Below are 72089 nucleotides of genomic sequence, written 5' to 3' on the forward strand. Positions count from 1 at the left end.
CCATTTCAAGGTCAGGGACCAGAGCTGTGGTGTTTGCCAGTAGTACACACACAGGACTTCCTTTCCCTTACCACTCTGGCCAATCTCAGCCCAGCACATACCCTTTCCTTTTCGTCATGACATAGAGCTGGAGAAAGTGCGCTGGACTGAAAAGACTGACACTGTGCTGGGTGTGATATACATATACTACACTAGTATACATGGCATGTAAAAGGATGATATTCTTTTTGCTTTGTACTATGTGAGCAAAAAGAAACAGACAGCAGGAGGATCACAGCACAGAAGGGATTACATTACAAAGCAGCCCTGGTCTAAGCGTTGAACTGCTGGTATTAATGTGTATGACTAAAGTGTGTGTGTGTGGGAGGATCGCATTCTGATTTAGTACACAATAAGAACACAAGTATTTGCACAATGGAGAGTTGCCCAGAGAGATGAGAAAGAAGCCTTGGACACAGCACAGACCCTCTGGAGGAGGCAGACAGGCTCAGCTTGCCTATACACAGTCCATGCTGTTCACATTCCATGCACACTGTTGCTCCAATCACACCAGGTACAATTTCCCTTCTTTCTCTGTATCCCAGCAATTGGATCCCCACTGATCTGCTACTTATTTACAGGACAGAGGATAAAGTATGATCTTCGAATATTTTGCTACTTTTGCACAATAAAAAAAAAAAATGCATTTGGGTGTTGTTGCCTTCCAAGACCCATAAGAACTTGTGTTTCCCTGCTGATGAAGAGGTTGTAGGTCTATTATACCCATTATATTTTAAATTATTTTCACCATGCAGGGTATAAAAACTTTAATATTTTTTAACGTTGTGGTCCCTATGAATTCAAAGATTTTAATTAGGTGTATTTTTTTCTACTTTATACCATGACATTTTTTAAATAAAATTAACAAGATTTACCTTTAGAACAATTTTTTTATACTATTTATTAGTTCTAGAAGATTACCTTAACATGCAGTTGTTTGATCACTTACATGATACACTAAACTACTTATGTATTGCGATATAAAACTGATAGGTCAGTGTTTACTAATCAGGGTTTCTTCCGCTGTTGCAAAACTACAACTCCAAGCATGAAGTTGTAGTGCTCCAACAGTTAGAGGCATCCTGTTTGGAAAACCCCGCGTTAGGCCCTGTTTTTGACATTGTGGCATAAGGACCCTAAATGGCCTCCTGTGTAGGTAGGTATTAGTGGGTCAAGAATATGAAGGCTTATGGGTGATCCTTAGGGGGCACCAATGGATGACATACTGCTTTAGCAGATAGAAACTTGAATGGTAAATATTTTGCATAAATAAATCAAATTAAAGGGGTACTCCGCCCATAGACATCTTATCCCCTGGGGATAAGATGTCAGATCGCCGCGGTCCCTCTGCTGGGGAGCCCCGGGATCCCCGCTGCAGCACCCCGCTATCATTACAGCACAGAGCGAGTTCGCTCTGCACGAAATGACGGGCAATACAGGGGCCAGAGCATAGTTACGTCACGGCTCCGCCCCTTGTGATGTCACAGCCCGCCCCTTTCAATACAAGTCTATATACGCCCCCCTGCCATAGACTTGCATTAAGGGGACGGGCCGTGATGTCACGAGGGGCGGAGCAATGACGTCACGCTGCTCCGTCCCCTGTATCGCCCGTCATTACGCACAGAGCGAACTCGCTCTGCGCTGTAATGATAGTGGGGTGCCGCAGCGGTGATCCTGGGGCTCCCCAGCAGCGGGACTGCAGGGACCTGACATCTTATCCCCTATCCTTTGGATAAGGGATAAGATGTCTAGGGGCGGAGTACCCCTTTAAATAAATAAACAAATAAATGAATAAAGGCTGTTTGAGACCGCCAAAATGTAGCTGCATGTAACACGATGAATAAAGCCACCCTCTGAGTCATCTGAAGGAATGGAGTGCTGCTGATTTTTTTGTTTAAATATATATACATATACATATATATATATATATATATATATATATATATATATATATATATATGTATTGTGATGACTCGCTCTTGCAGTTAGGTGCGGTTGCAGTATAGAGGCAAGGAGACAGCGCTTTTCAACTTAAAGTTCAGTGATTTATTCACACACAGCACACTGCAAACAGTCTTTAAACGTAGAACAAAGGAAAACGTAACAAAAGTACATCTGTAATCCTTAGGTGTTTGTTCACACCTGAGTTCACGCGATGTGGCGTCAGGCAAGTCTTTTCCAGGCCTCCAGCTAGGCTGTCCAGCAGCTTCCACTCTTGGAGCTACCACAGGGAAGAACTCCACACACAGCTTTCTCTGGCACTGTGAGCTGCAACTAGCAAATCCCCCTCAGCTGGTGAGGCAGCCTAGCTTTAAGGCCAACAAAAGCCGGCCAGGATTGTGAGGAATGGCCCCCACCCTACACTTGGTCATTCCCAGTAAGAGCCGTCCCGGATTGGCCTTCCAGCCATACTACGACCACGGTATCAGTCAGCATCGTAGTACAGATGCTGGAAAATTACCAGCTCTTACCTCACCAAGGCCAGGAACCTTGGTGACACATATCCCCCATCAACCACCATACCTTTCACCTTCTCACAATATATATATAAATTTTTTAGATTATATATTGAAGACATATAACGTGTATATATATATATATATATATATATATATATATATATATATATTGTAAGGATTTCCCTCTGGGGTTAGCTCTGGGATCGTCCTTGACACAGCCACAGGACACAGGGCCGGATTAACGTAGGGGTGGATGGAGCGGCAGCTCCAGGCCCCTGCGTTAAAATAGGCCTGGCGGCCCGCACAAACGGCCGCACAGACCTAGGGCTGCAACATGCTGGGACCGGTGCTGGGACGGTCCCTGCATGTGCATAACCGGACCCTTCAACTGCGGGCCCCATCGTTCCCCCTGCGACTGGGCCAGAAGGTGAAGGATCCGGGACGCCAGCAGATACGGGACACCTGTCCTGAATCTCCGAGCGAACGCAGCTTTTAACACTGAGTGCACCTTTAAGACGCACACAGCGTTGAGCGTGCGCTCGGTGCGGCAGCTGACGTTACAGGAAGGAGCCAACGGCTCCGTCCTGTCACTCCAGCCCGGGCTTCCTGTGCGGCAACGGCTCTGCGGAGGCTGTCAGCACAGTAGAGAAGTGGTGAGAACAAGAGCTTCAGGGGAACGAGACAGAGGTGTGTGTTTTTTTTGTTTTTGTTTTTTGCTGGGGGCATTATTATGTGAGGGGGCATTATGTGAGGGGGCATTACTTATATGGGGGCAAAGTGACGAAGGCATTACTTATATGGGCGCAAAGTGAGGGGGCATTACTTATATGGGGGCAAAGTAATAATAAGTAATGCCCCCCTAACTTTGCCCCAATAAGTAATGTCCCCTCACATGCCTCCCATACATAATAATGCCCCTCAGATGACCTCCATATATGGGGGCATTACTATATAAGGGGGCATATGTGTGTGAGGGGGCATATGTATGTGAGGGGGCATATCAGCTTCTCACGCATGAAGGTGCTAGAGAAAAAAGGAAAAAGAAAATCAGGAGGGGGCATTGTGAGGGGGCATTAATGTGTGAGGGGGCATTAATGTGTGAGGGGGCATTAATATGTGAGGGGGCATTAATATGTGAGGAGGCCATGTGAGGGGGCATTCATATGTGAGGGGGCATTAATATGTGAGGGGGCCATGTGAGGGGGCATTAATATGTGAGGGGGCCATGTGAGGGGGCATTAATATGTGAGGGGGCCATGTGAGGGGGCATTAATATGTGAGGGGGCATTATTATATGTGGGGGCCATGTGAGGGGGCATTATTATGTGTGGGGGCATTATTATGTGTGAGGGGCATTAATGTGTGAGGGGGCATTAATGTGTGAGGGGGCCATGTGAGGGGGCATTAATATGTGAGGGGGGCCATGTGAGGGGGCATTAAAATGTGAGGGGGCATTAATATGTGAGGGGGCATTAATGTGTGAAGGGGCCCATGTGAGGGGGCATTAATATGTGTGGGGGGCCATGTGAGGGGGCATTAATGTGTGAAGGGGCCCATGTGAGGGGGCATTAATATGTGTGGGGGGCCATGTGAGGGGGCATTAATATGTGTGGGGGCCATGTGAGGGGGCATTAATATGTGTGGGGGCCATGTGAGGGGGCATTACTATATATGGGGCAATGTGAGAGGGCATTACTATATATGGCGGGGGGAGTCATGTGAGGGGGCATTACTATAAATGGGGGCAATGTGAGGGGCATTACTATATATGGGGGCAATGTGAGGGGGCATTACTATATATGGGGGGTCATGTGAGGGGGCATTACTATATATGGGGGCAATGTGAGGGGGCATTATAATCTATGGGGGTAATGTAAGTAGGCATTATTATATATGGGGCATGTGAGGGGGCATTACTTATATGGGGACCATATGAGGGGACATTATTATATATGGGGGCAATGTGAGAGGTCATTACTATATATGAGGGCAATGTACAGGGGTATTATATTATATGGGGGCAATGAGAGGGGGCATTATAATTAGTGTTGCTCACGAATATTCGCAATGCGAATTTTATATATTCGTAATTACGAATATTCGTTTTTGTTTTTTTTCACAGTACACATCACAGTGATCATCCCTCTCTGCTTCCAGCTTGTGTGGTGTAAAGAAGGCTCTAATACAACTGTGTGAGACTGGCGTGCGAATTTTCGCATATGCGAATTTTCGCTTATGCTAATTTTTGTATATGCTAATTATCGCATATGATAATTTTCACATACGCGAATTTTCGCATATGCAAAAATAAAACGCGAATATTACGAATATGCGAATTTAGCGAATATATGACGAATATTTGTCCATATATTTGCGAATTCGAAATATGGCCTATGCCGCTCAACACTAATTATAATGTATGAGGACAATGTTGGGGCCTAATACTATACAGGGGCACAGAAGGGACTACTATCTGGGGCAGTGTAATACATATAGGGGGTTTGTATAGAGGTGAGGACTTTGCTGTAGCGAGAATCCTAAAATATTTGTCTGGCAGATTCGGTGAAGACGAGTTGTGATCGGGAGAAATCTTCATGATGACCCAGGACAGAAGAAAGAGAAAAGTGAACGACTCCGATCAGAGAAGACGCCCCTGTGAGTATATAACTATAATAACCTATATGGTCTGCAGACCCTGTGAGTATATAACTATAATAACCTATATGGTCTGCAGACCCTGTGAGTATATAACTATAATAACCTATATGGTCTGCAGCCCCTGTGAGTATATAACTATAATAACCTATATGGTCTGCAGACCCTGTGAGTATATAACTATAATAACCTATATGGTCTGCAGCCCCTGTGAGTATATAACTATAATAACCTATATGGTCTGCAGACCCTGTGAGTATATAACTATAATAACCTATATGGTCTGCAGACCCTGTGAGTATATAACTATAATAACCTATATGGTCTGCAGACCCTGTGTACAGCTCAAATCTATTCCTGTGTAGGGGTTATTGATCTTTTGTATAGTGGTTTTTATTCAATAACAATATAGGAGTATTAGTCAGTCGTAATGGTAGTGGTCATGGTGTGGTAGACTTATATGTCCCTTGTATTGTGGTGTTATTAGTGACACTGGTCTGTGTATAGGCCGCATCACATTTTCTATGTTCACGAGGCAGTGAACGTCTGTATACAACCTGTCACGTTGCCATGATTACTGAGTGTTTATGACCTAACCCCTCCTCCGCCATTGTTTTTAATTCTCTTGTAGATACGTATTTAATCATGATTATAGTTTCACTATGATCGGTTTGGTGATATGTAAATGTAATAACACTAAACACATTGTATTTCATTGCACGCATATATCCATACAATGGTCCCTCAAAGTTACAATAATAATAGGTTTCGGGACGACCATTGTATGTTGAAACCATCGTATGTTGAGACCAGAACTCTATGGAAACCTGGTAATTGGTTCTGAAGCCTCAAAATGTCATCTGAAAATAGGAAAAAGTGAGAATTAAATAAAAATAAGTAGATAACTAATATAGATAAAGAAAATCCTTACATATAACAGTAAGAAAGATCTGCTGGGAGCTGTAATCACTGTCTATTTCAGTGTTTTCCAACCAGGGTGCCTCCAGCTGTTGCAAAACTACAACTCCCAGCATGCCCGGACAGCCTTTGTACTGTACAGGACCCTGAAGAAGCTCCTGTCCTCTACATAGACCAGTGTTTCCCAACGAAGGTGCCTCCAGCTGTTGCAAAACTACAACTCCCAGCATGCCCGGACAGCCTGCTGTCCGGGCATGCTGGGAGTTGTAGTTTTGCAACAGCTGGAGGCACCTTCGTTGGGAAACACTGGTCTATGTAGAGGACAGGAGCTTCTTCAGGGTCCTGTACAGTACACGCAATGTCCTAAAAAAGTAAAATGGAGCCGCCCTTACTTGGTGTGCAAAGGAGAAGCTAACCCTGGTACAGGTAAAGTGCACAGAACATGTAATACCTCCCTGTACTGTAGGGGGCGCTACCAGACACCAGTCAGTGCATGCACTTCAGTAACACAGGGGTTTTACCAGTGAAATGCTCATTCTGATTGGTCAGTTCTTCTGGCCATTGACACATTTAACAGATCTGGTCTGTCCGTACATTGTATGTTGAGTCTGGTTTCAAGTTACAATGGTCCAGAAAAGACCATTGTATGGTGAAACTATTGTATGTTGAGGCCATTGTAAGTTGAGGGATCACTGTATGTGTATTTTTTTTTTTTTACACTGGATCATTATTATTATTTTTTTAACCTTTTCACTTTGATTTGCTATAATTACCCTGTAATTGATTTTGTGTGTGTTCACACATAAATACCAGTACTCTGGTCACTTTGGTATGCTTGATAAAGACTGTGCAGACAGTCGAAACGTTGCTTGCCACATATGAGGAAATAAACTACACTGCTTTTCACCTTATTTTGGAGGCTGTGGGACGCTTTCTATTTGTGTCGATTACTGCCGCCAGCGACCATGGCTGCGATTGGGCCCACTTGCACCCACATCACCTTGACGCTGTTCGGATGTGCTGCTCTACCTTGCTTCTACTTAGCTATCTGGCTATCTACCTAGTTAGCTAACAATCCAACTAGCAAGCTACTTACCTGGCTACCTACCTATGTCATATGTGTCGCACATAATGTAAGTAAATGGAGTTGCACTGCAACCCACAAATGGCCGCCACCCAGCTGTTGGGTCACGGACACTTGTAGGCCCATCAAAATCCTCAGCACCAGGCCCATGATGCTCTTAATCCGGCCCTGACAGGACACGTTTCTACTTCAATCAGCAGGCAAACAACAGTTCTTTATGCAAGTCTGGCTCCTCGCCAGCTTTATAAGATAGGTTGCAGGATAAATAAAAACATAACACAGGAACAAACAAAATCCTAGACCGTCCAGTCACTAACTAGACAACCCAGCATACCCTGACTGTCAACTGGTAAGCTACTCTCCACCAACTTAAAACACAAGTTTCCTGCAACCTTTTACTCACTGTTCACACACAGCGTTTGCAGACTCTTGCTGTGTGTACTAAGACTCCTTGTCTTGTCCACTTCACTGTTGGGTCCCTCACAGCTCCTGGCTGTGGACCCCTGCCTCCCCCACCACAGCCACCTTGCTGTCTTCTGGGGCGAGCCCAGACTATTATTCTTCCTTTCCTTTTTTCTGCTGGCCTCATTAGTTAGGCACCTGATGAGCATCTCTGCTCACCTAGGATAAAGGACTGGGAAAAACACCCTTTCATTGCCCTCAAACCTTCCTCAATGCCAAAATATATATATATATACACACATATATCACCTTGATATGTCGTCTTGCTCTGTATTTCATCCCTGTAACACATCCGAATCCCCAGCATTAGAAATGAATGGGCTCAGAGGAATGCCTTGTGGAGGCCCGGCCTCTCTTCACAGGCTTCATTCATCGAGGTGCTATGAAACACGATGGTGAAACACTCACGGCTCTGTGAGACTTCAAAGCCAAGGTCAGGAGAAGCGGAGACAAGTGAGGTGCTAGTGTACGCGCGGCCTCGAGCCCTTTGCGTGGCATGCAGATTTTATGGCGATATAAACAAAGGCCAGATTGAAAATATGGTAACTAGTATTTGAACAGTATAAAACAGGGGGGAAATCTCCAAAGCAACATGGGTAATATATACTACAGTAACACAGTGGAAATACAGCAGCTTAGTGTATGGAGAAATATTGCTGCATTTTCTTTATGGAGGCAAATATGTTAAAGCTTGATTTATGGTACATATACTGCATCTCCCATAAGTGACTCCACCCCTCACATTATATATACAGTATCTCCCATAAGTGACTCCACCCCTCACATTATATATACAGTATATCTCATAAGTGATTCCACCCCTCACATTATATATACAGTATCTCCCATCAGTGAGTCCACCCCTCACATTATATATACAGCATCTCCCATAAGTGACTCCACCCCTCACATTATATATACAGTATATCCCATAAGTGACTCCACCCCTCACATTATATATACAGTATCTCCCATAAGTGAGTCCACCCCTCACATTATATATACAGTATATCCCATAAGTGAGTCCACCCCTCACATTATATATACAGTATCTCCCATAAGTGAGTCCACCCCTCACATTATATATACAGTATCTCCCATAAGTGAGTCCACCCCTCACATTATATATACAGTATCTCCCATAAGTGAGTCCACACCTCACATTATATATACAGTATATCCCATAAGTGACTCCACCCCTCATTATATATACAGTATCTCCCATAAGTGACTCCACCCCTCACATTATATATACAGTATCTCCCATAAGTGAGTCCACCCCTCATTATATATACAGTATCTCCCATAAGTGACTCCACCCCTCATTATATATACAGTATCTTCCATAAGTGATTCCACCCCTCACATTATATATACAGTATCTCCCATAAGTGAGTCCACCCCTCACATTATATATACAGTATCTCCCATAAGTGAGTCCACCCCTCACATTATATATACAGTATCTCCCATAAGTGAGTCCACCCCTCACATTATATATACTGCATCTCCCATAAGTGACTCCACCCCTCACATTATATATACAGTATCTCCCATAAGTGAGTCCACCCCTCACATTATATATACAGTATCTCCCATAAGTGAGTCCACCCCTCACATTATATATACTGCATCTCCCATAAGTGACTCCACCCCTCACATTATATATACTGCATCTCCCATAAGTGAGTCCACCCCTCACATTATATATACAGTATCTTCCATAAGTGATTCCACCCCTCACACTATATATACAGTATATCCCATAAGTGAGTCCACCCCTCACATTATATATACAGTATCTTCCATAAGTGATTCCACCCCTCACATTATATATACAGTATATCCCATAAGTGAGTCCACCCCTCACATTATATATACAGTATATCCCATAAGTGAGTCCACCCCTCACATTATATATACAGTATCTCCCATAAGTGAGTCCACCCCTCACATTATATACAGTATCTCCCATAAGGGAGTCCACCCCTCACATTATATACAGTATCTCCCATAAGTGAGTCCACCCCTCACATTATATATACAGTATCTCCCATCAGTGATTCCACCCCTCACAGTATATATACAGTATCTCCCATAAGTGAGTCCACCCCTCACATTATATACAGTATCTCCCATAAGTGAGTCCACCCCTCACATTATATATACAGTATCTCCCATAAGTGAGTCCACCCCTCACATTATATATACAGTATCTCCCATAAGTGAGCCCACCCCTCACATTATATATACTGCATCTCCCATAAGTGAGTCCACCCCTCACATTATATATACAGTATCTCCCATAAGTGAGTCCTCCCCTCACATTATATATACAGTATCTCCCATAAGTGAGCCCACCCCTCACATTATATATACAGTATCTCCCATCAGTGAGTCCACCCCTCACATTATATACAGTATCTCCCATAAGTGAGTCCACCCCTCACATTATATATACAGTATATCCCATAAGTGACTCCACCCCTCACATTATATACAGTATCTCCCATAAGTGAGTCCACCCCTCACATTATATATACAGTATATCCCATAAGTGAGTCCACCCCTCACATTATATATACTGCATCTCCCATAAGTGACTCCACCCCTCACATTATATATACTGCATCTCCCATAAGTGAGTCCACCCCTCACATTATATATACAGTATCTCCCATAAGTGAGTCCACCCCTCACATTATATATACAGTATCTTCCATAAGTGATTCCACCCCTCACATTATATATACAGTATATCCCATAAGTGAGTCCACCCCTCACATTATATATACAGTATATCCCATAAGTGAGTCCACCCCTCACATTATATATACAGTATCTCCCATAAGTGAGTCCACCCCTCACATTATATATACAGTATATCCCATAAGTGAGTCCACCCCTCACATTATATATACAGTATCTCCCATAAGTGATTCCACCCCTCACATTATATATACAGTATATCCCATAAGTGACTCCACCCCTCACATTATATACAGTATCTCCCATAAGTGACTCCACCCCTCACATTATATATACAGTATATCCCATAAGTGAGTCCACCCCTCACATTATATATACAGTATCTCCCATAAGTGAGTCCACCCCTCACATTATATATACAGTATCTTCCATAAGTGACTCCACCCCTCACATTATATATACAGTATCTCCCATAAGTGACTCCACCCCTCACATTATATATACAGTATATCCCATAAGTGACTCCACCCCTCACATTATATATACAGTATCTCCCATAAGTGACTCCACCCCTCACATTATATATACAGTATCTCCCATAAGTGACCCCACCCCTCACATTATATATACAGTATTTCATATAAGTGAGTCCACCCCTCACATTATATATACAGTATCTCCTATCATTGAGTCCACCCCTCACATTATATATACAGTATCTCCCATAAGTGAGTCCACCCCTCACATTATATATACAGTATCTCCCATAAGTGAGTCCACCCCTCACATTATATACAGTATCTCACATAAGTGAGTCCACCCCTCACATTATATATACAGTATCTCCCATAAGTGAGTCCACTCCTCACATTATATATACAGTATATCCCATAAGTGAGTCCACACCTCACATTATATACAGTATCTCCCATAAGTGAGTCCACCCCTCACATTATATACAGTATCTCCCATAAGTGAGTCCACCCCTCACATTATATACAGTATCTCCCATAAGTGACTCCACCCCTCACATTATATATACAGTATCTCCCATAAGTGACTCCACCCCTCACATTATATATACAGTATCTCCCATAAGTGAGTCCACCCCTCACATTATATATACAGTATCTTCCATAAGTGATTCCACCCCTCACACTATATATACAGTATATCCCATAAGTGAGTCCACCCCTCACATTATATATACAGTATCTTCCATAAGTGATTCCACCCCTCACATTATATATACAGTATATCCCATAAGTGAGTCCACCCCTCACATTATATATACAGTATATCCCATAAGTGAGTCCACCCCTCACATTATATATACAGTATCTCCCATAAGTGAGTCCACCCCTCACATTATATACAGTATCTCCCATAAGGGAGTCCACCCCTCACATTATATACAGTATCTCCCATAAGTGAGTCCACCCCTCACATTATATATACAGTATCTCCCATCAGTGATTCCACCCCTCACAGTATATATACAGTATCTCCCATAAGTGAGTCCACCCCTCACATTATATACAGTATCTCCCATAAGTGAGTCCACCCCTCACATTATATATACAGTATCTCCCATAAGTGAGTCCACCCCTCACATTATATATACAGTATCTCCCATAAGTGAGCCCACCCCTCACATTATATATACTGCATCTCCCATAAGTGAGTCCACCCCTCACATTATATATACAGTATCTCCCATAAGTGAGTCCTCCCCTCACATTATATATACAGTATCTCCCATAAGTGAGCCCACCCCTCACATTATATATACAGTATCTCCCATCAGTGAGTCCACCCCTCACATTATATACAGTATCTCCCATAAGTGAGTCCACCCCTCACATTATATATACAGTATATCCCATAAGTGACTCCACCCCTCACATTATATACAGTATCTCCCATAAGTGAGTCCACCCCTCACATTATATATACAGTATATCCCATAAGTGAGTCCACCCCTCACATTATATATACTGCATCTCCCATAAGTGACTCCACCCCTCACATTATATATACTGCATCTCCCATAAGTGAGTCCACCCCTCACATTATATATACAGTATCTCCCATAAGTGAGTCCACCCCTCACATTATATATACAGTATCTTCCATAAGTGATTCCACCCCTCACATTATATATACAGTATATCCCATAAGTGAGTCCACCCCTCACATTATATATACAGTATATCCCATAAGTGAGTCCACCCCTCACATTATATATACAGTATCTCCCATAAGTGAGTCCACCCCTCACATTATATATACAGTATATCCCATAAGTGAGTCCACCCCTCACATTATATATACAGTATCTCCCATAAGTGATTCCACCCCTCACATTATATATACAGTATATCCCATAAGTGACTCCACCCCTCACATTATATACAGTATCTCCCATAAGTGACTCCACCCCTCACATTATATATACAGTATATCCCATAAGTGAGTCCACCCCTCACATTATATATACAGTATCTCCCATAAGTGAGTCCACCCCTCACATTATATATACAGTATCTTCCATAAGTGACTCCACCCCTCACATTATATATACAGTATCTCCCATAAGTGACTCCACCCCTCACATTATATATACAGTATATCCCATAAGTGACTCCACCCCTCACATTATATATACAGTATCTCCCATAAGTGACTCCACCCCTCACATTATATATACAGTATCTCCCATAAGTGACTCCACCCCTCACATTATATATACAGTATATCTCATAAGTGATTCCACCCCTCACATTATATATACAGTATCTCCCATCAGTGAGTCCACCCCTCACATTATATATACAGCATCTCCCATAAGTGACTCCACCCCTCACATTATATATACAGTATATCCCATAAGTGACTCCACCCCTCACATTATATATACAGTATCTCCCATAAGTGAGTCCACCCCTCACATTATATATACAGTATATCCCATAAGTGAGTCCACCCCTCACATTATATATACAGTATCTCCCATAAGTGAGTCCACCCCTCACATTATATATACAGTATCTCCCATAAGTGAGTCCACCCCTCACATTATATATACAGTATCTCCCATAAGTGAGTCCACACCTCACATTATATATACAGTATATCCCATAAGTGACTCCACCCCTCATTATATATACAGTATCTCCCATAAGTGACTCCACCCCTCACATTATATATACAGTATCTCCCATAAGTGAGTCCACCCCTCATTATATATACAGTATCTCCCATAAGTGACTCCACCCCTCATTATATATACAGTATCTTCCATAAGTGATTCCACCCCTCACATTATATATACAGTATCTCCCATAAGTGAGTCCACCCCTCACATTATATATACAGTATCTCCCATAAGTGAGTCCACCCCTCACATTATATATACAGTATCTCCCATAAGTGAGTCCACCCCTCACATTATATATACTGCATCTCCCATAAGTGACTCCACCCCTCACATTATATATACAGTATCTCCCATAAGTGAGTCCACCCCTCACATTATATATACAGTATCTCCCATAAGTGAGTCCACCCCTCACATTATATATACTGCATCTCCCATAAGTGACTCCACCCCTCACATTATATATACTGCATCTCCCATAAGTGAGTCCACCCCTCACATTATATATACAGTATCTTCCATAAGTGATTCCACCCCTCACACTATATATACAGTATATCCCATAAGTGAGTCCACCCCTCACATTATATATACAGTATCTTCCATAAGTGATTCCACCCCTCACATTATATATACAGTATATCCCATAAGTGAGTCCACCCCTCACATTATATATACAGTATATCCCATAAGTGAGTCCACCCCTCACATTATATATACAGTATCTCCCATAAGTGAGTCCACCCCTCACATTATATACAGTATCTCCCATAAGGGAGTCCACCCCTCACATTATATACAGTATCTCCCATAAGTGAGTCCACCCCTCACATTATATATACAGTATCTCCCATCAGTGATTCCACCCCTCACAGTATATATACAGTATCTCCCATAAGTGAGTCCACCCCTCACATTATATACAGTATCTCCCATAAGTGAGTCCACCCCTCACATTATATATACAGTATCTCCCATAAGTGAGTCCACCCCTCACATTATATATACAGTATCTCCCATAAGTGAGCCCACCCCTCACATTATATATACTGCATCTCCCATAAGTGAGTCCACCCCTCACATTATATATACAGTATCTCCCATAAGTGAGTCCTCCCCTCACATTATATATACAGTATCTCCCATAAGTGAGCCCACCCCTCACATTATATATACAGTATCTCCCATCAGTGAGTCCACCCCTCACATTATATACAGTATCTCCCATAAGTGAGTCCACCCCTCACATTATATATACAGTATATCCCATAAGTGACTCCACCCCTCACATTATATACAGTATCTCCCATAAGTGAGTCCACCCCTCACATTATATATACAGTATATCCCATAAGTGAGTCCACCCCTCACATTATATATACTGCATCTCCCATAAGTGACTCCACCCCTCACATTATATATACTGCATCTCCCATAAGTGAGTCCACCCCTCACATTATATATACAGTATCTCCCATAAGTGAGTCCACCCCTCACATTATATATACAGTATCTTCCATAAGTGATTCCACCCCTCACATTATATATACAGTATATCCCATAAGTGAGTCCACCCCTCACATTATATATACAGTATATCCCATAAGTGAGTCCACCCCTCACATTATATATACAGTATCTCCCATAAGTGAGTCCACCCCTCACATTATATATACAGTATATCCCATAAGTGAGTCCACCCCTCACATTATATATACAGTATCTCCCATAAGTGATTCCACCCCTCACATTATATATACAGTATATCCCATAAGTGACTCCACCCCTCACATTATATACAGTATCTCCCATAAGTGACTCCACCCCTCACATTATATATACAGTATATCCCATAAGTGAGTCCACCCCTCACATTATATATACAGTATCTCCCATAAGTGAGTCCACCCCTCACATTATATATACAGTATCTTCCATAAGTGACTCCACCCCTCACATTATATATACAGTATCTCCCATAAGTGACTCCACCCCTCACATTATATATACAGTATATCCCATAAGTGACTCCACCCCTCACATTATATATACAGTATCTCCCATAAGTGACTCCACCCCTCACATTATATATACAGTATCTCCCATAAGTGACCCCACCCCTCACATTATATATACAGTATTTCATATAAGTGAGTCCACCCCTCACATTATATATACAGTATCTCCTATCATTGAGTCCACCCCTCACATTATATATACAGTATCTCCCATAAGTGAGTCCACCCCTCACATTATATATACAGTATCTCCCATAAGTGAGTCCACCCCTCACATTATATACAGTATCTCACATAAGTGAGTCCACCCCTCACATTATATATACAGTATCTCCCATAAGTGAGTCCACTCCTCACATTATATATACAGTATATCCCATAAGTGAGTCCACACCTCACATTATATACAGTATCTCCCATAAGTGAGTCCACCCCTCACATTATATACAGTATCTCCCATAAGTGAGTCCACCCCTCACATTATATACAGTATCTCCCATAAGTGACTCCACCCCTCACATTATATATACAGTATCTCCCATAAGTGACTCCACCCCTCACATTATATATACAGTATCTCCCATAAGTGAGTCCACCCCTCACATTATATATACAGTATCTTCCATAAGTGATTCCACCCCTCACACTATATATACAGTATATCCCATAAGTGAGTCCACCCCTCACATTATATATACAGTATCTTCCATAAGTGATTCCACCCCTCACATTATATATACAGTATATCCCATAAGTGAGTCCACCCCTCACATTATATATACAGTATATCCCATAAGTGAGTCCACCCCTCACATTATATATACAGTATCTCCCATAAGTGAGTCCACCCCTCACATTATATACAGTATCTCCCATAAGGGAGTCCACCCCTCACATTATATACAGTATCTCCCATAAGTGAGTCCACCCCTCACATTATATATACAGTATCTCCCATCAGTGATTCCACCCCTCACAGTATATATACAGTATCTCCCATAAGTGAGTCCACCCCTCACATTATATACAGTATCTCCCATAAGTGAGTCCACCCCTCACATTATATATACAGTATCTCCCATAAGTGAGTCCACCCCTCACATTATATATACAGTATCTCCCATAAGTGAGCCCACCCCTCACATTATATATACTGCATCTCCCATAAGTGAGTCCACCCCTCACATTATATATACAGTATCTCCCATAAGTGAGTCCTCCCCTCACATTATATATACAGTATCTCCCATAAGTGAGCCCACCCCTCACATTATATATACAGTATCTCCCATCAGTGAGTCCACCCCTCACATTATATACAGTATCTCCCATAAGTGAGTCCACCCCTCACATTATATATACAGTATATCCCATAAGTGACTCCACCCCTCACATTATATACAGTATCTCCCATAAGTGAGTCCACCCCTCACATTATATATACAGTATATCCCATAAGTGAGTCCACCCCTCACATTATATATACTGCATCTCCCATAAGTGACTCCACCCCTCACATTATATATACTGCATCTCCCATAAGTGAGTCCACCCCTCACATTATATATACAGTATCTCCCATAAGTGAGTCCACCCCTCACATTATATATACAGTATCTTCCATAAGTGATTCCACCCCTCACATTATATATACAGTATATCCCATAAGTGAGTCCACCCCTCACATTATATATACAGTATATCCCATAAGTGAGTCCACCCCTCACATTATATATACAGTATCTCCCATAAGTGAGTCCACCCCTCACATTATATATACAGTATATCCCATAAGTGAGTCCACCCCTCACATTATATATACAGTATCTCCCATAAGTGATTCCACCCCTCACATTATATATACAGTATATCCCATAAGTGACTCCACCCCTCACATTATATACAGTATCTCCCATAAGTGACTCCACCCCTCACATTATATATACAGTATATCCCATAAGTGAGTCCACCCCTCACATTATATATACAGTATCTCCCATAAGTGAGTCCACCCCTCACATTATATATACAGTATCTTCCATAAGTGACTCCACCCCTCACATTATATATACAGTATCTCCCATAAGTGACTCCACCCCTCACATTATATATACAGTATATCCCATAAGTGACTCCACCCCTCACATTATATATACAGTATCTCCCATAAGTGACTCCACCCCTCACATTATATATACAGTATCTCCCATAAGTGACCCCACCCCTCACATTATATATACAGTATTTCATATAAGTGAGTCCACCCCTCACATTATATATACAGTATCTCCTATCATTGAGTCCACCCCTCACATTATATATACAGTATCTCCCATAAGTGAGTCCACCCCTCACATTATATATACAGTATCTCCCATAAGTGAGTCCACCCCTCACATTATATACAGTATCTCACATAAGTGAGTCCACCCCTCACATTATATATACAGTATATCCCATAAGTGAGTCCACCCCTCACATTATATATACAGTATCTCCCATAAGTGAGTCCACTCCTCACATTATATATACAGTATATCCCATAAGTGAGTCCACACCTCACATTATATACAGTATCTCCCATAAGTGAGTCCACCCCTCACATTATATACAGTATCTCCCATAAGTGAGTCCACCCCTCACATTATATACAGTATCTCCCATAAGTGACTCCACCCCTCACATTATATATACAGTATCTCCCATAAGTGACTCCACCCCTCACATTATATATACAGTATCTCCCATAAGTGAGTCCACCCCTCACATTATATATACAGTATATCCCATAAGTGACTCCACCCCTCACATTATATATACAGTATCTCCCATAAGTGACTCCACCCCTCACATTATATATACAGTATCTCCCATAAGTGAGTCCACCCCTCACATTATATATACAGTATCTCCCATAAGTGAGTCCACCCCTCATATTATATATACAGTATTTCATATAAGTGAGTCCACCCCTCACATTATATATACAGTATCTCCTATCATTGAGTCCACCCCTCACATTATATATACAGTATCTCCCATAAGTGAGTCCACCCCTCACATTATATATACAGTATCTCCCATAAGTGAGTCCACCCCTCACATTATATATACAGTATCTCCCATAAGTGAGTCCACCCCTCACATTATATACAGTATCTCACATAAGTGAGTCCACCCCTCACATTATATATACAGTATCTCCCATAAGTGAGTCCTCCCCTCACATTATATATACAGTATCTCCCATAAGTGAGTCCACCCCTCACATTATATACAGTATCTCACATAAGTGAGTCCACCCCTCACATTATATATACAGTATCTCCCATAAGTGAGTCCACACCTCACATTATATACAGTATCTCCCATAAGTGAGTCCACCCCTCACATTATATATACAGTATATCCCATAAGTGAGTCCACCCCTCACATTATATATACAGTATCTCCCATAAGTGAGTCCACCCCTCACATTATATATACAGTATCTCCCATAAGTGAGTCCACCCCTCACATTATATATACAGTATCTCCCATAAGTGACTCCACCCCTCACATTATATATACAGTATCTCCCATAAGTGAGTCCACACCTTACATTATATACAGTATCTCCCATAAGTGACTCCACCCCTCACATTATATATACAGTATCTCCCATAAGTGAGTCCACCCCTCACATTATATATACTGCATCTCCCATAAGTGACTCCACCCCTCACATTATATATACTGCATCTCCCATAAGTGAGTCCACCCCTCACATTATATATATAGTATATCCCATAAGTGAGTCCACCCCTCACATTATATATACAGTATCTTCCATAAGTGATTCCACCCCTCACACTATATATACAGTATATCCCATAAGTGAGTCCACCCCTCACATTATATATACAGTATCTTCCATAAGTGATTCCACCCCTCACATTATATATACAGTATATCCCATAAGTGAGTCCACCCCTCACATTATATATACAGTATATCCCATAAGTGAGTCCACCCCTCACATTATATATACAGTATCTCCCATAAGTGAGTCCACCCCTCACATTATATACAGTATCTCCCATAAGGGAGTCCACCCCTCACATTATATACAGTATCTCCCATAAGTGAGTCCACCCCTCACATTATATATACAGTATCTCCCATCAGTGATTCCACCCCTCACAGTATATATACAGTATCTCCCATAAGTGAGTCCACCCCTCACATTATATACAGTATCTCCCATAAGTGAGTCCACCCCTCACATTATATATACAGTATCTCCCATAAGTGAGTCCACCCCTCACATTATATATACAGTATCTCCCATAAGTGAGCCCACCCCTCACATTATATATACTGCATCTCCCATAAGTGAGTCCACCCCTCACATTATATATACAGTATCTCCCATAAGTGAGTCCTCCCCTCACATTATATATACAGTATCTCCCATAAGTGAGCCCACCCCTCACATTATATATACAGTATCTCCCATCAGTGAGTCCACCCCTCACATTATATACAGTATCTCCCATAAGTGAGTCCACCCCTCACATTATATATACAGTATATCCCATAAGTGACTCCACCCCTCACATTATATACAGTATCTCCCATAAGTGAGTCCACCCCTCACATTATATATACAGTATATCCCATAAGTGAGTCCACCCCTCACATTATATATACTGCATCTCCCATAAGTGACTCCACCCCTCACATTATATATACTGCATCTCCCATAAGTGAGTCCACCCCTCACATTATATATACAGTATCTCCCATAAGTGAGTCCACCCCTCACATTATATATACAGTATCTTCCATAAGTGATTCCACCCCTCACATTATATATACAGTATATCCCATAAGTGAGTCCACCCCTCACATTATATATACAGTATATCCCATAAGTGAGTCCACCCCTCACATTATATATACAGTATCTCCCATAAGTGAGTCCACCCCTCACATTATATATACAGTATATCCCATAAGTGAGTCCACCCCTCACATTATATATACAGTATCTCCCATAAGTGATTCCACCCCTCACATTATATATACAGTATATCCCATAAGTGACTCCACCCCTCACATTATATACAGTATCTCCCATAAGTGACTCCACCCCTCACATTATATATACAGTATATCCCATAAGTGAGTCCACCCCTCACATTATATATACAGTATCTCCCATAAGTGAGTCCACCCCTCACATTATATATACAGTATCTTCCATAAGTGACTCCACCCCTCACATTATATATACAGTATCTCCCATAAGTGACTCCACCCCTCACATTATATATACAGTATATCCCATAAGTGACTCCACCCCTCACATTATATATACAGTATCTCCCATAAGTGACTCCACCCCTCACATTATATATACAGTATCTCCCATAAGTGACCCCACCCCTCACATTATATATACAGTATTTCATATAAGTGAGTCCACCCCTCACATTATATATACAGTATCTCCTATCATTGAGTCCACCCCTCACATTATATATACAGTATCTCCCATAAGTGAGTCCACCCCTCACATTATATATACAGTATCTCCCATAAGTGAGTCCACCCCTCACATTATATACAGTATCTCACATAAGTGAGTCCACCCCTCACATTATATATACAGTATCTCCCATAAGTGAGTCCACTCCTCACATTATATATACAGTATATCCCATAAGTGAGTCCACACCTCACATTATATACAGTATCTCCCATAAGTGAGTCCACCCCTCACATTATATACAGTATCTCCCATAAGTGAGTCCACCCCTCACATTATATACAGTATCTCCCATAAGTGACTCCACCCCTCACATTATATATACAGTATCTCCCATAAGTGAGTCCACCCCTCACATTATATATACAGTATATCCCATAAGTGACTCCACCCCTCACATTATATATACAGTATCTCCCATAAGTGACTCCACCCCTCACATTATATATACAGTATCTCCCATAAGTGAGTCCACCCCTCACATTATATATACAGTATCTCCCATAAGTGAGTCCACCCCTCATATTATATATACAGTATTTCATATAAGTGAGTCCACCCCTCACATTATATATACAGTATCTCCTATCATTGAGTCCACCCCTCACATTATATATACAGTATCTCCCATAAGTGAGTCCACCCCTCACATTATATATACAGTATCTCCCATAAGTGAGTCCACCCCTCACATTATATATACAGTATCTCCCATAAGTGAGTCCACCCCTCACATTATATACAGTATCTCACATAAGTGAGTCCACCCCTCACATTATATATACAGTATCTCCCATAAGTGAGTCCTCCCCTCACATTATATATACAGTATCTCCCATAAGTGAGTCCACCCCTCACATTATATACAGTATCTCACATAAGTGAGTCCACCCCTCACATTATATATACAGTATCTCCCATAAGTGAGTCCACACCTCACATTATATACAGTATCTCCCATAAGTGAGTCCACCCCTCACATTATATATACAGTATATCCCATAAGTGAGTCCACCCCTCACATTATATATACAGTATCTCCCATAAGTGAGTCCACCCCTCACATTATATATACAGTATCTCCCATAAGTGAGTCCACCCCTCACATTATATATACAGTATCTCCCATAAGTGAGTCCACCCCTCACATTATATATACAGTATCTCCCATAAGTGACTCCACCCCTCACATTATATATATAGTATATCCCATAAGTGACTCCACCCCTCACATTATATATACAGTATCTCCCATAAGTGAGTCCACACCTTACATTATATACAGTATCTCCCATAAGTGACTCCACCCCTCACATTATATATACAGTATCTCCCATAAGTGAGTCCACCCCTCACATTATATATACAGTATCTCCCATAAGTGACTCCACCCCTCACATTATATATACAGTATCTCCCATAAGTGAGTCCACCCCTCACATTATATATATACAGTATCTCCCATAAGTGAGTCCACCCCTCACATTATATATACAGTATTTCATATAAGTGAGTCCACCCCTCACATTATATATACAGTATCTCTCATAAGTGAGTCCACCCCTCACATTATATATACAGTATCTCCCATAAGTGAGTCCACCCCTCACATTATATATACAGTATCTCCCATAAGTGAGTCCACCCCTCACATTATATATACAGTATCTCCCATAAGTGAGTCCACCCCTCACATTATATATACAGTATATCCCATAAGTGAGTCCACACCTCACATTATATACAGTATCTCCCATAAGTGAGTCCACCCCTCACATTATATACAGTATCTCCCATAAGTGAGTCCACCCCTCACATTATATACAGTATCTCCCATAAGTGACTCCACCCCTCACATTATATATACAGTATCTCCCATAAGTGACTCCACCCCTCACATTATATATACAGTATATCCCATAAGTGACTCCACCCCTCACATTATATATACAGTATCTCCCATAAGTGACTCCACCCCTCACATTATATATACAGTATCTCCCATAAGTGAGTCCACCCCTCACATTATATATACAGTATCTCCCATAAGTGAGTCCACCCCTCATATTATATATACAGTATTTCATATAAGTGAGTCCACCCCTCACATTATATATACAGTATCTCCTATCATTGAGTCCACCCCTCACATTATATATACAGTATCTCCCATAAGTGAGTCCACCCCTCACATTATATATACAGTATCTCCCATAAGTGAGTCCACCCCTCACATTATATATACAGTATCTCCCATAAGTGAGTCCACCCCTCACATTATATACAGTATCTCACATAAGTGAGTCCACCCCTCACATTATATATACAGTATTTCCATAAGTGAGTCCTCCCCTCACATTATATATACAGTATCTCCCATAAGTGAGTCCACACCTCACATTATATACAGTATCTCCCATAAGTGAGTCCACCCCTCACATTATATATACAGTATATCCCATAAGTGAGTCCACCCCTCACATTATATATACAGTATCTCCCATAAGTGAGTCCACCCCTCACATTATATATACAGTATCTCCCATAAGTGAGTCCACCCCTCACATTATATATACAGTATATCCCATAAGTGAGTCCACCCCTCACATTATATACAGTATCTCCCATAAGTGAGTCCACCCCTCACATTATATATACAGTATCTCCCATAAGTGAGTCCACCCCTCACATTATATATACAGTATCTCCCATAAGTGAGTCCACCCCTCACATTATATATACAGTATATCCCATAAGTGAGTCCACCCCTCACATTATATACAGTATCTCCCATAAGTGAGTCCACCCCTCACATTATATACAGTATCTCCCATAAGTGACTCCACCCCTCACATTATATATACAGTATCTCCCATAAGTGAGTCCACCCCTCACATTATATATACAGTATCTCCCATAAGTGAGTCCACCCCTCACATTATATATACAGTATCTCCCATAAGTGACTCCACCCCTCACATTATATATACAGTATCTCCCATAAGTGAGTCCACACCTCACATTATATACAGTATCTCCCATAAGTGAGTCCACCCCTCACATTATATATACAGTATCTCCCATAAGTGACTCCACCCCTCACATTATATATACAGTATCTCCCATAAGTGAGTCCACCCCTCACATTATATATATACAGTATCTCCCATAAGTGACTCCACCCCTCACATTATAAATACAGTATCTCCCATAAGTGAGTCCACCCCTCACATTATATATAGAGTATATACCGTAAGTGAGTCCACCCCTCACATTATATTAACAGTATCTCCCATAAGTTACTCCACCCCTCACATTATATATACAGTATCTCCCATAAGTGACTCCACCCCTCACATTATATATACAGTATCTCCCATAAGTGACTCCACCCCTCACATTATATATACAGTATCTCCCATAAGTGAGTCCACCCCTCACATTATATACAGTATATCCCATAAGTGAGCCCACTCCTCACATTATATACAGTATCTCCCATAAGTGACTCCACCCTCACATTATATATACAGTATCTCCCATAAGTGACTCCACCCCTCACATTATATATACAGTATCTCCCATAAGTGAGTCCACCCCTCACATTATATATACAGTATCTCCCATAAGTGACTCCACCCCTCACATTATATATACAGTATCTCCCATAAGTGACTCCACCCTTCACATTATATATACAGTATCTCCCATAAGTGAGTCCACCCCTCACATTATATACAGTATATCCCATAAGTGAGTCCACCCCTCACATTATATATAGTATCTCCCATAAGTGAGTCCACCCTTCACATTATATATACAGTATATCCCATAAGTGAGTCCACACCTCACATTATATACAGTATCTCCCATAAGTGACTCCACCCCTCACATTATATACAGTATCTCCCATAAGTGAGTCCACCCCTCACATTATATATACAGTATCTCCCATAAGTGAGTCCACCCCTCACATTATATATACAGTATCTCCCATAAGTGAGTCCACCCCTCACATTATATATACAGTATCTCCCATAAGTGAGTCCACCCTTCACATTATATATACAGTATATCCCATAAGTGAGTCCACCCCTCACATTATATATACAGTATCTCCAATAAGTGACTCCACCCATCACATTATATATACAGTATCTCCCATAAGTGAGTCCACCCCTCACATTATATATACAGTATCTCCCATAAGTGAGTCCATCCCTCACATTATATATACAGTATCTCCCATAAGTGAGTCCACCCCTCACATTATATATACAGTATATCCCATAAGTGAGTGCACCCCTCACATTATATATATATAGTATCTCCCATAAGTGAGTCCACCCCTCACATTATATATACAGTATCTCCCATCAGTGAGTCCACCCCTCACATTATATATACAGTATCTCCCATAAGTGAGTCCACCCCTCACATTATATATATAGTATATCCCATAAGTGACTCCACCCCTCACATTATATATACAGTATATCCCATAAGTGAGTCCACCCCTCACATTATATATATAGTATCTCTCATAAGTGAGTCCACCCCTCACATTATATATACAGTATATCCCATAAGTGAGTCCACCCCTCACATTATATATACAGTATCTCCCATAAGTGAGTCCACCCCTCACATTATATATACAGTATCTCCCATAAGTGAGTCCACCCCTCACATTATATACAGTATATCCCATAAGTGAGTCCACCCCTCACATTATATATACAGTATCTCCCATAAGTGAGTCCACCCCTCACATTATATACAGTATATCCCATAAGTGAGTCCACCCTTCACATTATATATACAGTATCTCCCATAAGTGACTCCACCCCTCACATTATATATATAGTGTCTCCCATAAGTGAGTCCACACCTCACATTATATACAGTATCTCCCATAAGTGACTCCACCCCTCACATTATATACAGTATCTCCCATAAGTGAGTCCACCCCTCACATTATATATACAGTATCTCCCATAAGTGAGTCCACCCCTCACATTATATATACAGTATCTCCCATAAGTGAGTCCACCCCTCACATTATATACAGTATCTCCCATAAGTGAGTCCACCCTTCACATTATATATACAGTATCTCCCATAAGTGACTCCACCCCTCACATTATATATATAGTGTCTCCCATAAGTGAGTCCACACTCCACATTATATACAGTATCTCCCATAAGTGACTCCACCCCTCACATTATATACAGTATCTCCCATAAGTGAGTCCACCCCTCACATTATATATACAGTATCTCCCATAAGTGAGTCCACCCCTCACATTATATATACAGTATCTCCCATAAGTGACTCCACCCCTCACATTATATACAGTATCTCCCATAAGTGAGTCCACCCCTCACATTATATATACAGTATCTACCATAAGTGAGTCCACCCTTCACATTATATATACAGTATATCCCATAAGTGAGTCCACCCCTCACATTATATATACAGTATCTCCAATAAGTGACTCCACCCCTCACATTATATATACAGTATATCCCATAAGTGAATCCATCCCTCACATTATATATACAGTATCTCCCATAAGTGAGTCCACCCCTCACATTATATATAGTATATCCCATAAGTGACTCCACCCCTCACATTATATATACAGTATATCCCATAAGTGAGTCCACCCCTCACATTATATATATAGTATCTCTCATAAGTGAGTCCACCCCTCACATTATATATACAGTATCTCCCATAAGTGAGTCCACCCCTCACATTATATATACAGTATATCCCATAAGTGAGTCCACCCCTCACATTATATATACAGTATCTCCCATAAGCAACTCCACCCCTCACATTATATATACAGCATCTCCCATAAGTGAGACCACCCCTCACATTATATATACAGTATCTACCATAAGTGACTCCACCCCTCACATTATATATACAGTATATCCCGTAAGTGAGTCCACCCCTCACATTATATATACAGTATCTCCCATAAGTGAGTCCACCCCTCACATTATATATACAGTATCTCCCATAAGTGAGTCCATCCCTCACATTATATATACAGTATATCCCATAAGTGAGTCCACCCCTCACATTATATATACAGTATCTCCCATAAGTGACTCCACCCCTCACATTATATATACAGTATCTCCCATAAGTGACTCCACCCCTCACATTATATATATACAGTATATCCCATAAGTGACTCCACTCCTCACATTATATATACAGTATCTACCATAAGTGACTCCACCCCTCACATTATATATACAGTATATCCCATAAGTGAGTCCACCCCTCACATTATATATACAGTATATCCCATAAGTGACTCCACCCCTCACATTATATATAGTATCTCCCATAAGTGACTCCACCCCTCACATTATATATAGTATCTCCCATAAGTGAGTCCACCCCTCACATTATATATACAGTATCTCCCATAAGTGACTCCACCCCTCACATTATATATACAGTATCTCCCATAAGTGAGTCCACCCCTCACATTATATATACAGTATCTCCCATAAGTGAGTCCACCCCTCACATTATATATACAGTATCTCCCATAAGTGAGTCCACCCCTCACATTATATATACAGTATATCCCATAAGTGAGTCCATCCCTCACATTATATACAGAATCTCCCATAAGTGAGTCCACCCCTCGCATTATATATACAGTATATCCCATAAGTGAGTCCACCCCTCACATTATATATACAGTATATCCCATAAGTGAGTCCACCCCTCACATTATATACAGTATCTCCAATAAGTGACTCCACCCTCACATTATATATACAGTATCTCCCATAAGTGACTCCACCCCTCACATTATATATACAGTATATCCCATAAGTGACTCCACTCCTCACATTATATATACAGTATCTACCATAAGTGACTCCACCCCTCACAGTATATGTACAGTATCTCCCATAAGTGACTCCACCCCTCACATTATATATACAGTATCTCCCATAAGTGAGTCCACTCCTCACATTATATATACAGTATATCCCATAAGTGAGTCCACCCCTCACATTATATATACAGTATCTCCCATAAGTGAGTCCACCCCTCACATTATATACAGTATCTCCCATAAGTGAGTCCACCCCTCACATTATATATACAGTATCTCCCATAAGTGAGTCCACCCTTCACATTATATATACAGTATATCCCATAAGTGAGTCCACCCCTCACATTATATATACAGTATATCCCATAAGTGAGTCCACCCCTCACATTATATATACAGTATCTTCCATAAGTGAGTCCACCCCTCACATTATATATACAGTATCTCCAATAAGTGACTCCACCCATCACATTATATATACAGTATCTCCCATAAGTGAGTCCACCCTTCACATTATATATACAGTATATCCCATAAGTTAGTCCATCCCTCACATTATATATACAGTATCTCCCATAAGTGAGTCCTCTCCTCACATTATATATACAGTATATCCCATAAGTGAGTCCATCCCTCACATTATATATACAGTATCTCCCATAAGTGAGTCCTCTCCTCACATTATATATACAGTATCTCCCATAAGTGAGTCCACCCCTCACATTATATATAGTATCTCCCATAAGTGAGTCCACCCCTCACATTATATATACAGTATCTCCAATAAGTGACTCCACCCATCACATTATATATACAGTATCTCCCATAAGTGAGTCCACCCTTCACATTATATACACAGTATATCCCATAAGTGAGTCCACCCCTCACATTATATATACAGTATCTCCCATAAGTGAGTCCACCCCTCACATTATATATACAGTATCACCCATAAGTGAGTCCACCCCTCACATTATATATACAGTATCTCCCATAAGTGAGTCCACCCCTCACATTATATATACAGTATCTCCCATAAGTGAGTCCACCCCTCACATTATATACAGTATATCCCATAAGTGAGTCCACCCCTCACATTATATATACAGTATCTCCCATAAGTGAGTCCACCCCTCACATTATATATACAGTATCTCCCATAAGTGAGTCCACCCCTCACAATGTATATACAGTATCTCCCATAAGTGAGTCCACCCCTCACATTATATACAGTATATCCCATAAGTGAGTCCACCCCTCACATTATATATACAGTATCTCCCATAAGTGAGTCCACCCCTCACATTATATATACAGTATCTTCCATAAGTGACTCCACCCCTCACATTATATATACAGTATCTCCCATAAGTGACTCCACCCCTCACATTATATATACAGTATATCCCATAAGTGACTCCACCCCTCACATTATATATACAGTATCTCCCATAAGTGACTCCACCCCTCACATTATATATACAGTATCTCCCATAAGTGACTCCACCCCTCACATTATATACAGTATCTCCCATAAGTGACTCCACCCCTCACATTATATATACAGTATTTCATATAAGTGAGTCCACCCCTCACATTATATATACAGTATCTCCCATAAGTGAGTCCACCCCTCACATTATATATACAGTATCTCCCATAAGTGAGTCCACCCCTCACATTATATACAGTATCTCACATAAGTGAGTCCACCCCTCACATTATATATACAGTATCTCCCATAAGTGAGTCCACTCCTCACATTATATATACAGTATATCCCATAAGTGAGTCCACACCTCACATTATATACAGTATCTCCCATAAGTGAGTCCACCCCTCACATTATATACAGTATCTCCCATAAGTGAGTCCACCCCTCACATTATATACAGTATCTCCCATAAGTGACTCCACCCCTCACATTATATATACAGTATCTCCCATAAGTGACTCCACCCCTCACATTATATATACAGTATATCCCATAAGTGACTCCACCCCTCACATTATATATACAGTATCTCCCATAAGTGACTCCACCCCTCACATTATATATACAGTATCTCCCATAAGTGAGTCCACCCCTCACATTATATATACAGTATCTCCCATAAGTGAGTCCACCCCTCATATTATATATACAGTATTTCATATAAGTGAGTCCACCCCTCACATTATATATACAGTATCTCCTATCATTGAGTCCACCCCTCACATTATATATACAGTATCTCCCATAAGTGAGTCCACCCCTCACATTATATATACAGTATCTCCAGTGGCGTTGCGACCCGGGTGCGGGGGGGTGCGGCCCGCACCGGGTGACACCAACCTAATGGGGTGACACCAAGACGCTCCGCAGCACCCCCCCTCCCCAGCTACACAGACACACCCCCCCCCCCCATCTGTGCCCGACCGGCCTCCCATCCGTCAGCAAGCCCCACCCCCCCCCTGCGCTGTCTGTGCGGTGCGCCCGTCCGTCATCACCCCCCCCCCCCTCTTTCACCTGCACTGTGCGCCCGTCCGTCATCACACCCCCCCCCCCCACACCTTCACCAGCACTGTGCCCGTCCTCCGCTCCCACGTCTGCGCCGGCTTGACGTCACACCGCATGGCCGCGCGGGAGGACGTGAGTTACGTCACTCGTACGGCGCCCGGTGAGAAGGAGTGCTGCGCTGGATGGGTGAGTGTGTATGTCTGTCTCTCTGTCTGCTTGTGTGTGTGAGATTGTGTGTGTGTGTGTGAGACTGTGTGTGTGACTGTGTGTATATGTGACTCTGTGTGTGTGTGTGTGTGTGTGTCTGTCTCTCTGACTGTGTGTGTGTGTGTGTTTGTGTTTGTCTCTGTGTTGTATGTGTTTTTTTTTTTTGTGTGTGTGTGTGTGTCTCTCTGACTGTGTGTGTGTGTGTGTGTGTGTGTGTCTCTCTGACTGTGTGTGTGTGTGTGTGTGTGTCTGTCTCTCTGACTGTGTGTGTGTGTGTGTGTTTGTGTTTGTCTCTGTGTTGTATGTGTTTTTTTTTTTTGTGTGTGTGTGTGTGTGTGTGTGTGTGTGTGTGTGTGGGGGGGGGGGGGGGGGGTGTATAACCAGCGATCTATTGTGGGGAGACTTTGACCCATTGTGGGGAACCTGCAAGGGAACCTGCGGCCTAATGTGGGGAAACTACTACCAGATGTGCTTTTGGCTAGTCTGTGCTACCTAATATGGGGAATCTGTGCTACCTTATGTGGGGAGTCTATGCTACCTTATGTGGGGAGTCTATGCTACCTTATGTGGGGAGTCTATGCTACCTAATGTGGTGAAATTGCTACCTAATGTGGGGAATCTGTGCTACCTAATGTGGGGAAATTGCTACCTAATGTGGGGTAACTGGTACATACCTAATGTGGGGGAACTGGTACCAAATGTGGGGAATCTATGCTGCCTAATGTGGGGAAACTGCGACCGACCTAATGTGGGGGCACTGCTGCCTACCTAATGCTCCCCCCCCTGGCAGTAGCACCCTCATCATCCACCAGCAACACCCCCCCCCCCCCCCAGCAGCACCTCCATCAGCAGATCCTAATGGTGGATGATGGAGGTGCTCCTGCCAGGAGGATGATCCTGCGGATGGATGATGGGGGTGATACTGCCAGGGGGGATGGCCAGTAGCACCCTCATCATCCTCCAGCAACACCCCACCCAGTAGTAGCACCCCCATCATCCATTAGCAACACCACCAATACCCCCCTCCCGTGGTAATAGCATCAGCTAACGGATGTTGAGGGGTGTTACTGCGGTTGTGGTATTATATTCAGAGGGTGCACTGTATGGCAACGTTATATTCAGAGGGCGCAGTTTGTGGTAGTATTATATTCAGAGGGCACAGTTTGTGGTAGTATTATATTCAGAGGGCGCAGTTTGTGGTAGTATTATATTCAGAGGGCGCAGTTTGTGGTAGTGTTATATTCAGAGGGCGCAGTTTGTGGTAATATTATATTTAGAGGGCGCAGTTTGTGGTAGTATTATATTCAGAGGGCGCAGTTTGTGGTAGTATTATTAGAGATGAGTGAACTTACAGTAAATTCGATTCGTCACAAACTTCTCGGCTTGGCAGTTGATGACTTTTCCTGCGTAAATTAGTTTAGCTTTCAGGTGCTCCGGTGGGCTGAAAAAGGTGGATACATTCCTAGGAAAGAGTCTTCTAGGAATGTATCCACCTTTTCCAGCCCACGGGAGCACCTGAAAGCTGAACTAATTTATGCAGGAAAAGTCATCAACTGCTGAGCAGAGAAGTTTGTGATGAGTTGAATTTACTGTAAGTTCGCTCATCTCTAAGTATTATATTCAGAGGGTACAGTATGTGGCGGTATTATATTCAGGGGTACAGTATGTGGCAGATTTATATTCAGGGGTACAGTATGTGGCAGATTTATATTCAGGGGTACAGTATGTGGCAGATTTATATTCAGGGGTACAGTATGTGGCAGATTTATATTCAGAGGGTACAGTATGTGGCAGATTTATATTCAGAGGGTACAGTATGTGGCAGATTTATATTCAGAGGGTACAGTATGTGGCAGATTTATATTCAGAGGGTACAGTATGTGGCAGATTTATATTCAGAGGGTACAGTATGTGGCAGATTTATATTCAGAGGGTACAGTATGTGGCGGTATTATATTCAGGGGTACAGTATGTGGCGGATTTATATTCAGAGGGTACAGTATGTGGCGGATTTATATTCAGAGGGTACAGTATGTGGCGGATTTATATTCAGAGGGTACAGTATGTGGCAGATTTATATTCAGAGGGCGCAGTTTGTGGTAGTATTATATTCAGATGGCGCAGTTTGTGGTAGTATTATATTCAGAGGGTACAGTATGTGGTAGTATTATATTCAGTAGGTACAGTATGTGGCAGATTTATATTCAGAGGGTACAGTATGTGTTGGTATAATATTCAGAATGTACAGTGTGTGGTAGCTTTATATTCAGTGGGTATGGTGTATGGAAGGTTTATAATCAAAGAGTATAGTGTATAGTAGTATTATATTTAGAGGATACAGTGTCTGGCAGGTTTATAATAATAATTGTTTTCATATAGAGGATGAGAATGCGCTGACATAGTGAGGAGACGTCTGGGCGTCACATTCTGCAGAGAGAAGTTTTAGCTGGAACAAGTCCTGGCGGTATGTACCATCTGAATTAGATAAGGGAAGACTATAGAGAAGACGTCACCTGTAATCACTGATATCATTGTGTATTCTCCTCACTATAGAGAAGACGTCACCTGTAGTCACTGATATCATTGTGTATTCTCCTCACTATAGAGAAGACGTCACCTGTAGTCACTGATATCATTGTACATTCTCCTCTCTATGTCCTATCAGAGCTGTAGTCACTTGTCAGTTCTACAGTTAGGTCAGTGAAACTACAACTCCCAGCATAACCTCACCACTGCTCAAAGGGGTACTCTACTGGAAAACATTTTTTTTAATCAGCTGGTGCTACAAAGTTAAACAGATTTGTAAATTACTTCTATTTAAAAATCTTAATCCTTCCAGTACTTATTAGCTGCTGTATAAGCGATTCACAGGAAGTTATTTTCTTTTTTAATTTCTTTTCTGTCTGACCACAGTGCTCTGTGCTGACACCTCTGGACAGTTCGACATGGACAGCTCCTGACATGGACAGAGGTGTTAGCAAATAGCACTGTGGTCAGGCTGGAAAGAACTACACAACTTCCTGTGGAGCATACACCAGCTTATAAGTACTGTAAGTATTAAGATTTTAAATAGAAGTAATTTAAAAATCTGTTTAACTTTCTGGCACCAGTTGATATAGAAGTAAATGTTTTCCAGTGGAGTACCCCTTTAAGTAATTCTGGGAGCTGTATATTTCAATGGTGAAAACTTCTTTAACACTTTCCCATTCTGTGGCAAACTGGTATATCTGAATATTATACTGGAATTTCTCACAATGCGCTACAACAGGGGTGTCTGTCACAACAGGCTAAAAACTTACTGGGGGGGAGGGGGGTACGTATGGGGGTGACACCATTTTCTACCGCACCGGGTGACACCAACTCTAGCAACGCCACTGAGTATCTCCCATAAGTGAGTCCACCCCTCACATTATATATACAGTATCTCACATAAGTGAGTCCACCCCTCACATTATATATACAGTATCTCCCATAAGTGAGTCCTCCCCTCAACATTATATATACAGTATCTCCCATAAGTGAGTCCACACCTCACATTATATACAGTATCTCCCATAAGTGAGTCCACCCCTCACATTATATATACAGTATCTCCCATAAGTGAGTCCTCCCCTCACATTATATATACAGTATCTCCCATAAGTGAGTCCACACCTCACATTATATACAGTATCTCCCATAAGTGAGTCCACCCCTCACATTATATATACAGTATATCCCATAAGTGAGTCCACCCCTCACATTATATATACAGTATCTCCCATAAGTGAGTCCACCCCTCACATTATATATACAGTATCTCCATAAGTGAGTCCACCCCTCACATTATATATACAGTATCTCCCATAAGTGACTCCACCCCTCACATTATATATACAGTATCTCCCATAAGTGAGTCCACACCTCACATTATATACAGTATCTCCCATAAGTGAGTCCACCCCTCACATTATATATACAGTATCTCCCATAAGTGAGTCCACACCCTCACATTATATATACTGCATCTCCCATAAGTGACTCCACCCCTCACATTATATATACTGCATCTCCCATAAGTGAGTCCACCCCTCACATTATATATATAGTATATCCCATAAGTGAGTCCACCCCTCACATTATATATACAGTATCTTCCATAAGTGATTCCACCCCCTCACACTATATATACAGTATATCCCATAAGTGAGTCCACCCCTCACATTATATATACAGTATCTTCCATAAGTGATTCCACCCCCTCACATTATATATACAGTATATCCCATAAGTGAGTCCACCCCTCACATTATATATACAGTATATCCCATAAGTGAGTCCACCCCTCACATTATATATACAGTATCTCCCATAAGTGAGTCCACCCCTCACATTATATACAGTATCTCCCATAAGGGAGTCCACCCCTCACATTATATACAGTATCTCCCATAAGTGAGTCCACCCCTCACATTATATATACAGTATCTCCCATCAGTGATTCCACCCCTCACAGTATATATACAGTATCTCCCATAAGTGAGTCCACCCCTCACATTATATACAGTATCTCCCATAAGTGAGTCCACCCCTCACATTATATATACAGTATCTCCCATAAGTGAGTCCACCCCTCACATTATATATACAGTATCTCCCATAAGTGAGCCCACCCCTCACATTATATATACTGCATCTCCCATAAGTGAGTCCACCCCTCACATTATATATACAGTATCTCCCATAAGTGAGTCCTCCCCTCACATTATATATACAGTATCTCCCATAAGTGAGCCCACCCCCTCACATTATATATACAGTATCTCCCATCAGTGAGTCCACCCCTCACATTATATACAGTATCTCCCATAAGTGAGTCCACCCCTCACATTATATATACAGTATATCCCATAAGTGACTCCACCCCTCACATTATATACAGTATCTCCCATAAGTGAGTCCACCCCTCACATTATATATACAGTATATCCCATAAGTGAGTCCACCCCTCACATTATATATACAGTATCTCCCATAAGTGACTCCACCCCTCACATTATATATACAGTATATCCCATAAGTGAGTCCACCCCTCACATTATATATACAGTATCTCCCATAAGTGAGTCCACCCCTCACATTATATATACAGTATCTCCCATAAGTGAGTCCACCCCTCACATTATATATACTGCATCTCCCATAAGTGACTCCACCCCTCACATTATATATACTGCATCTCCCATAAGTGAGTCCACCCCTCACATTATATATACAGTATCTCCCATAAGTGAGTCCACCCCTCACATTATATATACAGTATCTTCCATAAGTGATTCCACCCCTCACATTATATATACAGTATATCCCATAAGTGAGTCCACCCCTCACATTATATATACAGTATATCCCATAAGTGAGTCCACCCCCTCACATTATATATACAGTATCTCCCATAAGTGAGTCCACCCCTCACATTATATATACAGTATATCCCATAAGTGAGTCCACCCCTCACATTATATATATACAGTATCTCCCATAAGTGATTCCACCCCTCACATTATATATACAGTATATCCCATAAGTGACTCCACCCCTCACATTATATACAGTATCTCCCATAAGTGACTCCACCCCTCACATTATATATACAGTATATCCCATAAGTGAGTCCACCCCTCACATTATATATACAGTATCTCCCATAAGTGAGTCCACCCCTCACATTATATATACAGTATCTTCCATAAGTGACTCCACCCCTCACATTATATATACAGTATCTCCCATAAGTGACTCACACCCCTCACATTATATATACAGTATATCCCATAAGTGACTCCACCCCTCACATTATATATACAGTATCTCCCATAAGTGACTCCACCCCTCACATTATATATACAGTATCTCCCATAAGTGACCCCACCCCTCACATTATATATACAGTATTTCATATAAGTGAGTCCACCCCTCACATTATATATACAGTATCTCCTATCATTGAGTCCACCCCTCACATTATATATACAGTATCTCCCATAAGAGAGTCCACCCCTCACAATTATATACAGTATCTCACATAAGTGAGTCCACCCCTCACATTATATATACAGTATCTCCCATAAGTGAGTCCACTCCTCACATTATATATACAGTATATCCCATAAGTGAGTCCACACCTCACATTATATACAGTATCTCCCATAAGTGAGTCCACCCCTCACATTATATACAGTATCTCCATAAGTGAGTCCACCCCTCACATTATATACAGTATCTCCCATAAGTGACTCCACCCCTCACATTATATATACAGTATCTCCCATAAGTGACTCCACCCCTCACATTATATATACAGTATCTCCCATAAGTGAGTCCACCCCTCACATTATATATACAGTATATCCCATAAGTGACTCCACCCCTCACATTATATATACAGTATCTCCCATAAGTGACTCCACCCCTCACATTATATATACAGTATCTCCCATAAGTGAGTCCACCCCTCACATTATATATACAGTATCTCCCATAAGTGAGTCCACCCCTCATATTATATATACAGTATTTCATATAAGTGAGTCCACCCCTCACATTATATATACAGTATCTCCTATCATTGAGTCCACCCCTCACATTATATATACAGTATCTCCCATAAGTGAGTCCACCCCTCACATTATATATACAGTATCTCCCATAAGTGAGTCCACCCCTCACATTATATATACAGTATCTCCCATAAGTGAGTCCACCCCTCACATTATATATACAGTATCTCCCATAAGTGAGTCCACCCCTCACATTATATATACAGTATCTCACATAAGTGAGTCCACCCCTCACATTATATATACAGTATCTCCCATAAGTGAGTCCTCCCCTCACATTATATATACAGTATCTCCCATAAGTGAGTCCACCCCTCACATTATATACAGTATCTCACATAAGTGAGTCCACCCCTCACATTATATATACAGTATCTCCCATAAGTGAGTCCACACCTCACATTATATACAGTATCTCCCATAAGTGAGTCCACCCCTCACATTATATATACAGTATATCCCATAAGTGAGTCCACCCCTCACATTATATATACAGTATCTCCCATAAGTGAGTCCACCCCTCACATTATATATACAGTATCTCCCATAAGTGAGTCCACCCCTCACATTATATATACAGTATCTCCCATAAGTGACTCCACCCCTCACATTATATATACAGTATCTCCCATAAGTGAGTCCACACCTTACATTATATACAGTATCTCCCATAAGTGACTCCACCCCTCACATTATATATACAGTATCTCCCATAAGTGAGTCCACCCCTCACATTATATATACAGTATCTCCCATAAGTGACTCCACCCCTCACATTATATATACAGTATCTCCCATAAGTGAGTCCACCCCTCACATTATATATATACAGTATCTCCCATAAGTGAGTCCACCCCTCACATTATATATACAGTATTTCATATAAGTGAGTCCACCCCTCACATTATATATACAGTATCTCTCATAAGTGAGTCCACCCCTCACATTATATATACAGTATCTCCCATAAGTGAGTCCACCCCTCACATTATATATACAGTATCTCCCATAAGTGAGTCCACCCCTCACATTATATATACAGTATCTCCCATAAGTGAGTCCACCCCTCACATTATATATACAGTATATCCCATAAGTGAGTCCACCCCTCACATTATATATACAGTATATCCCATAAGGGAGTCCACCCCTCACATTATATATACAGTATCTCCCATAAGTGAGTCCACACCTCACATTATATACAGTATCTCCCATAAGTGAGTCCACACCTCACATTATATACAGTATCTCCCATAAGTGAGTCCACCCCTCACATTATATACAGTATCTCCCATAAGTGAGTCCACCCCTCACATTATATACAGTATCTCCCATAAGTGACTCCACCCCTCACATTATATATACAGTATCTCCCATAAGTGACTCCACCCCTCACATTATATATACAGTATATCCCATAAGTGACTCCACCCCTCACATTATATATACAGTATCTCCCATAAGTGACTCCACCCCTCACATTATATATACAGTATCTCCCATAAGTGAGTCCACCCCCTCACATTATATATACAGTATCTCCCATAAGTGAGTCCACCCCTCATATTATATATACAGTATTTCATATAAGTGAGTCCACCCCCTCACATTATATATACAGTATCTCCTATCATTGAGTCCACCCCTCACATTATATATACAGTATCTCCCATAAGTGAGTCCACCCCTCACATTATATATACAGTATCTCCCATAAGTGAGTCCACCCCTCACATTATATATACAGTATCTCCCATAAGTGAGTCCCACCCCTCACATTATATACAGTATCTCACATAAGTGAGTCCACCCCTCACATTATATATACAGTATTTCCATAAGTGAGTCCTCCCCTCACATTATATATACAGTATCTCCCATAAGTGAGTCCACACCTCACATTATATACAGTATCTCCCATAAGTGAGTCCACCCCTCACATTATATATACAGTATATCCCATAAGTGAGTCCACCCCTCACATTATATATACAATATCTCCCATAAGTGAGTCCACCCCTCACATTATATATACAGTATCTCCCATAAGTGAGTCCACCCCTCACATTATATATACAGTATATCCCATAAGTGAGTCCACCCCTCACATTATATACAGTATCTCCCATAAGTGAGTCCACCCCTCACATTATATACAGTATCTCCCATAAGTGACTCCACCCCTCACATTATATATACAGTATCTCCCATAAGTGAGTCCACCCCTCACATTATATATATACAGTATCTCCCATAAGTGACTCCACCCCTCACATTATATATACAGTATCTCCCATAAGTGAGTCCACACCTCACATTATATACAGTATCTCCCATAAGTGAGTCCACCCCTCACATTATATATACAGTATCTCCCATAAGTGACTCCACCCCTCACATTATATATACAGTATCTCCCATAAGTGAGTCCACCCCTCACATTATATATATACAGTATCTCCCATAAGTGACTCCACCCCTCACATTATAAATACAGTATCTCCCATAAGTGAGTCCACCCCTCACATTATATATAGAGTATATACCGTAAGTGAGTCCACCCCCTCACATTATATTAACAGTATCTCCCATAAGTTACTCCACCCCTCACATTATATATACAGTATCTCCCATAAGTGACTCCACCCCTCACATTATATATACAGTATCTCCCATAAGTGACTCCACCCCTCACATTATATATACAGTATCTCCCATAAGTGAGTCCACCCCTCACATTATATACAGTATATCCCATAAGTGAGCCCACTCCTCACATTATATACAGTATCTCCCATAAGTGAGTCCACCCCTCACATTATATATACAGTATATCCCATAAGTGAGTCCACCCCTCACATTATATATACAGTATATCCCATAAGTGAGTCCACCCCCTCACATTATATATAGTATCTCCCATAAGTGAGTCCACCCTTCACATTATATATACAGTATATCCCATAAGTGAGTCCACACCTCACATTATATACAGTATCTCCCATAAGTGACTCCACCCCTCACATTATATACAGTATCTCCCATAAGTGAGTCCACCCCTCACATTATATATACAGTATCTCCCATAAGTGAGTCCACCCCTCACATTATATATACAGTATCTCCCATAAGTGAGTCCACCCCCTCACATTATATATACAGTATCTCCCATAAGTGAGTCCACCCTTCACATTATATATACAGTATATCCCATAAGTGAGTCCACCCCTCACATTATATATACAGTATCTCCAATAAGTGACTCCACCCATCACATTATATATACAGTATCTCCCATAAGTGAGTCCACCCCTCACATTATATATACAGTATCTCCCATAAGTGAGTCCATCCCTCACATTATATATACAGTATCTCCCATAAGTGAGTCCACCCCTCACATTATATATACAGTATATCCCATAAGTGAGTGCACCCCTCACATTATATATATATAGTATCTCCCATAAGTGAGTCCACCCCTCACATTATAAATACAGTATCTCCCATCAGTGAGTCCACCCCTCACATTATATATACAGTATCTCCCATAAGTGAGTCCACCCCTCACATTATATATATAGTATATCCCATAAGTGACTCCACCCCTCACATTATATATACAGTATATCCCATAAGTGAGTCCACCCCTCACATTATATATATAGTATCTCTCATAAGTGAGTCCACCCCTCACATTATATATACAGTATATCCCATAAGTGAGTCCACCCCTCACATTATATATACAGTATCTCCCATAAGTGAGTCCACCCCTCACATTATATATACAGTATCTCCCATAAGTGAGTCCACCCCTCACATTATATACAGTATATCCCATAAGTGAGTCCACCCCTCACATTATATATACAGTATCTCCCATAAGTGAGTCCACCCCTCACATTATATACAGTATATCCCATAAGTGAGTCCACCCTTCACATTATATATACAGTATCTCCCATAAGTGACTCCACCCCTCACATTATATATATAGTGTCTCCCATAAGTGAGTCCACACCTCACATTATATACAGTATCTCCCATAAGTGACTCCACCCCTCACATTATATACAGTATCTCCCATAAGTGAGTCCACCCCTCACATTATATATACAGTATCTCCCATAAGTGAGTCCACCCCTCACATTATATATACAGTATCTCCCATAAGTGAGTCCACCCCCTCACATTATATACAGTATCTCCCATAAGTGAGTCCACCCTTCACATTATATATACAGTATCTCCCATAAGTGACTCCACCCCTCACATTATATATATAGTGTCTCCCATAAGTGAGTCCACACCTCACATTATATACAGTATCTCCCATAAGTGACTCCACCCCTCACATTATATACAGTATCTCCCATAAGTGAGTCCACCCCTCACATTATATATACAGTATCTCCCATAAGTGAGTCCACCCCCTCACATTATATATACAGTATCTCCCATAAGTGACTCCACCCCTCACATTATATACAGTATCTCCCATAAGTGAGTCCACCCCCTCACATTATATATACAGTATCTACCATAAGTGAGTCCACCCTTCACATTATATATACAGTATATCCCATAAGTGAGTCCACCCCTCACATTATATATACAGTATCTCCAATAAGTGACTCCACCCCTCACATTATATATACAGTATATCCCATAAGTGAATCCATCCCTCACATTATATATACAGTATCTCCCATAAGTGAGTCCACCCCTCACATTATATATAGTATATCCCATAAGTGACTCCACCCCTCACATTATATATACAGTATATCCCATAAGTGAGTCCACCCCTCACATTATATATATATATAGTATCTCTCATAAGTGAGTCCACCCCTCACATTATATATACAGTATCTCCCATAAGTGAGTCCACCCCTCACATTATATATACAGTATATCCCATAAGTGAGTCCACCCCTCACATTATATATACAGTATCTCCCATAAGCAACTCCACCCCTCACATTATATATACAGCATCTCCCATAAGTGAGACCACCCCTCACATTATATATACAGTATCTACCATAAGTGACTCCACCCCTCACATTATATATACAGTATATCCCGTAAGTGAGTCCACCCCTCACATTATATATACAGTATCTCCCATAAGTGAGTCCACCCCTCACATTATATATACAGTATCTCCCATAAGTGAGTCCATCCCTCACATTATATATACAGTATATCCCATAAGTGAGTCCACCCCTCACATTATATATACAGTATCTCCCATAAGTGACTCCACCCCTCACATTATATATACAGTATCTCCCATAAGTGACTCCACCCCTCACATTATATATATACAGTATATCCCATAAGTGACTCCACTCCTCACATTATATATACAGTATCTACCATAAGTGACTCCACCCCTCACATTATATATACAGTATATCCCATAAGTGAGTCCACCCCTCACATTATATATACAGTATATCCCATAAGTGACTCCACCCCTCACATTATATATAGTATCTCCCATAAGTGACTCCACCCCCTCACATTATATATAGTATCTCCCATAAGTGAGTCCAACCCCTCACATTATATATACAGTATCTCCCATAAGTGACTCCACCCCTCACATTATATATACAGTATCTCCCATAAGTGAGTCCACCCCTCACATTATATATACAGTATCTCCCATAAGTGAGTCCACCCCTCACATTATATATACAGTATATCCCATAAGTGAGTCCATCCCTCACATTATATACAGAATCTCCCATAAGTGAGTCCACCCCTCGCATTATATATACAGTATATCCCATAAGTGAGTCCACCCCTCACATTATATATACAGTATATCCCATAAGTGAGTCCACCCCTCACATTATATACAGTATCTCCAATAAGTGACTCCACCCTCACATTATATATACAGTATCTCCCATAAGTGACTCCACCCCTCACATTATATATACAGTATATCCCATAAGTGACTCCACTCCTCACATTATATATACAGTATCTACCATAAGTGACTCCACCCCTCACAGTATATGTACAGTATCTCCCATAAGTGACTCCACCCCTCACATTATATATACAGTATCTCCCATAAGTGAGTCCACTCCTCACATTATATATACAGTATATCCCATAAGTGAGTCCACCCCTCACATTATATATACAGTATCTCCCATAAGTGAGTCCACCCCTCACATTATATACAGTATCTCCCATAAGTGAGTCCACCCCTCACATTATATATACAGTATCTCCCATAAGTGAGTCCACCCTTCACATTATATATACAGTATATCCCATAAGTGAGTCCACCCCTCACATTATATATACAGTATCTCCAATAAGTGACTCCACCCATCACATTATATATACAGTATCTCCCATAAGTGAGTCCACCCTTCACATTATATATACAGTATATCCCATAAGTTAGTCCATCCCTCACATTATATATACAGTATCTCCCATAAGTGAGTCCTCTCCTCACATTATATATACAGTATATCCCATAAGTGAGTCCATCCCTCACATTATATATACAGTATCTCCCATAAGTGAGTCCTCTCCTCACATTATATATATACAGTATCTCCCATAAGTGAGTCCACCCCTCACATTATATATAGTATCTCCCATAAGTGAGTCCACCCCTCACATTATATATACAGTATCTCCAATAAGTGACTCCACCCATCACATTATATATACAGTATCTCCCATAAGTGAGTCCACCCTTCACATTATATACACAGTATATCCCATAAGTGAGTCCACCCCTCACATTATATATACAGTATCTCCCATAAGTGAGTCCACCCCTCACATTATATATACAGTATCACCCATAAGTGAGTCCACCCCTCACATTATATATACAGTATATCCCATAAGTGAGTCCACCCCTCACATTATATATACAGTATCTCCCATAAGTGAGTCCACCCCTCACATTATATATACAGTATATCCCATAAGTGAGTCCACCCCTCACATTATATACAGTATATCCCATAAGTGAGTCCACCCCTCACATTATATATACAGTATATCCCATAAGTGAGTCCACCCCTCACATTATATATACAGTATCTCCCATAAGTGAGTCCACCCCTCACATTATATATACAGTATCTCCCATAAGTGAGTCCACCCCTCACATTATATATACAGTATCTCCCATAAGTGAGTCCACCCCTCACATTATATATACAGTATATCCCATAAGTGAGTCCACCCCTCACATTATATATACAGTATCTCCCATAAGTGAGTCCACCCCTCACATTATATATACAGTATCTCCCATAAGTGAGTCCACCCCTCACAATATATATACAGTATCTCCCATAAGTGAGTCCACCCCTCACATTATATACAGTATATCCCATAAGTGAGTCCACCCCTCACATTATATATACAGTATCTCCCATAAGTGAGTCCACCCCTCACATTATATATACAGTATCTTCCATAAGTGACTCCACCCCTCACATTATATATACAGTATCTCCCATAAGTGACTCCACCCCTCACATTATATATACAGTATATCCCATAAGTGACTCCACCCCTCACATTATATATACAGTATCTCCCATAAGTGACTCCACCCCTCACATTATATATACAGTATCTCCCATAAGTGACTCCACCCCTCACATTATATACAGTATCTCCCATAAGTGACTCCACCCCTCACATTATATATACAGTATTTCATATAAGTGAGTCCACCCCTCACATTATATATACAGTATCTCCTATCATTGAGTCCACCCCTCACATTATATATACAGTATCTCCCATAAGTGAGTCCACCCCTCACATTATATATACAGTATCTCCCATAAGTGAGTCCACCCCTCACATTATATACAGTATCTCACATAAGTGAGTCCACCCCTCACATTATATATACAGTATCTCCCATAAGTGAGTCCACTCCTCACATTATATATACAGTATATCCCATAAGTGAGTCCACACCTCACATTATATACAGTATCTCCCATAAGTGAGTCCACCCTTCACATTATATACAGTATCTCCCATAAGTGAGTCCACCCCTCACATTATATATACAGTATCTCCCATAAGTGACTCCACCCCTCACATTATATATACAGTATCTCCCATAAGTGACTCCACCCCTCACATTATATATACAGTATATCCCATAAGTGACTCCACCCCTCACATTATATATACAGTATCTCCCATAAGTGACTCCACCCCTCACATTATATATACAGTATCTCCCATAAGTGAGTCCACCCCTCACATTATATATACAGTATCTCCCATAAGTGAGTCCACCCCTCATATTATATATACAGTATTTCATATAAGTGAGTCCACCCCTCACATTATATATACAGTATCTCCTATCATTGAGTCCACCCCTCACATTATATATACAGTATCTCCCATAAGTGAGTCCACCCCTCACATTATATATACAGTATCTCCCATAAGTTAGTCCACGCCTCACATTATATACAGTATCTCACATAAGTGAGTCCACCCCTCACATTATATATACAGTATCTCCCATAAGTGACTCCACCCCTCACATTATATATACAGTATCTCCCATAAGTGACTCCACCCCTCACATTATATATACAGTATCTCCCATAAGTGAGTCCACCCCTCACATTATATATACAGTATCTCCCATAAGTGAGTCCATCCCTCACATTATATATACAGTATATCCCATAAGTGAGTCCACCCCTCACATTATATATACAGTATCTCCCATAAGTGACTCCACCCCTCACATTATATATACAGTATCTCCCATAAGTGACTCCACCCCTCACATTATATATATACAGTATATCCCATAAGTGACTCCACTCCTCACATTATATATACAGTATCTACCATAAGTGACTCCACCCCTCACATTATATATACAGTATATCCCATAAGTGAGTCCACCCCTCACATTATATATACAGTATATCCCATAAGTGACTCCACCCCTCACATTATATATAGTATCTCCCATAAGTGACTCCACCCCTCACATTATATATAGTATCTCCCATAAGTGAGTCCACCCCTCACATTATATATACAGTATCTCCCATAAGTGACTCCACCCCTCACATTATATATACAGTATCTCCCATAAGTGAGTCCACCCCTCACATTATATATACAGTATCTCCCATAAGTGAGTCCACCCCTCACATTATATATACAGTATCTCCCATAAGTGAGTCCACCCCTCACATTATATATACAGTATATCCCATAAGTGAGTCCATCCCTCACATTATATACAGAATCTCCCATAAGTGAGTCCACCCCTCGCATTATATATACAGTATATCCCATAAGTGAGTCCACCCCTCACATTATATATACAGTATATCCCATAAGTGAGTCCACCCCTCACATTATATACAGTATCTCCAATAAGTGACTCCACCCTCACATTATATATACAGTATCTCCCATAAGTGACTCCACCCCTCACATTATATATACAGTATATCCCATAAGTGACTCCACTCCTCACATTATATATACAGTATCTACCATAAGTGACTCCACCCCTCACAGTATATGTACAGTATCTCCCATAAGTGACTCCACCCCTCACATTATATATACAGTATCTCCCATAAGTGAGTCCACTCCTCACATTATATATACAGTATATCCCATAAGTGAGTCCACCCCTCACATTATATATACAGTATCTCCCATAAGTGAGTCCACCCCTCACATTATATACAGTATCTCCCATAAGTGAGTCCACCCTTCACATTATATATACAGTATCTCCAATAAGTGACTCCACCCATCACATTATATATACAGTATCTCCCATAAGTGAGTCCACCCTTCACATTATATATACAGTATATCCCATAAGTTAGTCCATCCCTCACATTATATATACAGTATCTCCCATAAGTGAGTCCTCTCCTCACATTATATATACAGTATATCCCATAAGTGAGTCCATCCCTCACATTATATATACAGTATCTCCCATAAGTGAGTCCTCTCCTCACATTATATATACAGTATCTCCCATAAGTGAGTCCACCCCTCACATTATATATAGTATCTCCCATAAGTGAGTCCACCCCTCACATTATATATACAGTATCTCCAATAAGTGACTCCACCCATCACATTATATATACAGTATCTCCCATAAGTGAGTCCACCCTTCACATTATATACACAGTATATCCCATAAGTGAGTCCACCCCTCACATTATATATACAGTATCTCCCATAAGTGAGTCCACCCCTCACATTATATATACAGTATCACCCATAAGTGAGTCCACCCCTCACATTATATATACAGTATATCCCATAAGTGAGTCCACCCCTCACATTATATATACAGTATCTCCCATAAGTGAGTCCACCCCTCACATTATATATACAGTATATCCCATAAGTGAGTCCACCCCCTCACATTATATACAGTATATCCCATAAGTGAGTCCACCCCTCACATTATATATACAGTATATCCCATAAGTGAGTCCACCCCTCACATTATATATACAGTATCTCCCATAAGTGAGTCCACCCCTCACATTATATATACAGTATCTCCCATAAGTGAGTCCACCCCTCACATTATATACAGTATATCCCATAAGTGAGTCCACCCCTCACATTATATATACAGTATCTCCCATAAGTGAGTCCACCCCTCACATTATATATACAGTATCTCCCATAAGTGAGTCCACCCCTCACAATATATATACAGTATCCCATAAGTGAGTCCACCCCTCACATTATATACAGTATATCCCATAAGTGAGTCCACCCCTCACATTATATATACAGTATCTCCCATAAGTGAGTCCACCCCTCACATTATATATACAGTATCTTCCATAAGTGACTCCACCCCTCACATTATATATACAGTATCTCCCATAAGTGACTCCACCCCTCACATTATATATACAGTATAGCCCATAAGTGACTCCACCCCTCACATTATATATACAGTATCTCCCATAAGTGACTCCACCCCTCACATTATATATACAGTATCTCCCATAAGTGACTCCACCCCTCACATTATATACAGTATCTCCCATAAGTGACTCCACCCCTCACATTATATATACAGTATTTCATATAAGTGAGTCCACCCCTCACATTATATATACAGTATCTCCCATAAGTGAGTCCACCCCTCACATTATATATACAGTATCTCCCATAAGTGAGTCCACCCCTCACATTATATACAGTATCTCACATAAGTGAGTCCACCCCTCACATTATATATACAGTATCTCCCATAAGTGAGTCCACTCCTCACATTATATATACAGTATATCCCATAAGTGAGTCCACACCTCACATTATATATACAGTATCTCCCATAAGTGAGTCCTCTCCTCACATTATATATACAGTATCTCCCATAAGTGAGTCCACCCCTCACATTATATATACAGTATCTCCCATAAGTGAGTCCACCCCTCACAATATATATACAGTATCTCCCATAAGTGAGTCCACCCCTCACATTATATACAGTATATCCCATAAGTGAGTCCACCCCTCACATTATATATACAGTATCTCCCATAAGTGAGTCCACCCCTCACATTATATATACAGTATCTTCCATAAGTGACTCCACCCCTCACATTATATATACAGTATCTCCCATAAGTGACTCCACCCCTCACATTATATATACAGTATATCCCATAAGTGACTCCACCCCTCACATTATATATACAGTATCTCCCATAAGTGACTCCACCCCTCACATTATATATACAGTATCTCCCATAAGTGACTCCACCCCTCACATTATATACAGTATCTCCCATAAGTGACTCCACCCCTCACATTATATATACAGTATTTCATATAAGTGAGTCCACCCCTCACATTATATATACAGTATCTCCTATCATTGAGTCCACCCCTCACATTATATATACAGTATCTCCCATAAGTGAGTCCACCCCTCACATTATATATACAGTATCTCCCATAAGTGAGTCCACCCCTCACATTATATACAGTATCTCACATAAGTGAGTCCACCCCTCACATTATATATACAGTATCTCCCATAAGTGAGTCCACTCCTCACATTATATATACAGTATATCCCATAAGTGAGTCCACACCTCACATTATATACAGTATCTCCCATAAGTGAGTCCACCCTTCACATTATATACAGTATCTCCCATAAGTGAGTCCACCCCTCACATTATATATACAGTATCTCCCATAAGTGACTCCACCCCTCACATTATATATACAGTATCTCCCATAAGTGACTCCACCCCTCACATTATATATACAGTATATCCCATAAGTGACTCCACCCCTCACATTATATATACAGTATCTCCCATAAGTGACTCCACCCCTCACATTATATATACAGTATCTCCCATAAGTGAGTCCACCCCTCACATTATATATACAGTATCTCCCATAAGTGAGTCCACCCCTCATATTATATATACAGTATTTCATATAAGTGAGTCCACCCCTCACATTATATATACAGTATCTCCTATCATTGAGTCCACCCCTCACATTATATATACAGTATCTCCCATAAGTGAGTCCACCCCTCACATTATATATACAGTATCTCCCATAAGTTAGTCCACGCCTCACATTATATACAGTATCTCACATAAGTGAGTCCACCCCTCACATTATATATACAGTATCTCCCATAAGTGACTCCACCCCTCACATTATATATACAGTATCTCCCATAAGTGACTCCACCCCTCACATTATATATACAGTATCTCCCATAAGTGAGTCCACCCCTCACATTATATATACAGTATCTCCCATAAGTGAGTCCATCCCTCACATTATATATACAGTATATCCCATAAGTGAGTCCACCCCTCACATTATATATACAGTATCTCCCATAAGTGACTCCACCCCTCACATTATATATACAGTATCTCCCATAAGTGACTCCACCCCTCACATTATATATATACAGTATATCCCATAAGTGACTCCACTCCTCACATTATATATACAGTATCTACCATAAGTGACTCCACCCCTCACATTATATATACAGTATATCCCATAAGTGAGTCCACCCCTCACATTATATATACAGTATATCCCATAAGTGACTCCACCCCTCACATTATATATAGTATCTCCCATAAGTGACTCCACCCCTCACATTATATATAGTATCTCCCATAAGTGAGTCCACCCCTCACATTATATATACAGTATCTCCCATAAGTGACTCCACCCCTCACATTATATATACAGTATCTCCCATAAGTGAGTCCACCCCTCACATTATATATACAGTATCTCCCATAAGTGAGTCCACCCCTCACATTATATATACAGTATCTCCCATAAGTGAGTCCACCCCTCACATTATATATACAGTATATCCCATAAGTGAGTCCATCCCTCACATTATATACAGAATCTCCCATAAGTGAGTCCACCCCTCGCATTATATATACAGTATATCCCATAAGTGAGTCCACCCCTCACATTATATATACAGTATATCCCATAAGTGAGTCCACCCCTCACATTATATACAGTATCTCCAATAAGTGACTCCACCCTCACATTATATATACAGTATCTCCCATAAGTGACTCCACCCCTCACATTATATATACAGTATATCCCATAAGTGACTCCACTCCTCACATTATATATACAGTATCTACCATAAGTGACTCCACCCCTCACAGTATATGTACAGTATCTCCCATAAGTGACTCCACCCCTCACATTATATATACAGTATCTCCCATAAGTGAGTCCACTCCTCACATTATATATACAGTATATCCCATAAGTGAGTCCACCCCTCACATTATATATACAGTATCTCCCATAAGTGAGTCCACCCCTCACATTATATACAGTATCTCCCATAAGTGAGTCCACCCCTCACATTATATATACAGTATCTCCCATAAGTGAGTCCACCCTTCACATTATATATACAGTATATCCCATAAGTGAGTCCACCCCTCACATTATATATACAGTATCTCCAATAAGTGACTCCACCCATCACATTATATATACAGTATCTCCCATAAGTGAGTCCACCCTTCACATTATATATACAGTATATCCCATAAGTTAGTCCATCCCTCACATTATATATACAGTATCTCCCATAAGTGAGTCCTCTCCTCACATTATATATACAGTATATCCCATAAGTGAGTCCATCCCTCACATTATATATACAGTATCTCCCATAAGTGAGTCCTCTCCTCACATTATATATACAGTATCTCCCATAAGTGAGTCCACCCCTCACATTATATATAGTATCTCCCATAAGTGAGTCCACCCCTCACATTATATATACAGTATCTCCAATAAGTGACTCCACCCATCACATTATATATACAGTATCTCCCATAAGTGAGTCCACCCTTCACATTATATACACAGTATATCCCATAAGTGAGTCCACCCCTCACATTATATATACAGTATCTCCCATAAGTGAGTCCACCCCTCACATTATATATACAGTATCACCCATAAGTGAGTCCACCCCTCACATTATATATACAGTATATCCCATAAGTGAGTCCACCCCTCACATTATATATACAGTATCTCCCATAAGTGAGTCCACCCCTCACATTATATATACAGTATATCCCATAAGTGAGTCCACCCCTCACATTATATACAGTATATCCCATAAGTGAGTCCACCCCTCACATTATATATACAGTATATCCCATAAGTGAGTCCACCCCTCACATTATATATACAGTATCTCCCATAAGTGAGTCCACCCCTCACATTATATATACAGTATCTCCCATAAGTGAGTCCACCCCTCACATTATATACAGTATATCCCATAAGTGAGTCCACCCCTCACATTATATATACAGTATCTCCCATAAGTGAGTCCACCCCTCACATTATATATACAGTATCTCCCATAAGTGAGTCCACCCCTCACAATATATATACAGTATCTCCCATAAGTGAGTCCACCCCTCACATTATATACAGTATATCCCATAAGTGAGTCCACCCCTCACATTATATATACAGTATCTCCCATAAGTGAGTCCACCCCTCACATTATATATACAGTATCTTCCATAAGTGACTCCACCCCTCACATTATATATACAGTATCTCCCATAAGTGACTCCACCCCTCACATTATATATACAGTATATCCCATAAGTGACTCCACCCCTCACATTATATATACAGTATCTCCCATAAGTGACTCCACCCCTCACATTATATATACAGTATCTCCCATAAGTGACTCCACCCCTCACATTATATACAGTATCTCCCATAAGTGACTCCACCCCTCACATTATATATACAGTATTTCATATAAGTGAGTCCACCCCTCACATTATATATACAGTATCTCCCATAAGTGAGTCCACCCCTCACATTATATATACAGTATCTCCCATAAGTGAGTCCACCCCTCACATTATATACAGTATCTCACATAAGTGAGTCCACCCCTCACATTATATATACAGTATCTCCCATAAGTGAGTCCACTCCTCACATTATATATACAGTATATCCCATAAGTGAGTCCACACCTCACATTATATACAGTATCTCCCATAAGTGAGTCCACCCCTCACATTATATACAGTATCTCCCATAAGTGAGTCCACCCCTCACATTATATACAGTATCTCCCATAAGTGACTCCACCCCTCACATTATATATACAGTATCTCCCATAAGTGACTCCACCCCTCACATTATATATACAGTATATCCCATAAGTGACTCCACCCCTCACATTATATATACAGTATCTCCCATAAGTGACTCCACCCCTCACATTATATATACAGTATCTCCCATAAGTGAGTCCACCCCTCACATTATATATACAGTATCTCCCATAAGTGAGTCCACCCCTCATATTATATATACAGTATTTCATATAAGTGAGTCCACCCCTCACATTATATATACAGTATCTCCTATCATTGAGTCCACCCCTCACATTATATATACAGTATCTCCCATAAGTGAGTCCACCCCTCACATTATATATACAGTATCTCCCATAAGTGAGTCCACCCCTCACATTATATATACAGTATCTCACATAAGTGAGTCCACCCCTCACATTATATATACAGTATCTCCCATAAGTGAGTCCTCCCCTCACATTATATATACAGTATCTCCCATAAGTGAGTCCACACCTCACATTATATACAGTATCTCCCATAAGTGAGTCCACCCCTCACATTATATATACAGTATCTCCCATAAGTGAGTCCTCCCCTCACATTATATATACAGTATCTCCCATAAGTGAGTCCACACCTCACATTATATACAGTATCTCCCATAAGTGAGTCCACCCCTCACATTATATATACAGTATATCCCATAAGTGAGTCCACCCCTCACATTATATATACAGTATCTCCCATAAGTGAGTCCACCCCTCACATTATATATACAGTATCTCCCATAAGTGAGTCCACCCCTCACATTATATATACAGTATCTCCCATAAGTGACTCCACCCCTCACATTATATATACAGTATCTCCCATAAGTGAGTCCACACCTCACATTATATACAGTATCTCCCATAAGTGAGTCCACCCCTCACATTATATATACAGTATCTCCCATAAGTGACTCCACCCCTCACATTATATATACAGTATCTCCCATAAGTGAGTCCACCCCTCACATTATATATATACAGTATCTCCCATAAGTGAGTCCACCCCTCACATTATATATACAGTATTTCATATAAGTGAGTCCACCCCTCACATTATGTATACAGTATCTCCTATCATTGAGTCCACCCCTCACATTATATATACAGTATCTCCCATAAGTGAGTCCACCCCTCACATTATATATACAGTATCTCCCATAAGTGAGTCCACCCCTCACATTATATACAGTATCTCACATAAGTGAGTCCACCCCTCACATTATATATACAGTATCTCCCATAAGTGAGTCCACCCCTCACATTATATATACAGTATATCCCATAAGTGAGTCCACACCTCACATTATATACAGTATCTCCCATAAGTGAGTCCACCCCTCACATTATATACAGTATCTCCCATAAGTGAGTCCACCCCTCACATTATATACAGTATCTCCCATAAGTGACTCCACCCCTCACATTATATATACAGTATCTCCCATAAGTGACTCCACCCCTCACATTATATATACAGTATATCCCATAAGTGACTCCACCCCTCACATTATATATACAGTATCTCCCATAAGTGACTCCACCCCTCACATTATATATACAGTATCTCCCATAAGTGAGTCCACCCCTCACATTATATATACAGTATCTCCCATAAGTGAGTCCACCCCTCATATTATATATACAGTATTTCATATAAGTGAGTCCACCCCTCACATTATATATACAGTATCTCCTATCATTGAGTCCACCCCTCACATTATATATACAGTATCTCCCATAAGTGAGTCCACCCCTCACATTATATATACAGTATCTCCCATAAGTGAGTCCACCCCTCACATTATATATACAGTATCTCCCATAAGTGAGTCCACCCCTCACATTATATACAGTATCTCACATAAGTGAGTCCACCCCTCACATTATATATACAGTATCTCCCATAAGTGAGTCCTCCCCTCACATTATATATACAGTATCTCCCATAAGTGAGTCCACACCTCACATTATATACAGTATCTCCCATAAGTGAGTCCACCCCTCACATTATATATACAGTATATCCCATAAGTGAGTCCACCCCTCACATTATATATACAGTATCTCCCATAAGTGAGTCCACCCCTCACATTATATATACAGTATCTCCCATAAGTGAGTCCACCCCTCACATTATATACAGTATCTCCCATAAGTGAGTCCACCCCTCACATTATATATACAGTATCTCCCATAAGTGACTCCACCCCTCACATTATATATACAGTATCTCCCATAAGTGAGTCCACCCCTCACATTATATATATACAGTATCTCCCATAAGTGAGTCCACACCTCACATTATATACAGTATCTCCCATAAGTGAGTCCACCCCTCACATTATATATACAGTATCTCCCATAAGTGACTCCACCCCTCACATTATATATACAGTATCTCCCATAAGTGAGTCCACCCCTCACATTATATATATACAGTATCTCCCATAAGTGACTCCACCCCTCACATTATAAATACAGTATCTCCCATAAGTGACTCCACCCCTCACATTATATATACAGTATATCCCGTAAGTGAGTCCACCCCTCACATTATATTAACAGTATCTCCCATAAGTTACTCCACCCCTCACATTATATATACAGTATCTCCCATAAGTGACTCCACCCCTCACATTATATATACAGTATCTCCCATAAGTGAGTCCACCCCTCACATTTTATACAGTATATCCCATAAGTGAGCCCACTCCTCACATTATATACAGTATCTCCCATAAGTGAGTCCACCCCTCACATTATATATACAGTATATCCCATAAGTGAGTCCACCCCTCACATTATATATACAGTATCTCCCATAAGTGAGTCCACCCCTCACATTATATACAGTATCTCCCATAAGTGAGTCCACCCCTCACATTATATATACAGTATCTCCCATAAGTGACTCCACCCCTCACATTATATATACAGTATCTCCCATAAGTGACTCTACCCTTCACATTATATATACAGTATCTCCCATAAGTGAGTCCACCCCTCACATTATATACAGTATATCCCATAAGTGAGTCCACCCCTCACATTATATATAGTATCTCCCATAAGTGAGTCCACCCTTCACATTATATATACAGTATATCCCATAAGTGAGTCCACACCTCACATTATATACAGTATCTCCCATAAGTGACTCCACCCCTCACATTATATACAGTATCTCCCATAAGTGAGTCCACCCCTCACATTATATATACAGTATCTCCCATAAGTGAGTCCACCCCTCACATTATATATACAGTATCTCCCATAAGTGAGTCCACCCCTCACATTATATATACAGTATCTCCCATAAGTGAGTCCACCCTTCACATTATATATACAGTATATCCCATAAGTGAGTCCACCCCTCACATTATATATACAGTATCTCCAATAAGTGACTCCACCCATCACATTATATATACAGTATCTCCCATAAGTGAGTCCACCCCTCACATTATATATACAGTATCTCCAATAAGTGACTCCACCCCTCACATTATATACACATTATCTCCCATAAGTGAGTCCACCCCTCACATTATATATACAGTATCTCCCATAAGTGAGTCCACCCCTCACAATATATATACAGTATCTCCCATAAGTGAGTCCACCCCTCACATTATATACAGTATATCCCATAAGTGAGTCCACCCCTCACATTATATATACAGTATCTCCCATAAGTGAGTCCACCCCTCACATTATATATACAGTATCTTCCATAAGTGACTCCACCCCTCACATTATATATACAGTATCTCCCATAAGTGACTCCACCCCTCACATTATATATACAGTATATCCCATAAGTGACTCCACCCCTCACATTATATATACAGTATCTCCCATAAGTGACTCCACCCCTCACATTATATATACAGTATATCCCATAAGTGACTCCACCCCTCACATTATATATACAGTATCTCCCATAAGTGACTCCACCCCTCACATTATATATACAGTATCTCCCATAAGTGAGTCCACCCCTCACATTATATATACAGTATCTCCCATAAGTGAGTCCACCCCTCATATTATATATACAGTATTTCATATAAGTGAGTCCACCCCTCACATTATATATACAGTATCTCCTATCATTGAGTCCACCCCTCACATTATATATACAGTATCTCCCATAAGTGAGTCCACCCCTCACATTATATATACAGTATCTCCCATAAGTGAGTCCACCCCTCACATTATATATACAGTATCTCCCATAAGTTAGTCCACCCCTCACATTATATACAGTATCTCACATAAGTGAGTCCACCCCTCACATTATATATACAGTATCTCCCATAAGTGACTCCACCCCTCACATTATATATACAGTATCTCCCATAAGTGACTCCACCCCTCACATTATATATACAGTATCTCCCATAAGTGAGTCCACCCCTCACATTATATATACAGTATCTCCCATAAGTGAGTCCATCCCTCACATTATATATACAGTATATCCCATAAGTGAGTCCACCCCTCACATTATATATACAGTATCTCCCATAAGTGACTCCACCCCTCACATTATATATACAGTATCTCCCATAAGTGACTCCACCCCTCACATTATATATATACAGTATATCCCATAAGTGACTCCACTCCTCACATTATATATACAGTATCTACCATAAGTGACTCCACCCCTCACATTATATATACAGTATATCCCATAAGTGAGTCCACCCCTCACATTATATATACAGTATATCCCATAAGTGACTCCACCCCTCACATTATATATAGTATCTCCCATAAGTGACTCCACCCCTCACATTATATATAGTATCTCCCATAAGTGAGTCCACCCCTCACATTATATATACAGTATCTCCCATAAGTTAGTCCACCCCTCACATTATATACAGTATCTCACATAAGTGAGTCCACCCCTCACATTATATATACAGTATATCCCATAAGTGAGTCCACCCCTCACATTATATATACAGTATCTCCCATAAGTGAGTCCACCCCTCACATTATATATACAGTATCTCCCATAAGTGAGTCCACCCCTCACATTATATACAGTATCTCCCATAAGTGAGTCCACCCCTCACATTATATATACAGTATCTCCCATAAGTGACTCCACCCCTCACATTATATATACAGTATCTCCCATAAGTGAGTCCACCCCTCACATTATATATATACAGTATCTCCCATAAGTGAGTCCACACCTCACATTATATACAGTATCTCCCATAAGTGAGTCCACCCCTCACATTATATATACAGTATCTCCCATAAGTGACTCCACCCCTCACATTATATATACAGTATCTCCCATAAGTGAGTCCACCCCTCACATTATATATATACAGTATCTCCCATAAGTGACTCCACCCCTCACATTATAAATACAGTATCTCCCATAAGTGACTCCACCCCTCACATTATATATACAGTATATCCCGTAAGTGAGTCCACCCCTCACATTATATTAACAGTATCTCCCATAAGTTACTCCACCCCTCACATTATATATACAGTATCTCCCATAAGTGACTCCACCCCTCACATTATATATACAGTATCTCCCATAAGTGAGTCCACCCCTCACATTTTATACAGTATATCCCATAAGTGAGCCCACTCCTCACATTATATACAGTATCTCCCATAAGTGAGTCCACCCCTCACATTATATATACAGTATATCCCATAAGTGAGTCCACCCCTCACATTATATATACAGTATCTCCCATAAGTGAGTCCACCCCTCACATTATATACAGTATCTCCCATAAGTGAGTCCACCCCTCACATTATATATACAGTATCTCCCATAAGTGACTCCACCCCTCACATTATATATACAGTATCTCCCATAAGTGACTCTACCCTTCACATTATATATACAGTATCTCCCATAAGTGAGTCCACCCCTCACATTATATACAGTATATCCCATAAGTGAGTCCACCCCTCACATTATATATAGTATCTCCCATAAGTGAGTCCACCCTTCACATTATATATACAGTATATCCCATAAGTGAGTCCACACCTCACATTATATACAGTATCTCCCATAAGTGACTCCACCCCTCACATTATATACAGTATCTCCCATAAGTGAGTCCACCCCTCACATTATATATACAGTATCTCCCATAAGTGAGTCCACCCCTCACATTATATATACAGTATCTCCCATAAGTGAGTCCACCCCTCACATTATATATACAGTATCTCCCATAAGTGAGTCCACCCTTCACATTATATATACAGTATATCCCATAAGTGAGTCCACCCCTCACATTATATATACAGTATCTCCAATAAGTGACTCCACCCATCACATTATATATACAGTATCTCCCATAAGTGAGTCCACCCCTCACATTATATATACAGTATCTCCAATAAGTGACTCCACCCCTCACATTATATACACATTATCTCCCATAAGTGAGTCCACCCCTCACATTATATATACAGTATCTCCCATAAGTGAGTCCACCCCTCACAATATATATACAGTATCTCCCATAAGTGAGTCCACCCCTCACATTATATACAGTATATCCCATAAGTGAGTCCACCCCTCACATTATATATACAGTATCTCCCATAAGTGAGTCCACCCCTCACATTATATATACAGTATCTTCCATAAGTGACTCCACCCCTCACATTATATATACAGTATCTCCCATAAGTGACTCCACCCCTCACATTATATATACAGTATATCCCATAAGTGACTCCACCCCTCACATTATATATACAGTATCTCCCATAAGTGACTCCACCCCTCACATTATATATACAGTATATCCCATAAGTGACTCCACCCCTCACATTATATATACAGTATCTCCCATAAGTGACTCCACCCCTCACATTATATATACAGTATCTCCCATAAGTGAGTCCACCCCTCACATTATATATACAGTATCTCCCATAAGTGAGTCCACCCCTCATATTATATATACAGTATTTCATATAAGTGAGTCCACCCCTCACATTATATATACAGTATCTCCTATCATTGAGTCCACCCCTCACATTATATATACAGTATCTCCCATAAGTGAGTCCACCCCTCACATTATATATACAGTATCTCCCATAAGTGAGTCCACCCCTCACATTATATATACAGTATCTCCCATAAGTTAGTCCACCCCTCACATTATATACAGTATCTCACATAAGTGAGTCCACCCCTCACATTATATATACAGTATCTCCCATAAGTGACTCCACCCCTCACATTATATATACAGTATCTCCCATAAGTGACTCCACCCCTCACATTATATATACAGTATCTCCCATAAGTGAGTCCACCCCTCACATTATATATACAGTATCTCCCATAAGTGAGTCCATCCCTCACATTATATATACAGTATATCCCATAAGTGAGTCCACCCCTCACATTATATATACAGTATCTCCCATAAGTGACTCCACCCCTCACATTATATATACAGTATCTCCCATAAGTGACTCCACCCCTCACATTATATATATACAGTATATCCCATAAGTGACTCCACTCCTCACATTATATATACAGTATCTACCATAAGTGACTCCACCCCTCACATTATATATACAGTATATCCCATAAGTGAGTCCACCCCTCACATTATATATACAGTATATCCCATAAGTGACTCCACCCCTCACATTATATATAGTATCTCCCATAAGTGACTCCACCCCTCACATTATATATAGTATCTCCCATAAGTGAGTCCACCCCTCACATTATATATACAGTATCTCCCATAAGTGACTCCACCCCTCACATTATATATACAGTATCTCCCATAAGTGAGTCCACCCCTCACATTATATATACAGTATCTCCCATAAGTGAGTCCACCCCTCACATTATATATACAGTATCTCCCATAAGTGAGTCCACCCCTCACATTATATATACAGTATATCCCATAAGTGAGTCCATCCCTCACATTATATACAGAATCTCCCATAAGTGAGTCCACCCCTCGCATTATATATACAGTATATCCCATAAGTGAGTCCACCCCTCACATTATATATACAGTATATCCCATAAGTGAGTCCACCCCTCACATTATATACAGTATCTCCAATAAGTGACTCCACCCTCACATTATATATACAGTATCTCCCATAAGTGACTCCACCCCTCACATTATATATACAGTATATCCCATAAGTGACTCCACTCCTCACATTATATATACAGTATCTACCATAAGTGACTCCACCCCTCACAGTATATGTACAGTATCTCCCATAAGTGACTCCACCCCTCACATTATATATACAGTATCTCCCATAAGTGAGTCCACTCCTCACATTATATATACAGTATATCCCATAAGTGAGTCCACCCCTCACATTATATATACAGTATCTCCCATAAGTGAGTCCACCCCTCACATTATATACAGTATCTCCCATAAGTGAGTCCACCCCTCACATTATATATACAGTATCTCCCATAAGTGAGTCCACCCTTCACATTATATATACAGTATATCCCATAAGTGAGTCCACCCCTCACATTATATATACAGTATCTCCAATAAGTGACTCCACCCATCACATTATATATACAGTATCTCCCATAAGTGAGTCCACCCTTCACATTATATATACAGTATATCCCATAAGTTAGTCCATCCCTCACATTATATATACAGTATCTCCCATAAGTGAGTCCTCTCCTCACATTATATATACAGTATATCCCATAAGTGAGTCCATCCCTCACATTATATATACAGTATCTCCCATAAGTGAGTCCTCTCCTCACATTATATATACAGTATCTCCCATAAGTGAGTCCACCCCTCACATTATATATAGTATCTCCCATAAGTGAGTCCACCCCTCACATTATATATACAGTATCTCCAATAAGTGACTCCACCCATCACATTATATATACAGTATCTCCCATAAGTGAGTCCACCCTTCACATTATATACACAGTATATCCCATAAGTGAGTCCACCCCTCACATTATATATACAGTATATCCCATAAGTGAGTCCACCCCTCACATTATATATACAGTATCTCCCATAAGTGAGTCCACCCCTCACATTATATATACAGTATCACCCATAAGTGAGTCCACCCCTCACATTATATATACAGTATATCCCATAAGTGAGTCCACCCCTCACATTATATATACAGTATCTCCCATAAGTGAGTCCACCCCTCACATTATATATACAGTATATCCCATAAGTGAGTCCACCCCTCACATTATATACAGTATATCCCATAAGTGAGTCCACCCCTCACATTATATATACAGTATATCCCATAAGTGAGTCCACCCCTCACATTATATATACAGTATCTCCCATAAGTGAGTCCACCCCTCACATTATATATACAGTATCTCCCATAAGTGAGTCCACCCCTCACATTATATACAGTATATCCCATAAGTGAGTCCACCCCTCACATTATATATACAGTATCTCCCATAAGTGAGTCCACCCCTCACATTATATATACAGTATCTCCCATAAGTGAGTCCACCCCTCACAATATATATACAGTATCTCCCATAAGTGAGTCCACCCCTCACATTATATACAGTATATCCCATAAGTGAGTCCACCCCTCACATTATATATACAGTATCTCCCATAAGTGAGTCCACCCCTCACATTATATATACAGTATCTTCCATAAGTGACTCCACCCCTCACATTATATATACAGTATCTCCCATAAGTGACTCCACCCCTCACATTATATATACAGTATATCCCATAAGTGACTCCACCCCTCACATTATATATACAGTATCTCCCATAAGTGACTCCACCCCTCACATTATATATACAGTATCTCCCATAAGTGACTCCACCCCTCACATTATATACAGTATCTCCCATAAGTGACTCCACCCCTCACATTATATATACAGTATTTCATATAAGTGAGTCCACCCCTCACATTATATATACAGTATCTCCCATAAGTGAGTCCACCCCTCACATTATATATACAGTATCTCCCATAAGTGAGTCCACCCCTCACATTATATACAGTATCTCACATAAGTGAGTCCACCCCTCACATTATATATACAGTATCTCCCATAAGTGAGTCCACTCCTCACATTATATATACAGTATATCCCATAAGTGAGTCCACACCTCACATTATATACAGTATCTCCCATAAGTGAGTCCACCCCTCACATTATATACAGTATCTCCCATAAGTGAGTCCACCCCTCACATTATATACAGTATCTCCCATAAGTGACTCCACCCCTCAAATTATATATACAGTATCTCCCATAAGTGACTCCACCCCTCACATTATATATACAGTATATCCCATAAGTGACTCCACCCCTCACATTATATATACAGTATCTCCCATAAGTGACTCCACCCCTCACATTATATATACAGTATCTCCCATAAGTGAGTCCACCCCTCACATTATATATACAGTATCTCCCATAAGTGAGTCCACCCCTCATATTATATATACAGTATTTCATATAAGTGAGTCCACCCCTCACATTATATATACAGTATCTCCTATCATTGAGTCCACCCCTCACATTATATATACAGTATCTCCCATAAGTGAGTCCACCCCTCACATTATATATACAGTATCTCCCATAAGTGAGTCCACCCCTCACATTATATATACAGTATCTCACATAAGTGAGTCCACCCCTCACATTATATATACAGTATCTCCCATAAGTGAGTCCTCCCCTCACATTATATATACAGTATCTCCCATAAGTGAGTCCACACCTCACATTATATACAGTATCTCCCATAAGTGAGTCCACCCCTCACATTATATATACAGTATCTCCCATAAGTGAGTCCTCCCCTCACATTATATATACAGTATCTCCCATAAGTGAGTCCACACCTCACATTATATACAGTATCTCCCATAAGTGAGTCCACCCCTCACATTATATATACAGTATATCCCATAAGTGAGTCCACCCCTCACATTATATATACAGTATCTCCCATAAGTGAGTCCACCCCTCACATTATATATACAGTATCTCCCATAAGTGAGTCCACCCCTCACATTATATATACAGTATCTCCCATAAGTGACTCCACCCCTCACATTATATATACAGTATCTCCCATAAGTGAGTCCACACCTCACATTATATACAGTATCTCCCATAAGTGAGTCCACCCCTCACATTATATATACAGTATCTCCCATAAGTGACTCCACCCCTCACATTATATATACAGTATCTCCCATAAGTGAGTCCACCCCTCACATTATATATATACAGTATCTCCCATAAGTGAGTCCACCCCTCACATTATATATACAGTATTTCATATAAGTGAGTCCACCCCTCACATTATGTATACAGTATCTCCTATCATTGAGTCCACCCCTCACATTATATATACAGTATCTCCCATAAGTGAGTCCACCCCTCACATTATATATACAGTATATCCCATAAGTGAGTCCACACCTCACATTATATACAGTATCTCCCATAAGTGAGTCCACCCCTCACATTATATACAGTATCTCCCATAAGTGAGTCCACCCCTCACATTATATACAGTATCTCCCATAAGTGACTCCACCCCTCACATTATATATACAGTATCTCCCATAAGTGACTCCACCCCTCACATTATATATACAGTATATCCCATAAGTGACTCCACCCCTCACATTATATATACAGTATCTCCCATAAGTGACTCCACCCCTCACATTATATATACAGTATCTCCCATAAGTGAGTCCACCCCTCACATTATATATACAGTATCTCCCATAAGTGAGTCCACCCCTCATATTATATATACAGTATTTCATATAAGTGAGTCCACCCCTCACATTATATATACAGTATCTCCTATCATTGAGTCCACCCCTCACATTATATATACAGTATCTCCCATAAGTGAGTCCACCCCTCACATTATATATACAGTATCTCCCATAAGTGAGTCCACCCCTCACATTATATATACAGTATCTCCCATAAGTGACTCCACCCCTCACATTATATACAGTATCTCACATAAGTGAGTCCACCCCTCACATTATATATACAGTATCTCCCATAAGTGAGTCCTCCCCTCACATTATATATACAGTATCTCCCATAAGTGAGTCCACACCTCACATTATATACAGTATCTCCCATAAGTGAGTCCACCCCTCACATTATATATACAGTATATCCCATAAGTGAGTCCACCCCTCACATTATATATACAGTATCTCCCATAAGTGAGTCCACCCCTCACATTATATATACAGTATCTCCCATAAGTGAGTCCACCCCTCACATTATATACAGTATCTCCCATAAGTGAGTCCACCCCTCACATTATATATACAGTATCTCCCATAAGTGACTCCACCCCTCACATTATATATACAGTATCTCCCATAAGTGAGTCCACACCTCACATTATATACAGTATCTCCCATAAGTGAGTCCACCCCTCACATTATATATACAGTATCTCCCATAAGTGACTCCACCCCTCACATTATATATACAGTATCTCCCATAAGTGAGTCCACCCCTCACATTATATATACAGTATCTCCCATAAGTGAGTCCACCCCTCACATTATATACAGTATCTCCCATAAGTGAGTCCACCCCTCACATTATATATACAGTATCTCCCATAAGTGACTCCACCCCTCACATTATATATACAGTATCTCCCATAAGTGACTCCACCCTTCACATTATATATACAGTATCTCCCATAAGTGAGTCCACCCCTCACATTATATACAGTATATCCCATAAGTGAGTCCACCCCTCACATTATATATAGTATCTCCCATAAGTGAGTCCACCCTTCACATTATATATACAGTATATCCCATAAGTGAGTCCACACCTCACATTATATACAGTATCTCCCATAAGTGACTCCACCCCTCACATTATATACAGTATCTCCCATAAGTGAGTCCACCCCTCACATTATATATACAGTATCTCCCATAAGTGAGTCCACCCCTCACATTATATATACAGTATATCCCATAAGTGAGTCCACCCCTCACATTATATATACAGTATCTCCCATAAGTCAGTCCACCCCTCACATTATATATACAGTATCCCCCATAAGTGAGTCCACCCCTCACATTATATACAGTATCTCCCATAAGTGAGTCCACCCCTCACATTATATATACAGTATCTCCCATAAGTGAGTCCACCCCTCACATTATATATACAGTATCTCCCATAAGTGAGTCCACCCCTCACATTATATATACAGTATCTCCCATAAGTGAGTCCACCCCTCACATTATATATACAGTATCTTCCATAAGTGAGTCCACCCCTCACATTATATATACAGTATCTCCCATAAGTGAGTCCACCCCTCACATTATATATACAGTATCTCCCATAAGTGAGTCCACCCTTCACATTATATATACAGTATATCCCATAAGTGAGTCCACCCCTCACATTATATATACAGTATCTCCAATAAGTGACTCCACCCATCACATTATATATACAGTATCTCCCATAAGTGAGTCCACCCCTCACATTATATATACAGTATCTCCAATAAGTGACTCCACCCCTCACATTATATACACATTATCTCCCATAAGTGAGTCCACCCCTCACATTATATATACAGTATCTCCCATAAGTGAGTCCACCCCTCACAATATATATACAGTATCTCCCATAAGTGAGTCCACCCCTCACATTATATACAGTATATCCCATAAGTGAGTCCACCCCTCACATTATATATACAGTATCTCCCATAAGTGAGTCCACCCCTCACATTATATATACAGTATCTTCCATAAGTGACTCCACCCCTCACATTATATATACAGTATCTCCCATAAGTGACTCCACCCCTCACATTATATATACAGTATATCCCATAAGTGACTCCACCCCTCACATTATATATACAGTATCTCCCATAAGTGACTCCACCCCTCACATTATATATACAGTATCTCCCATAAGTGACTCCACCCCTCACATTATATACAGTATCTCCCATAAGTGACTCCACCCCTCACATTATATATACAGTATTTCATATAAGTGAGTCCACCCCTCACATTATATATACAGTATCTCCCATAAGTGAGTCCACCCCTCACATTATATATACAGTATCTCCCATAAGTGAGTCCACCCCTCACATTATATACAGTATCTCACATAAGTGAGTCCACCCCTCACATTATATATACAGTATCTCCCATAAGTGAGTCCACTCCTCACATTATATATACAGTATATCCCATAAGTGAGTCCACACCTCACATTATATACAGTATCTCCCATAAGTGAGTCCACCCCTCACATTATATACAGTATCTCACATAAGTGAGTCCACCCCTCACATTATATATACAGTATCTCCCATAAGTGAGTCCACTCCTCACATTATATATACAGTATATCCCATAAGTGAGTCCACACCTCACATTATATACAGTATCTCCCATAAGTGAGTCCACCCCTCACATTATATACAGTATCTCACATAAGTGAGTCCACCCCTCACATTATATATACAGTATCTCCCATAAGTGAGTCCACTCCTCACATTATATATACAGTATATCCCATAAGTGAGTCCACACCTCACATTATATACAGTATCTCCCATAAGTGAGTCCACCCCTCACATTATATACAGTATCTCCCATAAGTGACTCCACCCCTCACATTATATATACAGTATCTCCCATAAGTGACTCCACCCCTCACATTATATATACAGTATATCCCATAAGTGACTCCACCCCTCACATTATATATACAGTATCTCCCATAAGTGACTCCACCCCTCACATTATATATACAGTATCTCCCATAAGTGAGTCCACCCCTCACATTATATATACAGTATCTCCCATAAGTGAGTCCACCCCTCATATTATATATACAGTATTTCATATAAGTGAGTCCACCCCTCACATTATATATACAGTATCTCCTATCATTGAGTCCACCCCTCACATTATATATACAGTATCTCCCATAAGTGAGTCCACCCCTCACATTATATATACAGTATCTCCCATAAGTGAGTCCACCCCTCACATTATATATACAGTATCTCACATAAGTGAGTCCACCCCTCACATTATATATACAGTATCTCCCATAAGTGAGTCCTCCCCTCACATTATATATACAGTATCTCCCATAAGTGAGTCCACACCTCACATTATATACAGTATCTCCCATAAGTGAGTCCACCCCTCACATTATATATACAGTATCTCCCATAAGTGAGTCCTCCCCTCACATTATATATACAGTATCTCCCATAAGTGAGTCCACCCCTCACATTATATATACAGTATATCCCATAAGTGAGTCCACCCCTCACATTATATATACAGTATCTCCCATAAGTGAGTCCACCCCTCACATTATATATACAGTATCTCCCATAAGTGAGTCCACCCCTCACATTATATATACAGTATCTCCCATAAGTGACTCCACCCCTCACATTATATATACAGTATCTCCCATAAGTGAGTCCACCCCTCACATTATATATATACAGTATCTCCCATAAGTGAGTCCACCCCTCACATTATATATACAGTATTTCATATAAGTGAGTCCACCCCTCACATTATGTATACAGTATCTCCTATCATTGAGTCCACCCCTCACATTATATATACAGTATCTCCCATAAGTGAGTCCACCCCTCACATTATATATACAGTATCTCCCATAAGTGAGTCCACCCCTCACATTATATACAGTATCTCACATAAGTGAGTCCACCCCTCACATTATATATACAGTATCTCCCATAAGTGAGTCCACCCCTCACATTATATATACAGTATATCCCATAAGTGAGTCCACACCTCACATTATATACAGTATCTCCCATAAGTGAGTCCACCCCTCACATTATATACAGTATCTCCCATAAGTGAGTCCACCCCTCACATTATATACAGTATCTCCCATAAGTGACTCCACCCCTCACATTATATATACAGTATCTCCCATAAGTGACTCCACCCCTCACATTATATATACAGTATATCCCATAAGTGACTCCACCCCTCACATTATATATACAGTATCTCCCATAAGTGACTCCACCCCTCACATTATATATACAGTATCTCCCATAAGTGAGTCCACCCCTCACATTATATATACAGTATCTCCCATAAGTGAGTCCACCCCTCATATTATATATACAGTATTTCATATAAGTGAGTCCACCCCTCACATTATATATACAGTATCTCCTATCATTGAGTCCACCCCTCACATTATATATACAGTATCTCCCATAAGTGAGTCCACCCCTCACATTATATATACAGTATCTCCCATAAGTGAGTCCACCCCTCACATTATATATACAGTATCTCCCATAAGTGAGTCCACCCCTCACATTATATACAGTATCTCACATAAGTGAGTCCACCCCTCACATTATATATACAGTATCTCCCATAAGTGAGTCCTCCCCTCACATTATATATACAGTATCTCCCATAAGTGAGTCCACACCTCACATTATATACAGTATCTCCCATAAGTGAGTCCACCCCTCACATTATATATACAGTATATCCCATAAGTGAGTCCACCCCTCACATTATATATACAGTATCTCCCATAAGTGAGTCCACCCCTCACATTATATATACAGTATCTCCCATAAGTGAGTCCACCCCTCACATTATATACAGTATCTCCCATAAGTGAGTCCACCCCTCACATTATATATACAGTATCTCCCATAAGTGACTCCACCCCTCACATTATATATACAGTATCTCCCATAAGTGAGTCCACACCTCACATTATATACAGTATCTCCCATAAGTGAGTCCACCCCTCACATTATATATACAGTATCTCCCATAAGTGACTCCACCCCTCACATTATATATACAGTATCTCCCATAAGTGAGTCCACCCCTCACATTATATATATACAGTATCTCCCATAAGTGACTCCACCCCTCACATTATAAATACAGTATCTCCCATAAGTGACTCCACCCCTCACATTATATATACAGTATATCCCGTAAGTGAGTCCACCCCTCACATTATATTAACAGTATCTCCCATAAGTTACTCCACCCCTCACATTATATATACAGTATCTCCCATAAGTGACTCCACCCCTCACATTATATATACAGTATCTCCCATAAGTGAGTCCACCCCTCACATTATATACAGTATATCCCATAAGTGAGCCCACTCCTCACATTATATACAGTATCTCCCATAAGTGAGTCCACCCCTCACATTATATATACAGTATATCCCATAAGTGAGTCCACCCCTCACATTATATATACAGTATCTCCCATAAGTGAGTCCACCCCTCACATTATATACAGTATCTCCCATAAGTGAGTCCACCCCTCACATTATATATACAGTATCTCCCATAAGTGACTCCACCCCTCACATTATATATACAGTATCTCCCATAAGTGACTCCACCCTTCACATTATATATACAGTATCTCCCATAAGTGAGTCCACCCCTCACATTATATACAGTATATCCCATAAGTGAGTCCACCCCTCACATTATATATAGTATCTCCCATAAGTGAGTCCACCCTTCACATTATATATACAGTATATCCCATAAGTGAGTCCACACCTCACATTATATACAGTATCTCCCATAAGTGACTCCACCCCTCACATTATATACAGTATCTCCCATAAGTGAGTCCACCCCTCACATTATATATACAGTATCTCCCATAAGTGAGTCCACCCCTCACATTATATATACAGTATCTCCCATAAGTGAGTCCACCCCTCACATTATATATACAGTATCTCCCATAAGTGAGTCCACCCTTCACATTATATATACAGTATATCCCATAAGTGAGTCCACCCCTCACATTATATATACAGTATCTCCAATAAGTGACTCCACCCATCACATTATATATACAGTATCTCCCATAAGTGAGTCCACCCCTCACATTATATATACAGTATCTCCAATAAGTGACTCCACCCCTCACATTATATACACATTATCTCCCATAAGTGAGTCCACCCCTCACATTATATATACAGTATCTCCCATAAGTGATTCCACCCCTCACATTATATATACAGTATCTCCCATAAGTGAGTCCATCCCTCACATTATATATACAGTATCTCCCATAAGTGATTCCACCCCTCACATTATATATACAGTATATCCCATAAGTGAGTCCACCCCTCACATTATATATATATAGTATCTCCCATAAGTGAGTCCACCCCTCACATTATATATACAGTATCTCCCATCAGTGAGTCCACCCCTCACATTATATATACAGTATCTCCCATAAGTGAGTCCACCCCTCACATTATATACAGTATCTCCCATAAGTGACTCCACCCCTCACATTATATATATAGTATATCCCATAAGTGACTCCACCCCTCACATTATATATACAGTATATCCCATAAGTGAGTCCACCCCTCACATTATATATATAGTATCTCTCATAAGTAAGTCCACCCCTCACATTATATATACAGTATCTCCCATAAGTGAGTCCACTCCTCACATTATATATACAGTATATCCCATAAGTGAGTCCACCCCTCACATTATATATACAGTATCTCCCATAAGTGAGTCCACCCCTCACATTATATATACAGTATCTCCCATAAGTGAGTCCACCCCTCACATTATATACAGTATATCCCATAAGTGAGTCCACCCCTCACATTATATATACAGTATCTCCCATAAGTGAGTCCACCCCTCACATTATATACAGTATATCCCATAAGTGAGTCCACCCCTCACATTATATATACAGTATCTCCCATAAGTGAGTCCACCCCTCACATTATATAAACAGTATCTCCCATAAGTGAGTCCACCCCTCACATTATATATACAGTATCTCCCATAAGTGAGTCCACCCCTCACATTATATACAGTATCTCCCATAAGTGAGTCCACCCTTCACATTATATATACAGTATCTCCCATAAGTGACTCCACCCCTCACATTATAT

This window comes from Hyla sarda, chromosome 1 (genome assembly GCF_029499605.1).
Source record: "Hyla sarda isolate aHylSar1 chromosome 1, aHylSar1.hap1, whole genome shotgun sequence".
Lineage (NCBI taxonomy): Eukaryota > Metazoa > Chordata > Amphibia > Anura > Hylidae > Hyla > Hyla sarda.